Raw genomic sequence first — 72089 nt, 5'->3', positions numbered from 1 at the left:
CAAAAAGCCTTGCCTGAACTACAACCAAATATAGAACCATTTCAATCTGGATTCAGATCTCATCACAGCACAGAAACCGCTCTAATCAAAGTCACCAACAAACTTCTCCTCTCCTCAGATGACCAGTCCCTTGACATCCTAATACTACTCAACCTCAGTGCAGCCTTTGACACCATCAACCACTCCATCCTCCTCTCCTGTCTTGAGTCCTCCCTCCATATTACTGGCACAGCTCACAGCACTACTATGCTGATGACACCCTGCTCTACAGCTCCACTAAATCCATCACCCCGCCATAACTCCATGTGCAAATAGTTAGATTAAAGAAAGCAGTTGATTGAGAGACAAAAGAAAGAGAATCAGCAGATGGTTCGGAGTTAAACATTGCACCTACTACGCTAAATGAACTGTATCTAAAAATGATGTGTGTGTGAATGAGAAAAATCCTTTAATATTTCAATAAATGAATGTTAGCATACAATGGCGGAGGTAGTTCTCAGATCTCTACTTAGGAAGAAATAGCAATATTACAATGTAGATTAACCTGTAACAGGTAACAGTTCTGCATTCAAAATGTTGCTCAGAGAAAAGTGCAAAACTGTTATCAAAATATAGCTGATAATTTGATAATCTGAGACTGTAATGTAATTTAAGCGATCAGATAAATGTGGTACATTAAAAAGTACAATATTCCCCTCTATTTCCGTGAAGTATATATATAAAGTAGCATAAAATGGAAAAACTCAAGTAAAGTATTTAAATATTGTGGGTTTTTTTTAATTCTAGCCAATCATTCCTCCCCAGAAAAAGTGGAAATCTGTCTAGCCTAATTATGCATTTATCTGCTTTGTTCCATATATTCAAAGTTTCACTTAGTATCCTTTGTGATATGCACAATGCACTTATTATTTGATGTAGTTTAAATGGGTATACCATATGCTGCCACAAGATGGCTGCTGTGTATAGCCAATACTTCACATTTTTACAAGTTCACAAACCTTTTTTTTTTTTACTCACAACTATTTGGTTCACAAAGACACTCAATTGTTCAATATCTGAATTTTTACAAGAGTTGAGAGCAGCTCAGATGAGAGATGGCTAAATTAATGAGACTTGTTTAATACCTCTGTTAATTCAAAAACTGAAAGAGATACCCACCTGATAGATTTGTTTGTGCTTTTAGTGTCATTATAAAATCATTTAATTCCTTAAAATCTGAGTTCCAATGCCTTGAAACTAAAAGGACGTTATACCACGTTGGACGCTTTAAAATATCAAGAAAAAGAAAAAAGCCATCCTCATCACCTATGATGACTAAATTCAAGTAAGTCTAGGTCTTATTGTTTGCCAATTATCGGATATTTTGGGATCTCTACCTGGTTTTGCATAAGGACTTTTGTACCTCGCCTCAAAGTCTGTGGAAGTTATACTGTACATTTTCTATAGTTCATTCTAAAGTTTCAAATAAACGTGTTTTGAGTTAGCCGTAAAGCCATCTGGACCACGAAAGTGATCAGGAGTCAAGCATTAACATAATATCACTGCCTTAGTCATTTCTGAAATCTTGAGTAATTGGGGTAATGTAGGCTTTTGTAAAAAAGGATTTGTGCTGTAACGGGTTAGAAATTAGATGAATATCAATTACTATAAAGTGAACAACTTTCCTTGCATTAAGTGAAATTAAACTAAAATCTGATATATTAGGGAACATTACATGAACAACTTACAACCTAAGAATAGTAAGCCTATGTTTGTTTGTAGGAAAAAGTCTGCTTCAGAGTATGAGCATAAGGCAATGTCCCTTTGTAGGTAATCAATTGCAATGTCCTTTTTACAAGTTTCAAGTTTCATTTGGTGGATAAAGCGACTTGAACCCCTAAGACAAAGGTTCAGCATTGACCACAATCATTTTCTATTCTGTGATGAACATGAAAAATAATTATTGGCTAGAATCAAAAATCTTTTTATTCTACCATTTTACAAGAAATTATTTTACTTTTTAAATCATAGTGGAGGAGCAGAACACAGAATTTTTCTGAAATACTTTTTTTTTTTATCTTTGGTACTTTTTATAAGAGATGACTATTTTCATGAGGTTATTATTCTGTTTACATTGTGTGCTCCATTTTCTAAAGAGTCTACTACTCCAGCAGGCTAACACTTGCCATATAATAGTCTTGTTTGAGATAAACTGTGCCTCGCCTGGATAGTGGACTAGATACGGAGCCTACCCAGTATGCCTTGAAGAAGCCCCTACTCTGCCATTGATTGGATACAGGCTGCTAAATGCTAACATTAGCCTAGCTATGGTTCGCACTAGACAGGCCCAGGAGAACTGACTCAGCCACAGCAGCTTTGGTCCTGTAGTCCGGAGGGAGGCTACTTGGTTCCAACAACAGTACTTTTTTTAAATTTATATACAATTTTCTAATACTATTTAATCACAAAATTCACTCTTCAATTTTGAGGCAAGAATTCAACTGTATAGATTTAGAACAAAAAACTCCCACACACTGTCTTCACTTGCATATAAATATATTTTAGTAACAAAGTTTCGGTACGTAGACCAGATCAGGTTTAGGGTTAGGGTTAGTAAATAACCTGATGAAGGTCTACGTACTGAAACGTTGTTACTAAAATATATTTATATGCAAGTGAAGAAGACAGTGTGCGGGAGTTTTTTGTTCTATATTGTCTACCTAAGGTATTCTTCTACGCACTTGTCGTCCTACTGGAGTGCAAAAGATTTGCTCTTAACTGTATAGATTTAAAATATTGGCAGTTTTAGGAAAAACTACCATAATAATATTAATTATTTAAAAAAAATGTTTTACTATGTTAGCCTCAAAGAAATATTGGAATATGTCAAATAATGATAATATTTAATTTTATGATTATTTTTAAACCGGTCAAAAATAAACTTTGTTTCGTTTTGTTTTTTTTTATATCTGGAGAGACTGTCTAGTGCAGGGGTGGCCAACCAGTCAGAGACTAAGAGCCAACATTTTTACTGTGTTACTGCAAAGAGCCATATAAAACACAGGCACATATTCGCACCCCATGCCCCTCCCCCTCTCTCACTTTCTCCTCCTCTCTTTTGCTCCCAGCCTTTCTCTGTGCTTCCGTCACTCTCTTCCTCTCTCTCACACACATACAGAATGAAAATATACAAATGTACAATACTTGACATACACACACTCACAGACACACCCTCCCATAGACACACACACACTCTCACACCTATCGTCCTCTTATACACACACCTTCATACAGACACACAGACACACACCTAACGTCCTCTTACACACACACCTTCATACAGAGACACACACCTTCATACAGACATACACCTAACATGCTCTTACACACACACCCTCACTCAAACAGACACACACATACCTCTGCTAAGCCAGATTTACTGCAAAAGTAACACACCAACATGGTATTGACAGAAATGGACTTAAACCTCTCCTACCAGTAATAAGACTAGAGGCCAGTCACTGTCAACAATTAACATTGTGTGCACTGTCTCACACACAAACACTCAGTTCAATCAAGTCCACAAATATTACAATTTACAATATCAGAATATGTGAAAACGTTTGTTTTTTATCTGACTCTTGTTGCTTCTATGAACTTAGTGGGACTTCTGGAATTCCTTGCCTTGAACAATCCTCTTCACATTCAATTCAATTCAATTCAGTTTATTTTGTATAGCCCAGAATCACAAATTACAAATTTGCCTCAGAGGGCTTTACAATCTGTACACAGGCGACATCCTCTGTCCTTCCCTCACATCGGCACAGGAAAAACTCCCCTAAAAACCCCTTTAACAGGGAGAAAAAAGGAAGAAACCTATGGGAGAACGACAGAGGAGGGATCCTTCTCCCAGGATGGACAGAATGCAAAAGATGTCATGTGTACAGAATGAACAGCATAACAGAGATACAACACAAGGGAAGCATATATAAGGTAAATAAAATAGGTCCAAGAACAGACCCCTGTGGAACTCCGTGACTGACCCTGGTTTTCATCGAGCTTTCATTGTTTACATATACAAACTGAGATCGGTCTGATAAATACGACTTAAACCAGCTAAGTGCGGTTCCTTTAATGCCTATTAGATGCTCCAATCTCTGTAATAGGATTTGGTGATCAATGGTATCAAATGCAGCACTAAGGTCTAGCAATACAAGTACAGAGACAAGTCCTTTGTCTGAAGCTATTAGAAAGTCATTGGTAATTTTCACCAGTGCCGTCTCTGTGCTATGATTCACTCTAAATCCTGACTGAAAATCCTCAAATAAACTATTGTTATGCATAAAGTCACAGAGCTGATTTGCTACTGCTTTCTCAAGGATCTTGGAGAGGAACGGAAGGTTAGAGGTCTATAGTTATAGGTCTATAGTTAGCCAACACCTCTGGATCAAGAGTAGGTTTCTTAAGAAGAGGTTTAATTACAGCTAGTTTGAAGGCCTGTGGTACATGGCCCGTTAGTAAAGACAGATTGATAATTTCTAATAAAGAATTGCTAATTAAAGGTAAAACTTCCTTAAGCAGCCTAGTCGGAATCGGGTCTAAGAGACAGGTGGAAGGTTTAGACTTAGAAATAGTTAAAGTCAATTGTTGAAGGTCGATGGGAGAAAAGCCATCTAAATATATTTCAGGTTCTACAGCTGTGGATCGATCGGTACTGGTTGAGGGCAGTAGATTATAATTTTTTTCTCTAATAGTTAGAATCTTATCATTAAAGAAGTTCTTGAAGTCACTACTACTGAGGTTTATAGGAATACACGGCTCAATAGAGCTGTGACTCTCTGTCAGCCTGGCTACAGTGCTGAAGACAACCCTAGGGTTGTTCTTATTTTTCTCTATTAATGCTGAATAATAGGCTGCTCTTCGCAGTGAGCATGCAGCACTATCAACAAGATGGTCAATCTGAGACGGACTAAAGTTAGCGTAGGAGTCCTCTGTTATATTGAGCAATGGTACTGAATAAAACCCTGAAGAAATCGCTTCTTTAAATTTAGCTACAGCATCAGATAGACATCTAGTGTGGAAACTTTTGCCTAATGGCGTACACTCTGGTATAAAAAATTCAAAGGTTATTAGATAATGGTCCGATAAAAGAGAGTTCTGTTGAGAGACAATTACATTTTCTATTTCAATACCATATACCAGAACAAGGTCGAGGGTATGGTTGAAACAGTGAGTCGGTTTATGTACACACTGACAGAAGCCAATAGAATCTAATAATGAACTAAACGCAGTACTAAGGCTATCATTATACACATCCACATGAATATTAAAATCCCCTACAATAATAACTTTATCTGTCTTAAGGACTAAACTTTTATCTGTCTTAAGGACTAAACTAAAATTCAGATAGGAATTCAGAATACGCACCTGGTGCACGGTACACTATAACAAATAAAATTGACTTTAATGCTTTCCCGCTCGGGTTTGAAAGACTAAGAACAAGGCTTTCAAATGAGTTGTAATTTAATTTAGGTTTAGGGTTTATTAATAGGCTTGAGTCAAAGATAGCTGCTACTCCACCTCCTCGGCCTGTGCCTCAAGGAATATGAGTATTAATATAACTTGGAGGAGTTGATTCATTAAGGCTAACGTACTCTTCATGACACAGCCAGGTTTCAGTAAGACAAAATAAATCAATATGATTATCTGATATTAAATCATTTACAAGTACACCCTTAGATGACAGAGATCTAATATTTAAGAGTCCACATTTAATTGTCCTGTTTTGATGCACTGTTGCATTGGTTGCCTTAACTTTTATTAAGTTATTTTGTATAACTCCTCTTCTGTTGACTTTAAATAATTGAAGTGGCCATGGGGCAGACACAGTCTCTATAGGGTTTTGGGTGGGTAACTGGGTGAGTAACTACTCCAAAGGAAGCGCAGAGAAGTGTGAAAGACTGCGACTCTGCTTCTGCTTCCTGGTCTGAACTCTGGGTCATGGATTAGGTCCACTAATGATCTGGGTCAGATTTCTAGAGATGAGATCCGCTCCATCCAAAGTAGGATGAATGCCGTCTCTCCTAATCAGACCAGGTTTTCCCCAGAAAGTATGCCAATTGTCTACGAAGCCCACATTGTTTGCAGGACACCACCTCGACAGCCAGCTGTGGAATGATGACATGCGGCTATACATCTCATCATTGACCAGGTTAGGGAGAGGGCCAGAGAATACTACGGAGTCCAACATTGTCTTTGCGTATGAACACACCGATTCCACGTTCAATTTAGTGACCTCCAAGCGACGTAATCAGGTGTCATTACCGCCAACGTGAATAACAATTGTACTGTATTTACGTTTAGCCTTAGCCAGCAGTTTTAAATGGGATTCTATGTTGCCCGCTCTGGCCCCGGGGATGCAGTTAACTATGGCCCCTGTCTTCGCTAACTTCACGTTTCTCAGAATGGAGCTGCCGATCACCAGAGTTGGTTTCTCAGCGGGTGTGTCGCTGAGTGGGGAAAACCGATTAGAAACGTGAAACGGTTGGTGGTGACCCGTGTGCTTCGACATAGAACTATGCTTCCTTCGGACAGTCACCCAGCCTCCCGGCTGCTCGGGGGTTGCCGGGGGACGGCTAGCAGGAGCTACGTCTGGTTGGCCCGCACCGACTACGGGGGTGGGCTGGCTAACTGCAGGAGCTAACGACTGAGCTTCAATGGAGCCCCGCCTCCAACCTAACAAACAAACTACATTTGTTACATGTACCCTTATCAGTAAAAGAGGCAGAGGCATGGCTAAACATGAGACACACTGAGCAGGAGGGAGAAGGAGAGAGAGCAGGAGAGAGGGAAGGAGAGAGGAGAGCCATCGCTAGCTGCTAAGCTAAATGAGGCTAGCTAGCGTTAGCAGAACTGAACAACGTGTAAACTCAATTCAATTCAATTCAATTCAGTTTATTTTGTATAGCCCAGAATCACAAATTTGCCTCAGAGGGCTTTACAATCTGTACGCATAAACTGTTGGTTTAAGCGAAAAGTCGCTGAATTAAGATGTGATATGAGCGTTCAAGTGTTTTAAATGTAAAACAGGTAATTAGCCGCTATAATAAAGAATGTCACACAATTCACTAGTTTTACTGGAGCTGCGAAAAGTACGCTATCAACTACACTGAGAACCGGAAGTGAGGCAACACGCTTACCGCAGTACGTCAGCACATCGGGCTTGTATTCCGTTGTGGCCACAGGAAGCAGTTCTTTCACGTCTGTCAGTCAGAACAGATCGATGCTTCGATGTCACGTGTTTCAGGGTAGAAAACACTCTCCTTTAGTGTGTTATATATTTTTGTACATGTAAAAGGTCCGTAGAGTGTAAAACCTGAAGTCCACGCCTAAAAGGAGTTACCCTCCCCCTTAGAATCACTGCTTCTGAGCTGCCTGAAGCGCCTAGATTGAATTATCTCCTTCACTTCCGTAACTTTATAAGGTCATAATGTTTTTATAATAATGAAATAATTAGCATAAGCCTCCGCTAGTTTGGCCCGCCCTCAAACAAAGCTAGAGAGAGAGACGGAGCTGGAGCTTCGGAGGAAGACTTTATTTAGCTGCCGTCATGTCGAGAAGACACTGTGTTCTGCTCTGAGAAAGGAAATGTTTTTTGTATGAACCCCCAAAGGAAGATGACTTGAAGAATAATTCAATTCAATTCAATTCAATTTATTTTATATAGCCCAAAATTACAAATTACAAATTTGCCTCAGAGGGCTTTACAATCTGTATACATGCGACATCCTCTATCCCGGAACCCTCACATCGGCACAGGAAAAACTCCAGGATGGACAGAAATGCAATAGATGTCATGTGTACAGCATGAACAACATAAATGATTCATATAATAAGAGTAGTATGCAGAGTAACAAAGGAAATTAAGACTACTACAGACTACAGCAGCAATGACTATAGTAGAATTATAATAATGATATAGGCAATAGTAATAGTAATGTGACTAATAATAATAATGAAAGTAGCAGTGGGTGTCAGCCGGGTCACAGCAGGAGGCACGACCACAGTCCAGGTACCCCAACGATTCATGGAAACCTGAGAGGCGAGAAAGCACAAAGACTCCAGGGTAGAAGCAAAGCCAATAAGCGTAATGGTACAGGGAATAGTAATAGTAATATTCTAATGATCGCCTAAATCTCTCTGTAATGTTAACATAGGTTATGAATTGGATCTTGTATTATTGTTACTATTTATTTTGGTTTTCCTCGCTCATATAAAAGGGGCAAGGGGAAATAACGAAGTGGAGAGTATGGAGCGCGCAGACAGGGGAAGCGGTCGGTGTTTAGTGGGCACAAAGAGCAGGATTTCCAGACAATCTTAAAGCAAAGGATCGGGATCATCATGTCTTTCACTGGACTACTGCATGAAAGACCCACCAGCTAAACGGACTGTGGTGAGGTAGCGTGGGTACCGATAATTGAACGGCGGTGTCTCGCCACGCTTCCACCTGCTGACATTATTATTTTGGCCTTGGGGGTTTATTTATTATATCAAGATTACCAAGAAAAGCTGGCCACTTTCCGCGCATACTGCAAAAACAAGATCACTGAAAAGAAGATCCGGCCAGAGCACATCACCAACATGGACGAGGTTCCCCTCACCTTTGATATCCCCGTGAACCGCACTGTGGAGAAAACAGGGACCAGAACGGTGTCTATACGCACCACAGGGAATGAGAAGTCATCCTTCACTGTAGTTCTCGGTTGCCAGGCTAATGGCCAGAAACTTTCACCCATGGTCATTTTCAAGAGGAAGACTTTGCCAAATGAAAAGTTTCCAGCCGGCGTCATCATCAAAGCTAACCTGAAGGGCTGGATGGACGAGGAAAAGATGAGTGAGTGGCTGAGAGAAATTTACGTCAAGAGACCGGATGGCTTTTTCCACAAATCTCCGTCCCTATTGATCTGTGACATGCGCGCCCATCTCACCGATGCTGTCAAAAACAAAGTGAAGCAAACTAATTCGGAGCTTGCCATCATTCCGGGTGGATTAACTAAAGAACTCCAGCCGCTAGATATTGGTGTCAACAGGGCGTTCAAAGTTAAACTGCGAGCTGCGTGGGAGCAGTGGATGACAGAAGGCGAACACACATTCACCAAGACAGGGAGACAGCGCCGGGCGACTTACGCTACTATCTGCCAATGGATCGTGGATGCCTGGGCTAAGGTATCAGTCTCAACTGTGGTCTGAGCTTTCACGAAGGCCGGAATCATCACTGAACTGCCAGGTAACAGCAACGACACTGACTCTGACTCGGATAATAACGAGGGGATGCGATTAAGAGACTTGGGATGTACCCATAATTCAGCTCCCTGATCCCTAAAACACTGTCGTAGCTTTGATTAGCGATATTAGCGGCATCTGTGCTGCCCTACCAGTATGAAAGCGAGTCAGTTATGAAACTCAGAAGGAAGAAGCTGATCCAAACAACCGTCACAACCAGGACTGGAGCAGAACGTTTCACAGTGGTGAGCTGTTACCAATTTAATCAATTACTGCGCTACGTTGCCTGTAAGTTAGCTACTAGCACGTCCCTATAAAATACAAATGTGTAATATTTGTGACTTTGGTTATATTATGTAGAGCATAGCAGATTTAGAGATTACAGATTTGTGTTATATACAGTAAAAATACTACAGTACTACAGAGTAACAACAACAGTAAAAAAAAGCTCCACCCATTTACTGAAATAGTCCACAACTACCATCAGGACTGAATTAGGGGCCTTGCTGAGTGGGAAAGGCCCCATGAAGTCCACTCCTATCATCTCACTAGGTTCTTTTAGCTCAGTTGTCTGGAGATGACCTGCTGGTTTGTCGTTAGAGCCTTTGTTTGCTGACAAGTATGACATGCACGAACATGGCTCCAAACATCCTTGCGGACTGTTGGCCACCTCTAGGATCTTCAAGAGTGTCTTCATCCTTCCCAAATGCCCTCCCAACGGGCTATCATCAAAGTAAGCCAGAAACTCCCATAGCTGGAACAACTAACTGGTAGTTGAATCCTCCATTCTTTGACAGCACACCCCTGTATAACACTCCTTGCTGTGGTTTGACCAAGCTCTTGGCATATGGTGTCAGTCTGCTGAGCCTTTTCAATATCCTGAAGTGAACTGGGTATCAGCCCAGTGAGATTTGGCGACAGCCACACACACACACCACCTTCTTGTGGTGGAGGTGCGTGGGACAGCGCATCAGGAACAACGTTACAGCAACCTTCTTTATAATGCACCCGGAAAGAGAATGCCTGCAGTCGCAGAGTCCATCTGGTGAGCCTAGATGATGCTTTGGGACAGTTGAAAGCCCAGGCCAGAGCACTGTGGTCTGTGTATATATCGAACGTTTCCCCTTCTAGATGATGACGCCACATCTCTGGCGCCAATACAACCGCCAGGCACTCCTTCTCCGAGGTGGAATATCTTATTTCAGCTCCCTGGAGAGCCCTTGAAGCAAATGCGATCGCTCTTTCGTCTCCATCAATGGTCTGCATCAGGACAGCTCCAAGACCAAACTCACTAGAGTCACAATAAACCTGGAAACCAAGGTGTGTCCTCGGCTGCGCCAGCACTGGTGGTGATTGCAACAAAACCTTAAGGTGCTCAAAGGCGGTCTGACAGTGCGCAGACCATTTACACAATACCCTTTTTTTTTCTTAAGGTTATTGAGTGGGGCCACGGTGTCAGCAAGCCTAGGTATGAACTTGTGGTACCAGCCCACTAAACCAAGGAACCTCTGGAGAATTTTCTAATCTGTGGGTGCTGGGTAGGCTTTGATGGCATTAACCTTTGCTGGGTCCACTTCAACTCCTTTGCCCAAGACTACATGCCCAAGGAAGGTGAGTTGAGTCTGGAGAAGATGGCATTTCTTTACATTGAGGGTTAGATGGGCCTTGTGAAGTCTCTGAAACACTGTGTCGAGGTCACACAAGTGTTGCTCTTGAGTCTGAGAAAAGACGATAATATTGTCAATGTAGACAAAGCAGATCTTGCCCTTCAACTCCCCCAGGACTCTTTCCATCAACCTCTGGAAGGTGGCGCCAGCATTTCGCAAACCAAATGGCATAACCTTAAATTGATATAGGCCTAGATGAGTGATCATGGCAGTTTTCTGCTTGCTCTCTACATCCATTGCCATCTGTCAATATCCACTTTGGAGATCTAGGGAGCTAAAGTACTGAGCCCCCTGCAAAGACTCCAAAATGTCATGAACCAGTGGCACTGGATAGGCATCATGGTGTGTTTTAGCTATAACTCCCCTGTAGTCCACACAGAAGCGGGTTGTTCCATCTTTCCTCGGGGTTAAAACCACTGGGGAGGCCCATGCAGAATAACACCTCGCTTTTGTGGTTAGACTCTGTAAGCTCTCCTTCGCACAGGCAGCTCATATTTTCTCAGAGGTGGCTTTAAGTTAATTTGGCTAGCACACATAAAGTCCAGGCCAAGCAGTAACGGCATGCATAGTTGGTCTTTACCAAGCACATGTGACAGTTATGGGTGCATCATGGAGGATAAGGAGCAAGGTTGTCTTACCTATTGCCTTGCTCTCTTGCCCCTTGGCCATAATACACTTTGGGATCTCACTTGCACTCAGTGTCTCACCTGCTTTCCTCAGGCTGCTCCACAGTGTTCTACTCAAGGAGTATGTACATCCAGAATCAAGGACAGCATCACCTTGTAAGCCTCGGACCCCTATTGGCACCACCAGGAGAGTTGGAACTCGTGGCATGTTGGTTACATCTGCACCATGACCACGGCCCTAAGCATGTTCAGGCCTTTTACTGGACTTTCTGGGAGTGTGATCTGAAGGCATGGTCTGTTGAATTCGATTCCAATGATCTTTGGAATAACTCCAGTCTTTTTCTATCAGGGAGCCCACCTTGACCACCTGGTCCACCGTGGTCACAATGCCGCGTAGGCCACTTGTCAACCTCAGATTACATGCCCTGAGGATGCGCCGCAGCATCTATTCGTACGACATATCAGGTCTCCATTTTAAGAAGAGTCACATTACATGTCTAAATACATAAATCAAAACAACTCAGTGTAAAAATGGAAAGTGCACCTATCACAAGGTTTTATTAAGATTTATTTTTAAGGCCACAACGCAACTATCTAAAGCTGGGATATAGTTGCCAACTCAAATAGTTTTCAATTCAATTCAATTCAGTTTATTTTGTATAGCCCAGAATCACAAATTACAAATTTGCCTCAGAGGGCTTTACAATCTGTGCACATGCGACATCCTCTGTCCTTCCCTCACATCGGCACAGGAAAAACTCCCCTAAAAAACCCCTTTAACAGGGAGAAAAAAGGAAGAAACCTATGGGAGAACGACAGAGGAGGGATCCTTCTCCCAGGATGGACAGAATGCAATAGATGTCATGTGTACAGAATGAGCAGCATAACAGTTCTTAAATACAACACATTCAATGTATATGACATAAATGATTCATATAATAAGACTACTTATAATAACAGCAGCAATTATTACAGTAGAATTATAGCCATGAAAATAGGGATAGTAATGTGACTAATAATAATAATCGAAGTAGCAGTGGGTGTCAGTCGGCTCACAGCAGGAGGCACGACTACGGTCCAGGTACCACAACGATTCATGGAAACCTGCAGAACGAGAAAGCAAAAGGGCTTCAGGGTGGAAGTAAAGCTAAAATGCTTAATGGTACAGGTAATAGTAATAGTAATGTGACTAGTAATAATAATAATGGTGGTAGCAGTCGGTGTCAGCAGAGCCGTAGCAGGATGCACACCCACGGTCCAGGTACAGCCACGATTTATAGAAGCCTGCGAAGCGAGAAAGCACAAAGACTCCAGGGTAGAAGCAAGTCAATAAGCGTAATAGTACAGGCAATAATAATAGTAATGTGACTAATGTTACTTTTCTTTTGCTTTGATGAAAAAACAAAAAGGCGAACACACATTCACCAAGACAGGGAGACAGCGCCGGGCGACTTACGCTACTATCTGCCAATGGATCGTGGATGCCTGGGCTAAGGTATCAGTCTCAACTGTTCCCACTCAGCAAGGCCCCTAATTCAGTCTGAGCTTTCACGAAGGCCGGAATCATCACTGAACTGCCAGGTAACAGCAACGACACTGACTCTGACTCGGATAATAACGAGAGGGATCCGGGCATGCTGGATGCCGTAATCGCCCAACTGTTAAACTCGGACACTGAAGATGAAGAATTTGAGGGATTTGTGAACGAGGAATGAACTGAAAAAGTGAGTACTATTTATTTTGGTTTTCCTCGCTCATATAAAAGGGGCAAGGGGAAATAACGAAGTGGAGAGTATGGAGCGCGCAGACAGGGGAAGCGGTCGGTGTTTAGTGGGCACAAAGAGCAGGATTTCCAGACAATCTTAAAGCAAAGGATCGGGATCGAATGTGTCTTTCATGTGGACTACTGCATGAAAGACCCACCAGCTAAACGGACTGTGGTGAGGTAGCGTGGGTACCGATAATTGAATCCCGGTGTCTTAATCCACGCTTCCACCTGCTGACATTATTATTTTGGCCTTGGGGGTTTATTTATCATCGGACTATTTAAGTTGAATGAAGGAACTTTTGAACTAATGTGACTCTGGGTTTTGGGACAATTTGTATATGTTAAGTTTGTTTTTGTGTCGGAGGATTACTGTTCGCCTCGCGGCTTTTGTCTGCTGTATGCCGACAAGGTCGGTCATGAATTCATTTGATCTACAATAATATATGCCATTATATGCAACATAAAGTGTGTCTTTCGTTAATATGATTTTCTTTTATATTATAGTGAGGAAAAGGGAGAGCCTTTCAGCGTATTTACCGTATTTTCCGCACTATAAGGCGCACTTAAAAGCCTTTCATTTTCTTTGGTTTTTAAACTATGTTCTGTGTGTTTATACTGTGTTCTGTGCATTTATACTGTGTTCGGTGTCCTGCTCATAAGAACAGGGCCGATTTCTACCAGCAAAATGCGTTTGTCTTATTTATTAATCATTGACGTCTGTATGTTTTGAAATTCGGATTGTAAAGTCATTATTAAATAATCCAGAATATGATTATGGTTATTCCTAAACACTGGAATTAATTTATTAGGCTCATGTTTGAAAAAAAAAATTGGGAATTACATAACTCATGTGGTGGAAAAAATCTGTTAATGTCCCGAGATGAGTCTCAATGAGCGTTGAAATAAAGATCAAATGACAATTGAGTGTCTTTGTTGTATTTTATTCTTGCAAGAAGAGGCACAGATTTACAGAGTCACACAGAGTCTGCAAAGAATGCACTAAAAAAGGAGGCTGCACTCTCTGCTATTATAAAGGGTCCTGCTTTGTTACATCTGCTGGTGCCTAAGATAAAAAGTTGATGATCAGGCAAGCGTGAAGGTCAAAGAGAGAAAAACAAGACCTTATATAGAGTTGTTTTTCCTCAGCACCTGTCCACTGTTGCACATGAAGTTTACACACTGTAAATTTTCCATCACACGGAATTATTAGCCTCACGGGACAGAATGGAAATGACGAGAAATTTGCAAATCTGATGAACAATGAGGGGGCGTGTCGGCTCTCAAAACACTTCCTGGAAGGATGCTCTCGTGCTCATGGCTCCTCAGAGATCCCTTCCCGCTCCTCCATCCTCGCTCCTTGACGGCCGTCAAATATGGCGGTGCAGAATGATTTTCGGTTTAAGCTAGGATCGAGGAGCAAGGAAATGACAAATAAGAGAATTGGGATGCACCCTCTGTTGGCGGTAAGGGGCAGGACATTTCTGCATATGCGCTGCACTGTTGACCAATCGCAACAGAGCGGGCTAGCTGACCAATCAGGGCAGACTTGGCTGTCTGGGGGGAGGAGCAAGCACTCTAACAGATCCTTTCACAGATAGGGTGAGAAGAGGTGCTGCATGACAGCCAGGATGAGAAAAACAAGGCGGGTTTTGAGCGTTAACGCATGTAAACATGTTGTTACTGTAATTACAGGCCCTATTATGCTCTTTTCTAGGTGCACATTTTTATCTCAAGTTACGACAGATGTACCTGCAGATGTTGTTGCTTGCTCACGGTCCTCATTTTCATAATAATAAATGAAAAGTCACAACCTACATTAAAATAATGCTTTAACATCATAACAAAGTCAAAGGTTTATAAGAATGTCAGCCCGAAATATGAAATTCTGGAGTTTTCATGAAACTGTAGTGCTCTGTATACCCCATAGTCCCAATAAGAGTATTTCACAAGTCTACAATGTTAGCAAGTACTATATCTAAAAGTGCCAACAGATACCATCCTTTGAGAAGTCTGTGTGCCCTCTGAGACGGTTTGTGGACGGTCTGTTGTCGGTACCGGGTCCTTCGGTAATGTACTCTAAAAGCAGAGACAAATTTATTCATTAAAACTAATTAGCATCAGATGAAAACAGTCAACATCTATCAAGCTAAACAGTCATGTGCCGTGAAAAGCAGACAACAATTATGCATGTAAACACATGAACAACGACGCACAATATTTTTTGGGGACACAAATACAGCCCAGCTGTCTAGCTATGAGTAACATTTACGTTGTTCATCTTATGCTGGGATGTTTCCAGCTGACCTAATGTTGGCAGTTTAATGGAAGGAGCCCAGTGGCTCAGAGCAGAAAAAGTTAGCCAAACCAAAGTGGATAGTGGCAGTAACATTACAGCCTGTAATCACAAACCTACCTCCCCACTTGAACACTATTCACAATGGACATATTCAGTCCTCATATTCTACACAGTGTTAGCAGTGGGGCTAAAGCTGATTAGCAGAGCCATTAGAACACAATAACGTTAGCTGCCAACGTTAGCCGAGGCTCCAGCTGAGCACTGTGTTAACGTTAGAACCCCGGCCTGTAACGTTAGCTACCTTTGTTGTGTTAAATATTAATCATCCACAAATAATAAATCTCCTTACAGGTTATTATCCTGAACCGCCATCATCTGTCAGCAGTAAGCGTTTTGAAAATCCTGCCGTGAACTGTGTCCAGTTTTGAAAGTTGTCCTCGGTAATTTACACAGATTTCCTTTTTTTACTGTCAAATGGGCTGACCGGGCAGGCAGCCATTATTGAAGTGATGTCATGGGTACACAAATGTACTCATTGTCACATGGCCGCAATAGGATGTTCAATATATGTCACCTACCCGGTTTTCAAATGAAAACGGGGTTTTAAAACTAAAACGATCTCCATCCACACATGTGTTTCAGCATCGTTTTCGAAATTATTTGCGTCCAGACTTGCTCCCCTGAAAACGAATATCACATGACTATTCAGTACACTGGGCATGCACGTGCCGGTGTAAACAGGAGGTACATTGGTTGCTTGGTTACAGATAATACGATTACACTACTCTTGATACTCGTCGTGCTTGATACTTAAGAACTTCCTCTAAAATCTTCCTCCATCAACTCAAACAGACACATTTCGTGGAAGTTTTTAGAAGTTTTATTTTTCAAGCTTAGTTACAGCACTGCAGGTCTAACTCTATCTCTCCCACACAGACAGCAAATTTACTCTAAAATGAACAGTTATTAAACGAAGTTTACTGGATTATGGGTCCATACATTTGGTCAACACAAGTCCGTCAGAAGTCCGTTCTGTAGGGCTGATGACGCCGCTGGACACGCCGCTCCCTAATCGCTCCAAAAACAGCTGATTCCAGCTGAAGCCAGAGAACCACTAATCACCTCCGGGTTGCCAAGCATCACCTATGTTCCCCTGGGTCCTAAATCCCTACATGCAAGGCTTCTTGTTGTCAATCAAGCATACCTTGATCGTCTATGTACAAACATTTGTAACAAATACCACATTATCCATGTTGAATTAACCTGGTAGTCAATCGGTAATCAAGGCTGTTGTTGTTCTCTTCCGGAAAAGGGTCACGTGGTAAGGGGGTGACGAATCAGGAAAGGACATGTCGTAACTGCAAAGAACCAATCAAATAGTGAACGCGAGTGCCTACATCATCGTTTTCGGACTGCTTCGTTTTCCGTCATCCACACTATCAGGAAAACGCGGCGTTTTCAAATGAAAGTTACAGATGTAACCATGGTTCTATGAATCCTGGATGACCGCCAGAGGCAGTGCTTAACATTGAATATCTTCCTTCTCGCGCACACGCAGGTCGAGTCTTTCTATCAACAAAGTCACGTGTGACCTCGGATGACCCCACCGGGTATAAGTTCCGGTGTCATCCCTGAGATCAGTCCTACGGAATCTTCTCGTGAGTTCATGAAATTCCGAGTGACCAAGAGCTCTGGCGGTCATCCAGGATTCATAGAACCGTAGTTACATCTGTAACTTTTGTTCATTTTCATCCTTACTGACCGCCAGAGGCAGTGCTTAACACTGGATGACTAATATCAACAGAGTCGCGAGGAATCCAAGTACATACCTCATATAGCTGAGGGAGAGGAACTTAGCAGAAGAAACACACCCAGTGGGTGGGGTGCTGCGACATTCACTCTGTAGTATCTGGTGAATGGATACTACAGAATGTAGTATCTGGTGAATGGCGATGACCATGAGGCTGCAGCACATATATCCTCCACGGGCACACCTTTCAGGGTCGCCCATGATGTGGAGACACTCCTCGTAGAATGGCACTTCACTCCGGATGGCAGAGCACGGCTGTTCGCCCTGTATGCATGGGCAATGGTCTCCACTATCCAGTGAGACAGGCGCTGTTTGGAGAGAGCACGGCCCTTCTTAGTGCCGCCATAGCAGACAAAGAGCTGCTCCGACTGCCGTATGCAGGCAGTGTCTTCCATATAAGCTCTGAGGGCCCGCACCGGGCACAGCAGCCTTGACCTCTCCTCTCCTAGCGGGGGGTCAAACTGTGCAAGCTGGATAGGCTGATTGACATATGAGCGTGTCAGCACCTTTGGGAGAATGCTGTATTAGGCCACAGAGTGACACCTGAACCATCTGAGTTCCACCTCAGACATGGTTCACTCACCGACAAGGCATGTAGCTCGCCCACATGCTTTGCTGAAGTGATGGCAAGGAGAAAGGCCGTCTTGGCTGACAGCCACCTCAGCTCTGCCTCTGCTAGGGGTTCAAAGGGAGGCAAGCAAAGAGTGTCCAGTACAAGGGGTAGGTCCCATGTAGGAGCCTTTGGGGCGCTTGGGGGACGCAACCGCAGGGCCCCTTTTAGGAAGAGGGACACCAGCCTGTGTCTCCCTACTGTGTTATTGTCGATCCTAGTGTGCCGCCATGAAATAGCCACCGTATACACCTTCAGGGTAGAGTGAGACCGACCCCTATCTAAGAGGGACTGCAGGAACTCAAGAATGGCAGGCACGGGGCACTGTACTGGGTCCTTGTTCTGAACCGCACACCAGTCAGAAAACAACCTCCACCTGTTCTTGTACTGGAGACGGGTAGATGGGGTTCTGGCATTAAGAATAGTCTTTCTGACTGGTTCTATGCAGCCAATCAGCAGGGGGTCGGGCCCTCCAGCTGCCAGATCCACAGTTGAAGGCAGCTGGGATCGGGATGCCAGATCTGAACCTCTAGCTGAAACCGGAGGTCTCTCCTGTCGGGGAGGCGCCAGGGTGTCCTGCGACACAGTCTGTGCAGCAGGGAGAACCAAGTCCTGGCTGGCCATAAGGGGATCACCAGCATAAGAGTCTGTGGCCCTGTTGAAGTACTCTGAGAAGCGTTGGTAAGATCAGAGGAAACGGTGGAAATGCATAAAAAGGCTCCCGGCGGAATGGAACTGACACCCTTTGACAGATATGCCCTCTCCCTCCATGGGGATAGAGCAAGAAGGCACTGCTGCGATACCCCTATTGTCCTGTGCCTGTGCCACTTGGTGTCCAAGTGAAGGCTGTTCAGCCATATCTGCAGGGGGCGCAGTGACAGCAAGCCCAAGGGAACGACAGCTGAGGCAGCTGTCAATTTGCCCAAGAGGCGAAGAAAGATGATGTAGGTCAACCGCCTACCCCCTCGGAAGAGGGGAAGGCTGTGGAGGATGTCGTCCACACGCTGGAGCGATGGGCGGGCCCTCATGGTGACTGCATCCAGGGCCACGCCAATGAAGGTTATGCGCTGAGAGGGGCTCAGAGAGCTCTTCTCCATGTTCACCCTGAGGCCCAGCTGGGCCACGTGAGAGAGAAGGCGAGCCGTGTCCTGTGCCGCCTGAAGTTGGGATGGCACACAAATTAGCCAATCGTCCAGGTACGGCAGTATCTTCATGCCCTGTGATTGCAGGGGGAAAGGGCAGCCGCAACGCACCTTGTGAAGACTCGTGGGGAGAGGGAGAGTCCAAATGGAAGCACCCTGAACTGAAAGTGACAGCCTTGAAAGGCAAAACGGAGAAACTGTCTGTGGTGAGGCACAATGGGAATATGGAAATTAGCATCCTTCAAGTCAACAGACGTGAACCACTCTCCTCTGGAAACAGCATGAAGCATTTCTGCTGTGCTCAACATGTGGAATGGCAAGACCTTCAGGAACTTGTCCCCTCAGATCCAGGACTGGGCACAGCCCGCTGCCTCTCTTCTTTATGAGAAAGTAGGTTGAGTAGAACTCCCCGGGCTGTGAAAGGGGTTCTACCATCTCGATTGCACCTTTGGCCAGTAGCGTGGGTAGCTCCTGGCATAGGGCTTGGGTTTTTGCTGGGTCTCGGATGATGGTCATTTTGACCCAGCTGGAGGCTGGGGGGCGGCGTTGTACCCCTGGGTTAGGGTGGAAACCCAGGGGTCTGAAGCATGAGCTCTCCAGTAGCTGATATGCTGCTGGGAGAAATAACCGACAGCCGGCCCGGAGTCATCAGTTCCTGGCCCCCCAGCCTCTGAAGGCTTTGGGGGGGCGACTGTTAGTCCCCCTGATGGGAGGTTGCCCTGAGGGCAAGCGGGTAGGGTTGCGTTGGTAGCGGACCGGCCTCTCAGCAGGGCGCTGGGGCCAATGGCTGCTACTGGGGTGAGCTGGGGGCTGAAAGTTGCCTCGGGGGGCTGAGCCTGTGTGGTGGGGGCATGTCCCTGAGAAGACCAGAGAACTGCTGCCTGGCCTGACTAGCTTGAACAGTCCGCTGAAGCACCTGTATAGCAGACGAATCTAGCAACGCCGAGTGGACGCGCTCTTGTTAGCACGCCACTCAATTAGCTTGAGCGAGAGCACTCTGCTAATTGTGGAGACTAAGCACACGGTAAATCTAATGTTATACAGAACAATGTAAACGATCTCACCAATTGATGCTTCCCAAGTGAAGTTGGTCGTCTCACACTGTTGATGACCGAGGATAGGAGCGTCTCAACGGTCCGAATGGCGAACACACCATTACCTCCTAAGAGGGACAGCTTGTGAAATCTTAATTGGGTTTTAGCTTAAGCCGATGCTACCATGGTAGTTTGCCTGCGTAAGCGAGAAGATGAAAAAGGACTGATCTCAGGGATGACACCGGAACTTATATCCGGTGGGGTCATCCGAGGTCACACGTGACTTTGTTGATATAAAGACTCGACCTGCGTGTGCGCGAGAAGGAAGATATTCAGTGTTAAGCACTGCCTCTGGCGGTCAGTGAGGATGAAATAGAATTTATCCGTCCTCGGGAGCGTTTTCGAACTCCTTTGTTTTCAGTGCCCTAAAACGCCGAATAGTGTGGACGCTCGGTGCAAACGCAGCAAAAGATATTCGGATTCATTCGAAAACGGGTTAGTGTGGATGTGGCCTTAGGGACTAACTTAGTGTCAACTGTGTTAAGGTGGGTTATTACAGGCTTAGAGTCATAAATATTACATTAGTCATTACGATTACTTTGGCCCTCAGTTAACGGGAGCACTGAAACCACCAGTTATTAAAAAAAATGGTAGAAAATTTATCTAATCTGAATTTTGACAAAAAAAATCTCTCTAATTATGAAATTTGCTCCTGAATTCCATATAAATTTAAGAACATTAAAATAAATAAATGCTCTTTAAACAAGGCAACGTTAGCTTAAATGATGTCAACAGGGCAGGTAACTAGACACTTACTAATCCTCAAATATTAGTGAATTATAAATGGACTTGTACTTTTCTAGTCTTCCGACTGCTCAAAGCGCTTTTACACTTCATGTCATTCAACCATTCATACACTGATGGCAGGGGCTATCATGCAAGATGCCGCCTGCCTATCAGGACTAACTAACCAATCATCTTATTTTAATTAAAAACAAACAACAATTTTTTTTTTAGTTGTAACTACATAAACATAAAACAAAAAGTTCGTAAATTTGTGTTTGGTAAATTATTTCTCTGTTGTAACAATGCTTCTTGGCAATACATTTTATACCATTGGAAAGGCTGTTTATTTCCCTTTTAAATGGTGCCCCATTTGTAAGGAACATGCATTTGTGGGTTGAGCAGCACAGCTGAGTATGTGGGTTGCGCTCATGAAACATTTGCCAAATCTTCTCTGCCAATGCCAAACAGCTTATTCTGCTGTTGCTATTGACTCTTGTCTTGAGCTTCCTGTACCCCCAGGTGCTGACAGCACCTGTGAGCATGGGCCCTGCTACAGTGGTCAATTGGTGTCTGCTCCAAGAATCGGCATGCCACGTTTGTCTGATCTCGATAAGGCCTGTTCGATAGGGCAACTTCAAGCTGGTGTTCCACAAAAGCAAGTTGTGGCATCATTTGGAGTGAGCCCTAGTACCATCTCCAAACTAAAGGCCAAGTTCCATGAAACGGGGGATGTCAGGGACAGACCGTGAAGTGGGCGTCCCAAGAAGACGACACCCCAAGAAGACCGGTTCCTCACCCTTTCAGCACTTAGGAACCGTAGGCTGTCTTCTACAGATTTGCAGTCAAGGTTTGCAGGACGATATGGCACACGGCTCTCGGGCCAGACAATCCGGAACAGACTACACGCAGCCAATCTCCGGGCTCATAGGGCTGCCAGGAGGCCTGCCATGACTGCCCTTCATCGTCAGGCCCGTTTGCGCTGGTGTCGGCAACACCTGCACTGGAACCTGAACATGTGGAGGAACGTTATGTTCAGCGATGAGTCCAGATTCTGCCTAAGGAAGTTGGATCGTAGGGTCAAAGTGTGGAGAAGACGGGGATAACGCTATGCTGATTGCTGCACCGATAGAGTAACACCTTTTGGTGGAGGCAGTGTGATGGTGTGGGGCGGCATCTCCATCACTGGAAAAACGAGGCTTGTCATCATTGGAGGCAATCTCAATGCAGAGAGATATCGAGATGAGATTCTGCAACCAGTGGCAATCCCATATCTCCACAGTCTGGGAACTCCATCTTCCAAGATGACAACGCTCGCCCCCACAGAGCGGGGTTTTATCAGAGACTACTACCAGAATTTGGGAGTAGAGAGAATGGAATGGCCTGCCAACAGTCCTGACCTCAACCCAATTGAACACTTGCGGGATCAGATTGGGCGTGCTGTTCGTGCTAGAGTGACCAACACAACCACGTTGGCTGACTTGCGACAAACCCTGGTTGAGGAGTGGAATGCCATCCCACAGCAGTGTGTGACCAGGCTGGTGACCAGCATGAGGAGGAGGTGCCAGGCTGTTGTGGCTGTGTATGGTTCTTCCACATGCTACTGAGGCTCCTGACTGTTTGTTAAATGAATAAATTGTGAAATTACCAATATGTCTTGTTTCTTCCTTGTTACTGATAGACTTCAATCATCCAATCCACCAAACAACACCAAACAAGAGTTAATAGCAACAGCAGAATAAGCTGTTTGGCATTAGCAGAGAAGATTTGGCAAATTTTACATGAGCGCAATCACATACTCAGCTGTGCTGCTCATCCCACAAATGCATGTTCACACATTTCCCAACTTTTTGTTTTATGTTTATATAAGTCAGTGTTCTATATGAATTCTGTAAATCAATTAATTTATTCACTACTTATTGCCAAATTGCAATTCTATCTTCCTGTTTGTACCGATATCTATGCATTCAGATTGCCCGCCAAGTGCTTCCTGAAACTATCTGAAGTCTAAATAAATCACATGATAATCAAACATTTTGAACATCCGTTGCGACCCTGTCTTTACCTCATGTCTCGATGCTTTAACCCATCACGCCATTAACACATTAGACACGTATCCACAAATCTGCACCCAAAAACAGAAGGATGATGATTTTCTATCAGTTACTAGGGCTATAACAACTAGGAATGAGGAATAAATAAATTGATTTGGTTAAAGCGCTTGTATATGATTTTTTTGGACTGATGCCATTTTTGAAATATATCTCACCTTGTACCTGGTCATATTGCTTGGTAAAAAACATTGTTTGCGCTGCAAGTTGTTTCAAAGATGAAACATGAGACACACTTTTTGCTTAAAAAAAAAGTTATAAAAAAGGCCCTTATGAGCCCTGGCATCTGGACGTCTCCTTAAGATAAGATAAGATAAGATAATCCTTTATTAGTCCCGCAGCGGGGAAATTTGCAGGCTTACAACAGCGTAGAGTAAAGTGCACACAAGAGACATAGTAGAAAAATGAATGAAAAATAAAATAAAACAAGTATTATAAATAAGCAATAAAAAAAACAGTAGAAAAAACAACAATAACTGAAATATTATATTTACAGACAGAGAAAAAAACAACAACTATTTTAACTATTTTAACTATTATTGCACAGTGTAATGTGTAATGTATTGCACAGGTTTTTATTGTCATGTTATTATTGTCATGTGGTCATGTGGTCTGCTGGGAGCAGAGTTGGTTGTGCAACCTGACAGCAGCAGGGAGGAAGGACCTGCGGTACCTCTCCTTCACACACCGGGGGTGAAGCAGCCGGTGGCTGAAGGAGCTGCACAGAGCTGCCAGGGTGTCCTGCATGGGGTGAGAGGTGTTGTTCATCAGGGATGACAGCTTGGCCATCACCCTCCTGTCCCCCACCACCTCCACCGTATCCAGTGGACACCCCAGCACACTGCTGGCCTTCCTGACAAGCTTGTTGAGTCTCTTCTTGTCTGCTGCTGAGATGCTGCTGGTCCAGCAGACCACTGCATAAAAGATGGCTGATGCCACCACGGAGTTGAAAAAGGTCTTCAGGAGTGCTCCCTGCACTCCAAAGGACCTCAGTCTCCTCAGCAGATACAGTCTGCTCTGACCCTTTTGTAAAGTGCCTTTGAATGATTAGTCCAGTCCAGTTTATTGTTCAAGTGAACACCCAGGTACTTATAAGATTGCACAATCTCAATGTCCTGTCCCTGGATGTTCACTGGTTCCGGAGGACAGTGTTTTCCCCGGCGGAAGTCCACCACCAGCTCTTTGGTTTTACCAGAGTTGATCTGGAGGCGGTTCCGCCGGCACCATCCTATGAAGTCCTGGTTCAGTTCTCTGTATTCCCTCTCATCGCCGGCGGAGATGAGGCCGACGATTGCAGAGTCGTCAGAGAACTTTTGCAGGTGGCAGGTAGCAGAGTTATATTTGAAGTCTGATGTGTAGATGGAGAAGAGGAATGGAGCCAGAACGGTTCCTTGTGGGGCCCCCGTGCTGCAGGACACCCGATCTGACTCACACTCCCTTATCCTCACATACTGTGGATGGTTGGTGAGGTAGTCCAGTATCCACGCAGTGAGGTGGTGGTCCACCCCGGTCTGCTCCAGCTTGTCCCTCAGAAGCAAAGGCTGGATGGTGTTGAAGGCACTGGAGAAGTCGAAGAACATGACTCTCACAGTGCTTCCAGCCTTTTCCAGGTGAGAAAGGCATCTTTGTAGCAGGTAGATGACAGCGTCATCCACCCCGATGCCAGATTGGTAGGCGAACTGAAGAGGGTCCAAAGATGAGATCACCAGGGGGCGGAGGTGCACAAGGACCAGCCGCTCCAGGGTCTTCATCAGGTGGGATGTTAGAGCCACCGGCCTGAAGCTGCTGAAGTCCTTGGCCCCCGGGGTCTTTGGGACTGGTACCACGCAGGACGTCTTCCATAGCTGTGGTACCCTCCCCAGCTTCAAGCTCAAGTTAAAGATGTGCTCCACTATCCTGCACAGCTGGTCTGCGCAATATCTGAGGAGCCTTGAGCTGATGCCGTCCGGACCCGTGGCTTTTCTCACCTTTATTCTCCTCAGTTCTTTTCTCACCTGGTTAATTGAGAGGGACAAGTTGGGGGAGGGGGCTGTGTGCTGTAGGTTGTTGGAGTGGGGGTGGGGTGTTGGAGTGCAGTGTTTGAGGAGTGTGGAGGGGAGCCGAGTGTTGTGGAAAAGGGGGTGGAGGAGGAGGAAGAAGAGGGGGGTAATCCACAGGGGGTGCAGACGATGGGGGCTGCAGCGGCAGGGAGGTCTGGGTGGGGGGAGGGGTGGGTGGCTGATCAAATCTGTTAAAGAATGAGTTCAGATCATTCACCCACTGTTGGTCCCCCACAGGTTGTTGGTTGGGCCCCTTGTGGCCAGACATGGCCTTGAGGCTCTTCCAGACTCCGCTGATGTTGTTCTGCTGCAGCTGATCCTCCATCTTTGTCCTGTAGACATTTTTCCCTTCCCTGATCTTCCTCCTCAGCTCCCTCTGCACAGTCCTCAGCTCCTCCTTGTTTCCTGATCTAAAGACCCTCTTCTTCTCCTTGAGGAGGGTCTTTATCTCAGGATTGATCCAGGGTTTGCTGTTGGAAAAACACCGTACAGTCCTGGTGGGTACGGTGTTCTCCACACAAAAGTTTATGTAGTCTGTTATGGTGTCTGTGAGACCCTCGATGTCCTCCCCATGGGCATCACTGAACACTTCCCACACAGTCGAGTCGAAACAGTCCTTAAGAGCCTCCTCGGCTTCATCAGACCATCTTTTGACTGTGCGGGTCACAGCTGGCTGCCTGTGCACAAGAGGTTTGTACACAGGCCGGAGGTGCACCAGGTTGTGGTCAGATCTTCCCAGGGGAGGGAGGGGTGATGAGGTGTATGCCTCCTTGGTGTTGGCATACAGCAGGTCCAGGGTTCTGTTGTCTCTGGTGGGGCAGGTGATGTACTGGGTGAAGGTGGGCAGAGTGGAGGACGGAGGGGCATGGTTAAAGTCACCAGAGAGGAGGAGGAGGGCATTGGGATGTTGTGTCAGCAGCCTGCTTATCGCCGAGTGTATGACGTCACAGGCCGCTTCTCCGTTAGCAGAGGGGGGAATATACGCAGCTATCATGATAACGTGCGAGAATTCCCTCGGTAAATAGACCGGCCTCATGCTAACGGCCAACAGGTCTGCTCTTTGACAGTGATGTGCCCAGAGTTACACCATCTATCATTCACAAACACTGCCAGGCCTCCTCCCTTCCTCTTACCGCTCTCCGCCGTCCTGTCTGCCCGGATGATGCGGAACCCGTCCAGTGCAGCGTTGGTGTCCGGAGTCAGCTCCGTGAGCCATGTATCCGTGAACACCATGACGCTACACTCCCGGTATTCCTTCTGATGGCGAGTCAGTGCTGATAGCTCGTCCATCTTGTTGGGGAGAGACCGTACGTTTCCCATGATGATGGAGGGGAGGACGGGTTTAAAACATCTCCTCCTGGCACGACGTTCTGCCCCAGCACGGCATCCCCGTCTCCTCCTCCTCAGCTCACGGGAACCTCGGGTCTCTCCTCCGGCAGCAGCAGCGCCGTGTCCCGGAGCGCTAACAGCTGACCCCTGCTGTAAACAATGGGGGCCATGACTGCGGGCTGAGACTCCGGGCACGGAGGTGAGAAGTGCAAAGAACTGCAGGTAGACCATGTGAAACTCTACGTGTCTCGCAGCCATAGTGCAAAAATGTTTACAAAAATCAAATAAGTAAAAGAAGTAACAGAAAGTAAAAAAAAAAAAACAACACAATTTAAAGGAAAAAGCTCACAGGTGAGCAGGAGCTGCTGTAAGAGGCAGCCACTCGCGCGGCGCCATTTTACGTTAATACAAAAAGCTAAATAAAGACCCACCAATCTGATGTTTGTAAAGGCCGTTATGGTTATGGCCTTTACTGAAGCAATCTCATCTCGATTTCAGGCGTTTCAATTAAGGTAAACACATCAAAATGACAGTTTTAAGGAGATTCATTCCAATACTGTAGTCGCAAAGTAAAACAAACTTGAGGCCTCCAAGTTTGGGAACAAAATCCCATATTGTTGGGTTTTGTTAAGAGTTGAAAATCAAGAAAGTTAAGCCACTGCTTTAGCACTAAGCCACAGTTTCCCCATCTCAATCAGTCGAATTAGGACAGATTTTCTGACACTGTGTATTCTGTTTCTCCACACCGAATTATAGATACATTTATCAATGACCATAGAAGCCTGTTTGTTCACAGACAGAGATAAAGCTGTATAAATTAGACCAGATATGTCCCCGGCTTTGGTAAGCAAAATTCCTCCTATTTTATATAACTCTTATCTAGTGCTTCCGTTAAGTGGAGAGAAACCGCAAAGCCTCGCTCTAAAAACGGCAGCCGCCTTGATTTTGTGAGGTTATGGTTACTCACATATGCATGACGTCAGAGCATTTGGGGATCAAGACAGGGAGCCAAGATGGCGTCTTGGTAACATCCAGCATTGTGTTTTTGTGCAATATGATGATGAAAATTTAGTAATTCAGCTTTACAGCTTATTTGTAGGAGGGCCTCCCAAGGCCTTAAAGAATTACAAGATATATCCCACAGAAGACATATCTCATTGATTTATTTCGTTTTTTCATTGTTTTTAGCTAGCTACCGAAGGTAAGTTGGTGAATATAGACAAACTGAATTGACTTTTGTCAAAACAAGTATTTTCCGGTTACGTTTTTTAGTTTCCTATTAAAATGGCGGCAGAATGTATTCCTCTGCTATTAAATCTGGGGACGGCAGATCTGAGATAGACATTTTCAAGAAACCAGATTCAGAGGATACTTGGCTTGTTACCAGAATCTCCAAAACTTCAACCAGCAAAGAAATCCAAGACACGCACCTGTGACGAGTGACAATCAGTCTGTGCCCAATTTACTTCTGCTGTCGGTAATGGAGGGAATTGGGATGATGCAAGAAAAGTCTCTTGGACGGCAGTTAAACAGTTAAAGATAACAGAATTTCGGAAAAGTGCTACCGACACACTTTAGAATTAGAATTCACAGGAAAACAAGTGGAAGACGTGAAAGGCACAGTTGAAACACTAATGAGCAAAGTTGTAATCCTGGAGGAAAAAAACAATGTGCTCTTTGAAGGATGAAACAACCTGGACGCTTAATAAAAGGGGGTGGATTGCTGGGATCCATGAGCAACATGGGGAGAAAGTAAAGAAGATCAATGTCTACGTGTTCAGCCAGGTCTCATCCTACATCGCACACCACCTGGCCTATTTAGTGTATATCGCTCATAGGACTGCCTTTTTTCCAACTAAGGAACACATCAAAAATAAGGCACATCCTTTCTCAAAACATTGCAGAAAATTTAGTTCATGCATCTGTTACTTCTAGACTAGATTACTGCAGTAACCTCTCCAATTCCTTATTATCAGGCTGCTCTTATTAGTCTCTCAAGACTCTCCAGTTGATCCAGAATGCTGCAGCACTCGTACTAAGAAAAACTAAGAAAATAGATTATATTTCTCCCATATTAGCTTCTCTCAACTGGTTCCCTGTAAAATCATGAATTTCATTTTAAATCCTTCTCCTCACATACAAAGCCGTGGTTGGCCAGGTACCATCCTATCTTAAAGAGCTCATAGTACCATATTTCCCAACTAGAGGTCTGTGCTTCCAGAAAGCATGGTTCTTTGTAGTGTCTATAAGTAGAACATGAACCAGAGCCTTCAGCTATCAAGCTCCTCTTATGTGGAAGCAGCTTCCATTTTCAGTCTGGGGGGCAGACACACTCACCACATTTAGGAGTAGGCTTAAGACTTTCCTTTCTGATAATGCTTATAGTTAGGGCTGGCTCAGGTTTGTCTTGGACCAGCCCCTTGGTATGCTGCTAAAGGCCTAGACTGCCATGGGACTTCCTTTGATACATTGAGCTCCCCTTCCTCTACCTCTCCTTCTGTTAACATTCATGTCCCAATTAATGCACATTACTAACTTTGCCTCATCCACGGAGTCTCTGTGTTTTCTCTCCTCGCAGGTTATACCTTGGCCGTGGTCGTGCCTACTGTCGTGGCCCTACTTAACATCCACTACTACAAATATTATTATTATTATAAGTGACATTTAACTTGTACTGCTTATTGTCATGGTTATTTTATTATATCCATTTGCTGTTATTATTAGTCATCTTTTTTCTATTATTTTTCTTTTATTATTGTTGCTAATCCTGCTATTACTGTAGAGCTGTCACTCTGGAGTTGCACCCTCAAGCCGCCGCATTAATGTGCAGTTTCTGTCTCGAACCCTCAGAGCGAAAATCTGTATTATGGATGCCAGAACATCAGCCATGCTGAAGAGAAGAAAGATCTGACACAGGAGATCAAGGGTACCAGGAACAAAGTGTGGCCGCTAGTTGAACAGGCAAGGAAGGGGGGGCAGAAAGCGGGTTGCAGAGGACCCTTCGCAAACATGATGGTAAAGGGGTCACAGTGAATAACATGTTAGCAGGAATGTTATATATACAAGTCTGTTATTTTCACAGAGCAGCGCCATATGTGGGCTGAAATGTTACAGGTTTGCAGAGATTACAATTAATCTAAGGTTTTTGTTATCGAGGTAGCTTCAATCATTATCAGTATTATTGCTATTATTTTATTTAATCATCAGGAAACATTAACACTTCTGAACTCTTACCAGATTCATTTATTTGTTATTGTGGGTCACTTCGGGTACCTACTCTGTTTTTGAATGGGGAAATAACTGTCATTACTGATTGGGTGACATAACTGTTGGTCACCAGTAGATGGTTGACTAGCCTCTCTTCATCATACTTTTTGAATAAGGTCAGAAAGATAAACTACTTATTTTGATTTATTTTATGTATCAGTTCAACTTAGATTTATTCCTTCATAAGAAATATCAATTCCTTCAACAGTTTAATTCCTTGGTAACATTTGAGTTTTTCTCTTGATTTTTTTCCAAAGGAAAAAGTTTTAGATTCTGGGTAGTTTAACCAACGTGTTTTATATAAAAGATGTTTCTTAAATTTTGCTACATGTTATATAAACTGTTGCAGAATTAACAGTGTACTCTTTACCACAGTGTTTAGAGGACATTTTCAGTACTTCTCGGTTTTCAGGGTATTTCTTTGATATTGTTAATGTTCTATGTCCTTGTCTTTGTCTATTTTTGTTTGTAATAAAAATTGTAATTTCGGTCCTTTTCAAAAATGTCACTCAACATCCAATGACCCTATTTTTTGGAGGACAAAATGGGTTAAGATATGGCTAGCCGTAGATCAGAACAGTCAGCAGGGGTAGGACTCTTTAAAGAAAACCTCAATGGGAATATTCTAGAGACCAATATAGATTTTTTCAAGCCACTTTTTCCATTAGCCATTAATAACCTTAAAATAATTACAACAGTAATAGACAGATTGCCACCAAGGAGATCAGTGTCTCTCAACTCGGCTTTGAAATATTTTATTGACAAAGTAGACTTTTTTGGTTAAGATAGATACTATTTCCAAATAAACAGCATTGTACTTTGTTAAATAAGGACTGCCCAAGACACTCTAGAACCATCTACTGCTTACTATCTAGATGCTATCTGATATATAATTACATTTCAGCAATTTACATCTCAATAATCCTGTCAAGTAGTGACATGCCATGCCCAAAAGACTCATTTTAGAAACTAAATAGCTCCCCCCTTAATTATGAGCCGGTCAAAAAGCAAATCAATGAGGAACAAAGCAGAGACAGCTTATGAGAGGAACTGGGAGCTCCTAAAGTACGAATTAGGGAGGTTCCTCGGGAAAAGTGGGGGTGATCTAGCAAAGGAAAGAAGAGCGGATGAAGAGTGTAACTAGCCTCTCTTTTTTCAACAGGAGGTCCTGTCTGATGGGGGAGATGTGAATATTGTTGGGTTCCGGTTTGGTCCCTAGTTGTATTTTGGCTGACTGCTGATCAGACACACCGGCTCTCAATCAACTCATCAGCCTCAGACTACATAAGCTTGGCTTCAACTCCACCTCAGTGCCAGATAATTCTGTTTCCTTTCGGTAGAGAGGACATATCTACCTAAGTATCTTGGTGCCTTTGTGTATTTTTTGGGATCGTGTTCTCAATCGTGCTTTTCTGTGTTTGCAGGTTTTGGTGGTCTCTCTACCTGCCTTTTGTTTCCTCTGTGCCTGTGAGCCTCCATGTGCTCGCTCCTCAATACCGGTGTGCCCTCCTGCCTCTACCGTTGGCTTCTATAGCCGATTCTTTAGATTGGAAAAAAGTTAAAACTTCTCATGCTAGTATTGAACAACTTAAGGTGGATGACAAAATAATCAATGATTCCCTGAAAAATAGCTGCCTATTGCTACAATTTTATGGAAATGTATTCACATCTAAATCTTGTGAAGCTACAGAAAACTCTTTTATAGACTGATCAACGATTGTAAAGCTATGTCATCAGAATATAGTGACAGCATTTCTCATAAAGACGTTATGAATGCACTGGAGATCTAAACAATAATAAGAGTTCAGGATGTGATATAATAACAATATATATCACACTAAATAGTTAGACATTATGATCTTCCGGACCTTTGCTTCAAGAAATTTTCTCTAACTGGACCTCTTTAACTTTCAGTTGAATACCACTGCCATAGAGGATAAAATCTCATACTGGTTGAACAAATACCCCAATGCTTCTTTAGTTGTGGGAGGAGATTTTAACATAGCGATGAATAACATGTTGGACAGATGGCCACCAAGGAGATCAGGGTCTTCTAACTCTGCTTTATGTTGTTTTATGGATAAATTTGACCTGATTGATGTTTGGAGGAAACTGTTTCCGTACGACCGACAATATACCTGGTCCAATAAGGACTGCTCAAGACAATCCAGAATTGACTACTGGCTACTTTCCAAGAGTTTAATGAGGAACAACATTTTGGTCAATATCTGTAACACTCCACTGACTGATCATAAAGCAATTTACCTTTCAATAACTTTGTACTCGGATCAGACGTCAGGTCCAAAAGCCTCATTCTGGAAATTAAATAGTCCCCTCCTCAAGCACGATCAGGTCAAACAACAGATGAAAGAGTTAATTGAAAACTTTTGGAATAAAGCAGAATCTCAAAAAGCTTATGGAAATAATTGGGAGCTCTTAAAATATGAGTTGGGGAAGTTTCTCAGGAAGTTTGGTGGTGATCTAGCAAAGGAAAAAAGAGCAGCTGAAGAGGAAATTATTGTGCAGCTAACATCTCTCTCTCAACAGGGGTCCTTATCTGATGAGGATAGATGGATGACATTTATAGATCAAAAGCTAAGGGAGCCTATATTAGATCAAGAAAACAATGGATAGAAGAGGGTGAGCAAACTCAGCTTACTTCTTCAGACTTGAAAAAAGTAAAAATGTACTTGCTACTGTAGATCAAATTAAGGTGGATGGAAAAATTATTGATGATCCCAGAGAGTTAGCTGTCCACTGTCACAACTTCTATAGCAATCTATACACTTCTAATTACTGTGAGGCGACGACTACTTCGTTTATAGACTCTATCGGCCATTGTAGAGTTATATCCCCAGAAGATAGAGACTTTTGTGATGACAGTATTTCCCAAATATGGTTGATGGCGATTAAAAGTCTCAAAAACAAGAACCCAGGATGTGATGGTATAACTGCTGAGTTGTATAAAATGTTTGATAAATTACTAACCCCGTTTTTGGTAAAAGTTTTCTCAGAGAGCTTAGAGAAAGAAACTCTTCCAATAACTATGACACAGAGTGTCATCACTTTGATTCCGAAACCAGACAAGGACAGAAACTGTCTAGAAAACTGGCGTCCTATCACACTCTTAAATAACGATTACAAAGTTTTTGCTCTTATCTTCGCTAATAGACTTAAAGAAGTTTTAGATTCTATTATAGATGAATCGCAGTCTGGGTTCATGAGGAAACGACATATTGCAAATAACATTAGATTAGTACTGGATTTATTGGATTATAATGAGCTTATTACCGACAACAGCTTCATTCTGTTTCTTGATTTTTATAAAGCTTTCGATTCGCTTGGACATGGCTTTATTTTGAAAGCTCTAAAAAAAACTGGTTTTGGAGATGCTTTTTTGCAAAACTGTCAGGACCCTTTATAAGAATGGTAGTAGTGCAGTGAAGTTGAAATTTGGTACTTCCCCTAGATTCAGTGTGTCACGCGGAATCAAACAAGGATGCCCAATCTCACCCTATTTGTTTTTGATCGCCTCTCAATTCCTAGCTCTGCATGTCTCTAACAGTGCTTTGGAAGGGATAACAATGGCTGAAAGACATATCATCATTAGTCAACTGGCTGATGACACCACCATTTTCTTGAGAAATGCCTCCCAGATTCCTCTTGCTTTGGAGTTGATAAAAGGATTTTCACAAGCTTCAGGTCTCAAATTAAACTTAAGAAAATGTGAACTAATGGCAGTAAAAGAATGTGAGGTTTCAACTATATGTGATATCCCTGTGAGGAATCAGATTAAATACCTGGGAGCAACTATAACTAAAGACCAAAGTATAAGAAGTCCGTTAAATTTTAACCCAGTCATTGAAAAAACACAAAAGAAATTAAACTCTTGGCTACAGAGAGACCTATCCTTGAAAGGAAGAATATTACTGGGCGGCTGTGGCGTAGTGGAGAGCAAGGTAGTTCTCCAATCAGAGGGTCGGTGGTTCGATACCTGGCTTCGGCAGTCGATGTGTCCTTGGGCAAGACACTTAACCCCAAGTTGCTCCCGAAGGCTTGCCATCGGTGTGGACTGGATGTTGCATGAATGTTAGTTAGAGTCTGATGGTGGCACCTTGCATGGTAGCCCTATCATCAGTGTGTGAATGGGTGAATGACATGTAATATACTACTGATTGTGGCACCTTCCATGGTAGCCCTATCATCAGTGTGTGAATGGGTGAATGACATGTAATATACTACTGATTGTAAGTCGCTTTGGATAAAAGCGTCTGCTAAATGACTGTAATGTAATGTAATGTAATTACTGTTAAAAGCGGAGGGCATATCCAGACTCGCTTATTTGGCTGCCTCTTTAGATGTTGATAGATTATCTAAAATAATTGACAAAATGTTGCTTAATTTTGTCTGGAAAAACAAAACTCATTTTGTTAAAAAGTCTGTAATAATAAACACAAATCTATGTGGGGGTCTAAATTTTTTGGGCTTCACAACTTTAAACAACACTTCCAAAATCAACTGGCTAAGACAATTCATTAATAATCCAACATCGCTATGGAATTTCATTCCAAATTATAATTTCTCTAAAATTGGTGGCCTGAACTTTCTTTTACTATGCTATTATAATATCAGCAAAATCCCAATCAAAGTGTCAAACTTTCACAAGCAGATGCTTTTGGCCTGGTGTCTCTTATTCAAACATAACTTCTCACCTCATAGATATTACATATGGCATAATAAGGAAATTCTCTACAAAAACAAATCTTATATTTTTCGAAAACTGGTTCAGAAATAATATTTTACTTGTTGGCCAACTCTTTGACCCGAATGGTAGACTATACAGTTATTCAGATTTTTTGCGGAAGTTTCAAATTCCTGTTTCGGTTAAGGAATACGCAATTATGCTTTTATACAGAGCACTGACCTAACAATAGAACAATTAGGGCGTTATTCCAAAAAGAGATTGTTACTATTCCTTATATAATTCCATATTGGAACGGCTTAATAGAGAATGTGCCTTGGAGGAAAGTTTGGTCTTTGCCATTCAAATATATGCTTACTAATAAAGTGAGAGAAGTTACGTTTGAATTAATCCACAGATTCTACCCAGCAAGGTCTGTACTTAAGAGGTATAAACAGGATATTGAAACTGAATGCTCTTTCTGTAAAAGCTCATACGAAAATATTTCCCATTTGTTTTGGAATTGCTCCCATACAGAGACATTCTGGTCAGATGTCCTTGAGTTCCTCCAAACTTACATCATTACAGATTTCTTTTTTTGTTTCAAGGATGTTTTCTTTGGTGTGGTTGAGCCTAAAAAAGACAAGGACGGAAAGTATTTCATAATAAATCTTTTATTTTTGCTTGCTAAATACCACAAATCTAACCGGCATGCATTGTGCGGCGACCGCCGGTGATCGATTCTGCGCAGGACTGGCTCATCTCTAACGAACCTACCAGCCTATCGGCGGAGCAATACGTCATCAAACGCTGACGGAAGTGGGTCGGTCACATGCTGATGCTGTGGAAAGAGAAGGCTTCAGAAATGGCGACCTGCGCCAAGATGATCTGCGCTGCTAGACACCTGCACAGAAAGTCAGCTCTAGTTGTAAAGCTAAACTGGTCAGGTGTGTTCAGGACCGGCTACAGCCCCCACCTCCTGACCGACACATCAGCCCTGAGCCGGCTACAGCCTCCACGGTCCTTCTCTAACATTCCGCTCAGCACAACAATGACACCGGGCTGCAGGCTGACCGTCACACGTCAGCGGTGGATGCGGGTCGGGGTCTTTCTCCGTAGCCAAACAAATTTCCTCACACCGACCTCTCGACCCTATATAATTCAGGACAGGATGTTTGGGAACCGGGTAGGCGGCGCGGGCTTCTCCGGGGAAGACGGCGGGGACAGTGCAGGCTCTGGGGGAGAAGAGTCTGGGGGAGATGGGGGAGTGCCAATTGGACCCCAGATGACCGCACTCACCACCATGATGGTCCCGGAGGTGTTTCCTAATGTGCCGCTGATCGCTGTGAGCAGGAACCCAGTGTTCCCCCGCTTCATCAAGATCATAGAGGTGAGGATGATGTTGTCATTGACTTCAAGGACACGCAGATGATGCAACCACACAGCAACACAGTTTGTTCTCTGTCTCTCGTACTGTGCCGGGTTTAGCTGAATCTGCTGCTCTCCAGGTCTTGTTGTGGAAGACAATAACTGCATCAAGTGTTGTATTGTCCATTTAGAAACTTAGAGTTCAGTTGCAATTTGAAGCTGGGTGCTTTTTCAGCACTCAACAACAACTATTACAACAATTTCCCCAAAACTGCACCACACCACTGTACAGCTGGGACAATCCAGGAAATATTTTCAATGAAATGCCTTTTAAAGGGGCATTCCACTGAGTTAACACATGGAAATGAAATAGTCCTGAGGATGTAAGTGGATGGATAAATTGGCATGTTGACTGGAGGACTGGCCATCAAACCACTTATCTTTACCCATAAGTCCCAGTGATGTCCCAGCTCACTTATAGTGCAATCGGTATTTAAGGAAGCAAATGAAATAAGGCTGTGGATTAAATATACCTTAATCTTTAGGACTAAAGAGACTGTTGCCTGCCAATTATTTCATCTGTGCCATTGTGGGTTATGTGTACTAACTCCATTTGGTGCTTTATTCAATCAAGAGATTAGAAATTCCCAACACTCCTGTTGGGTGATTTTCCCAGACGATCACTGGAATGACCTCAAATTTCCCTTCCTTACAAGGATTAGCAAACATTACTAGGGCTGTAAAGTCCTAGTCGACTGGTCGACTTATTGGTCGATACGTTCTGGGTCGACCAAAATTCTGATTGGTCGATTTTTTGCCGTGTTAATTTCATAAAGTCGTCATCAGGAGGAAAGTACCAAGTGCTAATGGGGGTGTTTTCAGAGCCCTGTTTCACAGAAAACAGCCTGTCTTCAGAGAACACCCCCCTTGTTTTCACTATTTTGGATTAGCCCAACCCACTAGAGACAGGTATTGAAGAAGGTCCATGTTATTCAACGTCCGGTGGTTTAATTGCTGAATATTTATTTTTATTTTGAGCGTTTCATTTAAGTTTCATTTGAGTCCTCCTCCTCTACCATCCATGTCAAAGACATCGGCAGTGTGGCAGAATTTTTCCAAAATAGATGGCGGGAAAAAAGTCGAATGTAAAATTTGCAAACAACAGTTTGCATATCACAGCTCGACTACAAACATGGCGTATCATCTAAAAACGGTAATATTTCAATATTATAGCCTATTAATATCATATTAAACATATTTCAATATTTTAGTCTAATAATCGTTTATTCGTTTTATAACTGCGGGCGCACCCGCCCGCAACAACGGCAGGATCCCTCCGATACACCAGATCCACGCTGGATGTTAAGCCTCCTCTATCATCCAAACGCAAACATGATATCACAGAAGGAATTGTCAATTTTATTGCTCAGGATATGAGGCCCATTGGTGTCGTGTTTAATAAAGATAATTTTCCCTGAATTGCCTTTTGTGTTTAATTGCCTTCTTGTGCTGATATCAGTATATATTTTCGGTAATCATGGGCTATTATATTGCGCAGATGCACGTGATGCCCCCCCCCCCCATTAGTCGATTTTTAGTCGAAATTTCAGGGTTTCAGTCGACCAAGAATTTCTTTGGTTGATTACAGCCCTAAACATTACATACAAGGGTAAATTCAGAAAATGACAAATGCTCTGTGGTATGTGTTTTCAAGTGCTGAGTGTGTGTGATGTCTGTCTTTCTTCCTGTCAGGTGAAGAACAAGTCGCTGATGGAGCTATTGAGGAGGAAGGTTCGTCTGGCTCAGCCGTATGCTGGAGTCTTCCTGAAGAGAGATGATCAGTAAGTCTAATAAGTCTCCTCTGCTCTAATCACTGTTGTTCTGGTTGATACAGGCCTGAGAAGAAGAGCTTTACTCCCTGACCATGCTTATCAGTAATCTTACTGTAACTGGCATTCACCTGGTAAAATATTCATGTAAAGGGACATCTGGTCTCCTTTACTTAGTGATGGGAATCACGAGAGGCCCCACAATAATTTATTTACACAATACTAAAAGTCACCCTACCATTTTATTGCAATTTGAAACATTTTACAATACGGTGAGTATTGCGATATCAAACATTGCCATATATTTTGATTATAACTGATTTTCAACTCCAAATGATGCAGTTTGTGAACCTCTGTTTCATCTAATAAGATACAGTTTTCATCGGTTCTTCTCCCTTTAGTCATTTTTATTGCAGCAAAATGGTTTTGTCAGTCAAGCTGACAGACTGACCAGCACGGTCATCAAAACTTGTCATTAATGGTGCATCATGCACCTTACAAACTGAATTGCTTGTATTAGTTTACATAGTCAAATCCTTCGACTTTAGCCATGATTGCACCAGGAAAATTTCAGCATCCTCTAGTGGACTAAAAACTACATTTTACAAGATTACATTTTAACACATCATAATTGACTTTTGCCCAATTGTCATTGTCACTGAATGGATCTTGAACGTGCCACAATGTAACTAAAATGACGATCGCCAGTGATCCATTCTGTGCAGGATTTGCTCATCTCAAATGAACCTCTTCTGGTCTTGGAGCCCGCATTTTAAGGCGTCATCATTAAATATGACTTGTGTCCATTGTTAACAGCATAACAGTGTTCATGACAACTTCTATATTTACTTTTTTTATTTATTTATTTATTTTTTTCAATCCTCAACGTGGCTTAATTTGACATCGGGTGTCATGCATTTTTTTTATTTAACACACACATAGCCTTTGTTTATTTTATTGTGTGAAGCACTCCGCGTGTTTGTAAGGAAAGTTAGTACTTTCCTTACAAACACAGGCTATAGTTACAAGTAAAGAGTGACATATATTCTACCTGATTGAGTGAGATATATATATATATATATATATATTTATTTATTTATTTATTTTTTTTTTTTTTTTCTACATTGGTTCTACATTGAGTGATATATATATATACAGTGGGGCAAAAAAATATTTAGTCAGCCACCAATTGTGCAAGTTCTCCCACTTAAAAAGATGAGAGACGCCTGTAATTTTCATCATAGGTACACTTCAACTATGAGAGACAGAATGGGGAGAATCCAGGAAATCACATTGTAGGATTTTTAATGAATTAATTGGTAAATTCCTCGGTAAAATAAGTATTTGGTCACCTACAAACAAGCAAGATTTCTGGCTCTCACAGACCTGTAACTTCTTCTTTAAGAGGCTCTTCTGTCCTCCACTCGTTACCTGTATTAATGGCACCTGTTTGAACTTGTTATCAGTATAAAAGACACCTGTCCACAACCTCAAACAGTCACACTCCAAACTCCACTATGGCCAAGACCAAAGAGCTGTCAAAGGACACCAGAAACAAAATTGTAGACCTGCACCAGGCTGGGAAGACTGAATCTGCAATACGTAAGCAGCTTGGTGTGAAGAAATCAACTGTGGGAGCAATTATTAGAAAATGGAAGACATACAAGACCACTGATAATCTCCCTCGATCTGGGGCTCCACGCAAGATCTCACCCCGTGGGGCCAAAATGATCACAAGAACGGTGAACAAAAATCCCAGAACCACACGGGGGGACCTAGTGAATGACCTGCAGAGAGCTGGGACCAAAGTAACAAAGGCTACCATCAGTAACACACTACGCCGCCAGGGACTCAAATCCTGCAATGCCAGACATGTCCCCCTGCTTAAGCCAGTACATGTCCAGGCCCGTCTGAAGTTTGCTAGAGAGCATTTGGATGATCCAGAAGAGGATTGGGAGAATGTCATATGGTCAGATGAAACCAAAATGGAACTTTTTGGTAAAAACTCAACTCGTCGTGTTTGGAGGAGAAAGAATGCCGAGTTGCATCCAAAGAACACCATACCTACTGTGAAGCATGGGGGTGGAAACATCATGCTTTGGGGCTGTTTTTCTGCAAGGGGACCAGGACGAGTAAAGGAAAGAATGAATGGGGCCATGTATCATGAGATTTTGAGTGAAAACCTCCTTCCATCAGCAAGGGCATTGAAGATGCTAGTCACCAGAAGTCATAAGTGCATCTCCTTTCTTAAACAAGCATCTAAAAGCATAAACCAGAGCAAAAGTTAGTGCAGAAGCAAATTACTACGAATACAATAAGTGCAACAAACTAATACGAATACAATAAGTGCTAAGAGGAAGGCTCAGGGTAGTACTTCTTGAAGAGGTGAGTTTTCAGCCTGCGCCGAAAGATGGGCTTCGACTCTGCTGTCCTGACGTCAGTGGGGAGTTCATTCCACCACTGTGGGGCCAGGACAGAAAAAGCTGTGACCGGGTCGAACGGCCGCAGGGACCTCTGAGCGACGGGGCAACCAATCGCCCCAAGGTAGCAGAGCGAAGTGGTCGGGCGGGGGCTTGACCATGGCCTGGAGATAAGAAGGAGCTGTTCCTTTCACTGCTAGCACCAGTCTTAAACTGAATGCGAGCTCTTACAGGGAGCCAGTGTAGAGAACGGAGAAGGGAAGTTGTGTGGGAGAACTTGGGGCGATTGAACACCAGACGAGCTGCAGCTTTCTGGACAAGCTCCAGAGGTCTGATGGCCGACGCTGAGGCTCTGGCAAGTAGTGAGTTGCAGTAGTCCAGGCGGGAGATGACAAGAGCCTGGATGAGCAGCTGCGCCATCTCGTCAGTGAGGAAGGGGCGAATCCTCCTGATGTTGTTGAGGAGGAATCTGCAGGAGCGTGTGACCGATGCAATGTTTGCTGAGAACGACAGTTGGTCGTCCAGGGTCACACCCAGATTCCTCGTAGTACGAGTTGGCGTCACCACGGTATCATCAATGGTAAAGTAAAAATGGCGCCGCGCGAGTGGCTGCCTCTTACAGCAGCTCCTGCTCACCTGTGAGCTTTTTCCTTTAAATAGTGGTTTTTTTTTTTTTTTTTTTTGTTACTTTCTGTTACTTCTTTTACTTATTTAATTTTTGTAAACATTTTTGCACTATGGCAGCGAGACACGTAGAGTTTCACGTGGTCTACCTGCAGTTTTTTGCACTTTTCACCTCCGTGCCCGGAGTCTCAGCCCGCAGCCATGGCCCCCATTGTTTACAGCAGGGGTCAGCTGTTAGCGCTCCGGGACACGGCGCCGCTGCTGCCGGAGGAGAGACCCGAGGTTCCCCGTGAGCTGAGGAGGAGGAGACGGGGATGCCGTGCTGGGGCAGAACGTCGCGCCAGGAGGAGACGTTTCAAACCCGTCCTCCCCTCCATCATCATGGGAAACGTGAGGTCTCTCCCCAACAAGATGGACGAGCTATCAGCACTGACTCGCCATCAGAAGGAATACCGGGAGTGTAGCGTCATGGTGTTCACGGAGACATGGCTCACCGAGCTGACTCCGGACACCAACGCTGCACTGGACGGGTTCCGCATCATCCGGGCAGACAGGACAACGGAGAGCGGTAAGAGGAAGGGAGGAGGCCTGGCAGTGTTTGTGAATGATAGATGGTGTAACTCTGGACACATCACTGTTAAGGAGCAGACCTGTACAGAGGACATTGAGCTGTTGGCTTTAGATCAGGAAACAAGGAGGAGCTGAGGACTGTGCAGAGGGAGCTGAGGAGGAAGATAAGGGAAGGGAAAAATGTCTACAGGACGAAGATGGAGGATCAGCTGCAGCAGAACAACATCAGCGGAGTCTGGAAGAGCCTCAAGGCCATGTCTGGCCACAAGGGGCCCAACCAACAACCTGTGGGGGACCAACAGTGGGTGAATGATCTGAACTCATTCTTTAACAGATTTGATCAGCCAACTTGAGCTTGAAGCTGGGGAGGGTACCACAGCTATGGAAGACGTCCTGCGTGGTACCAGTCCCAAAGACCCTGGGGGCCAAGGACTTCAGCAGCTTCAGGCCGGTGGCTTTAACATCCCACCTGATGAAGACCCTGGAGCGGCTGGTCCTTGTGCACCTCCGCCCCCTGGTGATCTCATCTTTGGACCCTCTTCAGTTCGCCTACCAATCTGGCATCGGGGTGGATGACGCTGTCATCTACCTGCTACAAAGATGCCTTTCTCACCTGGAAAAGGCTGGAAGCACTGTGAGAGTCATGTTCTTCGACTTCTCCAGTGCCTTCAACACCATCCAGCCTTTGCTTCTGAGGGACAAGCTGGAGCAGACCGGGGTGGACCACCACCTCACTGCGTGGATACTGGACTACCTCACCAACCGTCCACAGTATGTGAGGATACGGGAGTGTGAGTCAGATCGGGTGTCCTGCAGCACGGGGGCCCCACAAGGAACCGTTCTGGCTCCATTCCTCTTCTCCATCTACACATCAGACTTCAAATATAACTCTGCTACCTGCCACCTGCAAAAGTTCTCTGACGACTCTGCAATCGTCGGCCTCATCTCCGCCGGCGATGAGAGGGAATACAGAGAACTGAACCAGGACTTCATAGGATGGTGCCGGCGGAACCGCCTCCAGATCAACTCTGGTAAAACCAAAGAGCTGGTGGTGGACTTCCGCCGGGGTAAACACTGTCCTCCGGAACCAGTGAACATCCAGGGACATTGAGATTGTGCAATCTTATAAGTACCTGGGTGTTCACTTGAACAATAAACTGGACTGGACTAATCACTCAAATGCACTGTATAAAAAGGGTCAGAGCAGACTCTATCTGCTGAGGAGACTAAGGTCCTTTGGAGTGCAGGGAGCACTCCTGAGGACCTTTTTCAACTCTGTGGTGGCATCAGCCATTTTTTATGCAGTGGTCTGCTGGAGCAGCAGCATCTCAGCAGCCGACAAGAAGAGACTGAACAAGCTTGTCAGGAGGGCCAGCAGTGTGCTGGGGTGTCCACTGGATACGGTGGAGGTGGTGGGAGACAGGAGGATGATGGCCAAGCTGTCATCCCTGATGAACAACACCTCTCACCCCATGCAGGACACCCTGGCAGCTCTGTGCAGCTCCTTCAGCCACCGGCTGCTTCACCCCCGGTGTGTGAAGGAGAGGTACCGCAGGTCCTTCCTTCCTGCTGCTGTCAGGCTGCACAACCAACTCTGCTCCCAGCAGACCACATGACACATGACAATAAAAACACTGTGCAATAATAGTTAAAATAGTTTTTTTTCTGTCTGTAAATATTATATTTGAGTTATTGTGTTTTTCTACTGTTTTTATTGCTTATTTATAATACTTGTTTTTTTATTTTTATTTTTTACTTTTCATTTTTTATTTTTATCTTGTCTTTCTTTACTATGTCTCTTGTGTGCACTTTATCTCTATGCTGCTGTAAGCCTGCAAATTTCCCCGCTGCGGGACTAATAAAGGATTATATTATCTTATCTTATCTTATCTTATCTAATGGACAGGTCTCGGTGCGGGCAACCCTTCCCCGGGAGGAACAGTAGCTCGGTTTTCGTACAAAAGCCTTTGTTAGTAATGACAGCTTCAAGATGCCTCCTGTATGGAGAAACTAGTCGCATGCATTGCTCAGGTGTGATTTTGGCCCATTCTTCCACACAAACAGTCTTCAAATCTTGAAGGTTCCGTGGGCCTCTTCTATGAACTCTGATCTTTAGTTCTTTCCATAGATTTTCTATTGGATTCAAGCCAGGTGATTGGCTGGGCCATTCTAGCAGCTTTATTTTCTTTCTCTGAAACCAATTGAGAGTTTCCTTGGCTGTGTGTTTGGGATCATTGTCTTGCTGAAATGTCCACCCTCGTTTCATCTTCATCATCCTGGTAGATTACAGCAGATTTTTATCAAGAATGTCTCGGTACATTTTTCCATCCATCCTTCCTTCAATTATATGAAGTTTGCCAGTGCCGTATGCTGAAAAACAGCCCCACACCATGATGTTCCCACCTCCAAACTTCACTGTTGGTATGGTGTTTTTGGGGTGATTGGCAGTGCCATTTGACCTCCAAACATGGTGTGTATTATGGCATCCAAAGAGTTCAATTTTGGTCTCATCTGACCAGACTATATTCTCCCAGTATTTCACAGGTTTGTCTAAATGTTGTGCAGCAAACTTTAAACGAGCTTCAACATGCTTTTTCTTCAGCAATGGAGTCTTGCGTGGTGAGCGTGCATACAGGCCATGGCGGTTGAGTGCATTACTTATTGTTTTCTTTGAAACAATTGTACCTGCTAATTCCAGGTCTTTCTGAAGCTCTCCACAAGTTGTCCTTGGCTCTTGGACAACTCTTCTGATAATTCTTTTCACTCCTCTGTCAGAAATCTTGCGAGGAGCACCTGGTCGTGGCCAGTTTATGGTGAAATTATGTTCTTTCCACTTCCGGATTATGGCCCCAACAGTGCTCACTGGAACATTCAGAAGTTTAGAAATCCTTCTGTAACCAATGCCATCAGTATGTTTTGCAACAATAAGGTTGTGAAGGTCTTGAGAAAGCTCTTTGCTTTTACCCATCATGAGATGTTTCTTGTGTGACACCTTGGTAATGAGACACCTTTTTATAGGCCATCAGTTGGGACTGAACCAGCTGATATTCATTTGCACTGACAAGGGGCAGGATTGCTTTCTAATTACTGATAGATTTCAGCTGGTGTCTTGGCTTTCCATGCCTTTTTGCACCTCCCTTTCTTCATGTGTTCAATACTTTTTCCCTGTGTCTTTCCATTTTATTACACAACTTAATTTCTGAATTTATTTGTTTGGTTTTCTTTGTATGTATGGATTACTTGCGTTGTTACCGACATCTGGTGAAAATTTCATGTCAATAGCACCTTTTAGAAATATATTTACTGAGAAAAATGGTGTTCAATACTTATTTTACCCGCTGTGTGTATATATATGTATATGTATGTATATGTATATATATGTATGTATGTATATATATATGTATATATATGTATATATATGTATATGTATGTATATATATATATGTATATATATGTATATATATATATATATTTATATGTGTATATATATATATGTATATATATGTATATATATATATATATGTATATATATATATATATGTATATATGTATATATATGTATATGTATATATATGTATATATATGTATATATATATATATATATGTATATATAAGATGTGTTTCGAGTGTCTTTTTATACATCATGGCTGCCGAAAACCACTCCTCAAAGGATACACCACTGCATTCTCGCTTATATCTTCTCGGGCAAGCCTCCTTGGGATGTCCTTCAAGATGGAGAGCTGAGATTGATTTCCAGGTAACAAGCCGGAGCAAGGATTGGAAGAGGCAAAAAATTCTGAAATCAGAATCCACAGTCCCTGTAGTGAAGCAGAAATTACTTAATCACGGCCTGGTCACAGCACTTGACTGTGAACCTCTGAAATATTGTAACTGGGATGCAGTCAGAGCTTTTCTGTTGAGGCCAAGAGTGAGTAAGCGTGAGTATTAACAAAGTTTACAGTGACCCGCACGAGAATAGATTTCACCACACAAACAAACATCTCAATGCCGCAAACAGGACACCATAGAAATCTAGCTCCTTTAAATCTTATTTTATGAAACTGCGATTTATATAAACCCAGTTAATCCCGACTTCCCTAACTGCAATATCAATAGTTTATAAAATATAAGATTGATACTTGGCGTTTGTGTATTGATACCTTATTGCCATGAAAAGAGGTCCTATTTCTCCCTCAATATTGGTCTCCACAACAGAGTACGGAGTTGTTTGGTGCTAATTGCGGACCAGTTTTAAATAATCGTAGCCATCATTTGTATCTGATGTGATATACGTTAAGGCAGTGTGTCAATACTAATCAATGACTGCAGATATCAGTGAAATGTGCAAAGAACTGGACATGCTGCGTGGTAACCATTTCTATGTGTTGGCAGCAATGATTGTTTCTGTCTTTTGCAGTGATGAGTCAGATGTGGTGGAGTCTCTAGATGCCATCTATTCTACAGGGACCTTTGTTCAGATTCATGAGATGCAGGACCTGGGAGACAAGCTGAGGATGATCGTCATGGGACACCGCAGGTTAGAGATGCTACTGCTGCTATTGGGTAAAGGGTATAGTGGTTGGTTGGAATAAAAATCTGTAAACATTGCCCCCCATGGCACACTGTTGCCTGTACATTGTGTAGACCTCCACTATATACGATACTGCTACACTGTGGTCTGTCAGGATACGGATCACAAGACAGCTGGAGATGAAGCCTGAGGAGGCAGCGTCAGCCCCTGTGTGGTCAGAGTCTGAGTCAGAGTCCCAACCCAAACCTCCATCGAGACGCAAAGCCAAACGCAGCCGCAAGGACCAACCAGGTCCTCTGACGGAGCAGCCTGAGGACAAGGTCTGTAACATGACCCTCACATGCCACATTTGTAACCTTCTACACATGCTGTCAGTATGTAGCTCTCAAGCAGTGCTAAGACAAACATTTAAGCAGTTCATGCGACCATTCAACCCTTTTGCCATCTTTTGGACCTTCCTCCACCAAGTTTGAAAAAAAACTATTTAAGCTGTCAGGCCACAAATGTATTTCTTCAGAGTTGGAAGTGTGTCAGCACACATTGTTCTAGGCTTTGGGCACTTTTTGAGGTATTTATTCAATGTTACTGAGTGAATGACCTGTTGCACAAATCAAAGGCAGAACTCAGGTTGGGAATAGCAGACAGACAAAGTGGGCAACTCTGATACCCAGTGGCCCCTAAAGTACCAGGGCCACTAATGTTGGTAAGTTGATTTATTACAAATTGATCGAGAAATTGCCCCATTGAAGTACAACATTGGCTATGGCCCGAGTCCTGCATAACTTGCTGATTTGTGGGCCTGTCTTATAGAGGAGCCCTATGCTCACATGCTGGATATTTCAAATAAAGTTGTGTGTAATCAATTATCTCAAAATAACAGACACACAGAAAACCTGGTTCCACCTTGAGTTTTTCCAGCACAGGACTACTGGTTGGGTTCTTGGTCTCTCAGTAAATTCTTAAGCTACCCTCTGTAGGCTGCTCAGCTCTGCGACTTAATGGAAAGTTGGAGGCAACGAGGGTTAGAAAGAGAAACTTGTGCTGGGGTTCTCAGCCGTCGCTAAAGCCCAGATTAAACATCTTGCTGTCATGGGATCCACTGGGTTCGATGTCTTGGACAGGTCCAACACCAGACTAAGAGCAATTCACGGATCAACAGTTGTAGCACCTTGTCCGGAAAAGGGAAGACAGGGCCCCCCCTCTGGAGCCAGACCTGGGAGGGAAACACACTGTTGAGCATCTGGTGCCAAGGCCTTGGCACATGGGGATCGGCCGGGCACAGCCAGAAAACACTAAATGGAGCTGCCTCCCTGTGGGCCCACAACTTGCAGGGATAGGCAAGGGCGGGGACCTAGGCGCCCCACTGGCATCGCAGACTGGCTCTAGAGATGTGGAATGTCACCGCTCTTGAAGGGAAGGAACCGCAGCTGGTGGGGGAGATGGGGTCTTCCGACCACTCAAAGCACTTTTACATTACATATCATTCACCCATTCACACCCATTCATACACTGATGACAGGGGCTATGCAAGGTGCCTGCACATCAGGACTCTAAGTCTAACTAACATTCATACAACATTCACATAGCCTTCGGGAGCAACTCAGGGTTCAGGGTCTTGCCCCTAGGACACATCGACATGGACTGTCGGAGCCGGGGATCAAACTGCCGATCCTGTGATTAGAGGACGACCCTGCTCTCCACTGATCCACAGTCGCCCAGGTACAGAAGGGAACTGTAGCTGCGGTGGTTGCTGAGGCAAAAAACAAGGGGTGTGGGAGAAGTTGGGGGAGATCATGGGTAAGGACTTTCGGTTTGCCTCAAGGGAGTTCTGGCAAACCGTCCCGATGACGCGGAAAGGGTAAACAGGGCTCTTCTCAGGCTGTGTCCTGCAGGAGAGGAATACTGCAGACCCGGAGTAAGGATATTGTGGAGCGGTGGAAAGAACACTTTGAGGAACTCTTCAACCCGACCAACATATTCTCCGTAGAAGAGGCAGAGTTCGAAGACTTGGGGGAAGGCTCACCCATATGTATGGCAAAGGTTGTTGAGTCAGCGGCAAGGTGCCAGGGGTGGGTGAGATTCGCCCTGAGATGGCAAAGGCTCTGGACATTGTTGGGCTTTCTTTGCTGACACGTCTCTTCGGTGTCGCATGGAAGTCCGGGACAGTCCTTGTGGAGTCGCAAACCAGGGTGCTGGGGACCGGAGAGTGTGCTCCGATTATCGAGGTATCGCACTGCGAAGAAAGTTTATGCCAGGGAGCTGAAAAGGAGGCTCCGACTGATTGTCGAACCTCAGATTCTGGAGAAGCAAAGCGGGTTCCGTTCTTGCTGTGGAACAATGGACCACCTCTTTACCCTTGCAGGTCTGTTGGAGGGGTCATGGGAGTTTGTCCATCTAGTCTACATGTGTTTTATGGATTTGTAGAAGGCCTACGACCATGTCCCGCAGGGAGACCTCTGGGGAGTACTGCGGGAACACATGGTACCTAGGTCTTGTCTACAAGCCATACAGTCTTTCTATGACAAAAGTGAGAGCTGTCAAACTGATTTCCAGTGCGTGTTGGCCTCCGCCAGTGTTGTCCAGTGCTGCGGGTGTTGTATCGGAACATTGTGGTGAAGAGAGAACTTTTTCAGTTGTTGGCACCAGCACATGATGTGGTCGCAGCCCTTTTTGGTACAGAATGGTATTAATCAGTGATGGAACATATTAAGTATGTTTACTCAAGTACTGCATGCAAGTACAATTTTGATGCTACATTCTACTGCATTTCAGGAGGACAATGATACAGTAAACAGTTAACATGTAAACCGTAAACATGGCCAACACTCAGACCGCCTTAATAAAATTATAAGTCAAAGAGGAGGAGAAAACATTAAGAGATTATAATGGTGATATTGCCTCTGAAATTTAGGTATAATAACAGAAGAGGTTAAAAATATCTTTCTTAATAAAATTGAATAAATTGAATTTTGCATGTAGATTAGAAAAAATGGACTCATCAGTTCTTATACAAACACAGGATGGGAAAATGTATTAAGTCTTTCTTTAGACAGTCCTGTGACTGAACAGGCAGTGTGAATGTTCAGCTGTGAAAGCCAGGAACCCGCTGCTATACCATTAAGCACTGGCAATCACAGGGACTGGTACAGCCATTTTACAAACATACGAAGAAAAAAACAAGCCCAGAATAGAAGAAAAAGAAAAGACGGTTATAATTCAAAACAATACTGTAAACAAGGCTCGTATCAAAGATGCAATGAATCTTTTGGGACAAACATTAATTACGTATAACTGACTGTTACAGCATAAGCTTTCTATTCCATTCCACTCAAATTAGTGATATAAAACCTCTGCTGTACTTTTGCATCCTTGCCCAGTGAAGGACCACAATTAGAAGGATTGAGAAGGTGATCGATTTGATCAAATCACTGCCATTTCACCCACATGATTCTGTAACAGGAGAGCATGTAAACACTTACAATCTCACTCTAAGAATCTCATAATCTCACTTAGTTCATATTAAGTGAAGCACAACATACAGTTCTTGTATCCATTATTGGCACCCTTGAAATCTTTTCAATAACCTGTACAATATCTTCAGAAATTGACGGAAATAAACCATATTTATATCATCAGAATAAAAAGTGGATTTTTAAGGATTATTCATTGGCTAAAGCATTAGTGTCATCCTTCATGGCTAATTAAAGTAAAATGGGCACTGACAATTAATTACAGGGTTGTCAAATTTAATTCATTTTTTTACACTAATTTGAAGGCTGCCAATACCAGTGTTTTTTTTCCCTTGCTCTATACCAAACATGAGTGTCTAAAGACCAAAGCTGTTTCACTAGACTCATTTTTCTTTCAGAAGATATTCTATATTATGTACTTCAATTCAATTGATGCCCATAATGATGACCGGAACTGTAAATAAGCCCCCTCCCTCCTTCACGTTACTTCTTAAGTCCAAAGTATAACCAAAAGAAATAGGTAAGAATATTGGTGGTAGTATAACTTCTGCTTCTGTGGCGCACAATGTCCTCTGTGGCTCATTTGACACAGAACCTCACTGTGATAACATAAATAGTTTTGGGGACCATGCTGCAAATATAAGGGAAGCACTGCATCTTAAAACTTGAAGCTATAGAGGATGTGTAAGGGTTTTGACATACATTACTGTAGTGCCACTAACCAGCCTCAAAACAAGTTGAAGCCTACATCAGTGGTTGTCTTCTGTTTGTTTTTTAGTGATAGTGGTATAAACTGAGAGAGGAAGGTGAGGTAATCCAGCATTAGCAAGCACTAAGGTTACACACCACTGACGTCTAGTCATCCAATCGATCACCCCTGCCTCCAATATATACATGAAAAATACAAAAATGAGACAACCAACAGGCAAAATAAGAGGAAAAACTGATTCAGTGGGAATCATTCACTGAAGGGAAGTTGCCTCTTGCAGCTCAAGGGAGAGAAGATGAGTCTGCTCATCTCCTGCACAATACAACTTCAGTTTAAGCACGCATGTAAATTATACAAATCAACCCCAACAATTTCAGCCCCATGTAAGGGAAATAACATTTTATTACGCCAAGAAAACTGTAATGAGAAATAGATGCAGGCCTCTTCAACTTCACCTCACCTGTAGTGTGCATGATGCTAGCATCATTATGTGTCTGAGCTAACCCTACTTTACACTTACAAAAGGTCGCTGTACATTTAAATAAAATGTTGTACAAAATAAACTTACAAACTTAAGAATATGACAAATTGTAAGTAGCTGAACGTTGCTGATTGAAAGAAGAAGCGTTAATCACAGTGTTCGGTTAATAATGTTCAATGTTGTTCTCCATCAGTAACCTGGACTGTTTGTCCTGCCCCAATTTCATAATAATTCCCAAGACCCTTCCATGGTCCATCCACCATAGTCTTACAAAGTCATTTGGGAAACTCTGATAGTGTTTATTTGCATAAAAACATACGGTTCAAATGATTAGAAAATAAAAGCTTGTTTTTTTTAAAGATAACGATCTTGGACTTAGTAGTTTTAATTACGTATTATAAGCTACTTAGAGTTTGGAAGTTAAGCAGTTCATAATTTCCTCTTGAATATCTATTCTATATGCTGTGAAAACATCTTCAAACAAGTGTATTTATTCAAATTTCTCACCAAAAACATACAAACACAAAAAGAGTGAACGCATCATTATGTAACTCAATATCGTGTAGCTGATTGGGCTAGTTTCCACCCAATTGGGCTTCTTTTGATTAAGTTGGGCTGGGACAAATAGCGTTTGGCTGTCAGATTTTGTCAATATTTGGCTCGTTTTGAAAATAATGTGAAAACAATATTACCAAACAAGCTGTCAATTTATGGTCAAAAACACAGATACAAAATTCAGTAAACTAGTTGTGGCCACTCACTCATGTTATTGACTTATTTAATTTGAGAAATATTTAATCAACATGAGTTGTATTTAACTGTGTTAGGGATAACAGGTTATACTTACATTGATGTTATCATCAATTACATTGACAAAGGAATTTATGTATTTTGTTGTCTAGCTCCACTCTTTGTGGTTTGCAATAGCCTATTTATCCAATATTTTATCTTTGGTTATTTTATTCGGATATGAAGCTTTGTATGCTTATGATGTGTTTTTAAATGTGCCAATAAAGGTTTCAATGTTTTACATGGTTATCTTGCAAGGTGGTGATTTGGGTTTGTTTTTATTGAAGTGGGCAGGTATTTTGTTATTTGACTGGAAACTTTCAATCTGACCTGGCAACACTGTACGTTAGCTGTTAGCGCCGATGATGCCAACGTTCTCCTGCCGATTTGTTGTTCAAAATTTAGCATTATCATGGATGTAATATTATCCTACATATTATGATATTATATTTTCACTGATACCGACCGACAACGATCGGCAGTAAAACTTTATTTCATGATGTGTTGGTCAACTGTGTAATTAATCTGTGGTTGACATGCATGCTTAACGCTGGTTTGTAAATGCAGTTTGGTCTTTTAACTTTTCATGTGTATTTAATTATGACTACTGAAGATAAAATAAGAATAGATAAAATGATTTACTTTGTTATCCAAAAGGAAATAGTTTAACTATATAATTGGCTATATTTTTGGTTCATTAGTGGTGGGAGATGAAGTATTTGTGGTTTATATTTATTTTCACGTTGATTGTTGTGATTTTACTTCAGTTGTTGTTGATCAGATTTCAGAAGCAGACCTGAGTCCAGAGCTTCAGCCTCTGCCATCCTCCAACATCCTGATGGTAGAAGTGGATAACATTCAACATGAACAGTTCACTGTCACAGAGGAGGTCAAGGTACAAACACACCTCGCGTAATATGAGCAGTAGGGAGTGGTAAGATGGTAAATTTCATGAATTGATTTTCATTAATTTCAGATTTTGTGGCAGATGTCATAAAACAGATGGTCTTACAAAAAAATGGAAACGTCCAAAAACTTGAATTTCTGTAATGTGTTTGTTTTGCAGGCCCTGACAGCAGAGATAGTGAAGACAATCAGGGACATCATTGCACTGAACCCCCTCTACAGGTTAGCCTTCCACGTTGGTCACTCGTCTGTCACAATCTGTTCTATCATCCCGTATTTGTTAAGTTTCTATTTACATTAATCATCATGCAATTAATGCTAAGGCTATAGGTCTGCATTAACGTTCATAAAGCAATTTGGAAATGTTTGAAAACTGCTAGCTTTGTGTTAAAAAAAATAACCTGCACCACAGGTTGAGTTTGATGTTTGCTACAATATTTATATAGTATATGCATCTGTGTGAGACACCCTTAATTTGACGGGTTAAAGCTTTAACCCTTCTTCAATATATATTTTATTTAACTGATCACTACATGACTCGGGATCAGGTCAGACCTCCGCACATTCATGCGCAGTATCCTGGTTATGAGTCTCCTTGTTTTAATTATCTGGTTGGAACAAGTTGCCTAGTTTGGTGTAAGTAGTGGGTTAATTTAACAATGAAATGCAGAATTGGACACCAATCTACTTTTAAACAAAACAGCATTTAAAAGTAGATTGAGCATTGGAAACTAATTAGGAAAAATGTCCTTCTCCTTTTGACTGTGGCCCTTTAGGCATCTGAAAATAATTAGCTCAACAGTCCTAATTTGGCAGGGTAACACATTACGACTGTTGAGCTGATTATGAATGTGATATGTGACCAAGTTGGATCAGCTCTGTTCCATACTGGGTCAGCTGGTGTTGACAGCCAGAAGACATAGTGTGCAATATCTAAGGAATGTTATCTAAAGTCATCAGATCCAGTCGCTGCCATTCATTTTCAAAAATATATTTTTAAACATGTTTTTAGCTGACGTTTTTAGCTGACTGAAGTTAACTTTGTTTTACTCACCTCAAGTTCCAGCTCTAGGCTCTACAGACCTACACAACTCTCCATTCACACTCCGTGCTTTTCCTATCCGATTTACTTTACAAGTCTATTTTCCAAAACTGCAGTGTTATTTCTCGTTTTTGCTCACAATCTGCTGAAAGTTGATGTGATTCATAAAGGCAGCACCTAAATATGCGACTGGAACAAGTTCCTTCTACTTTTTTTGAATTTAAGGTAAAAAAGAAGTGCTGTGAAATGTGCATGTGATTTGTGAATGTGATTGTCAGAGAGTCGGTCCTCCAGATGATGCAGGCAGGTCAGAGAGTGGTTGATAATCCCATCTACCTCAGCGACATGGGAGCTGCTCTGACAGGAGCAGAGTCACAGGAGTTACAAGACGTCCTGGAAGAGATCAATGTGAGTAGTCTCCATGCTTAAAGGCATGCTTAGGACTATTTTGTCTACTCTATGGACAGTCCTGGAAGATTCCTAGAATATATTAAAGCTAAGCAAGTGGCTCTGTGCTGCTCCGTTACAGCAGTGGGGAAGTTGATCAGGCATCCATTTGCCAAATCAAACAAGTAATCCTGATCCTTCGTCTTTTAATTTAATCTGAAATATACTGTTATTCTATTCAGATAAATTATATACTCGACTTTGCATGGCTTTCTCAAATACATAGACGGTTTCTCTTCATTCTGATGCGGAAAGTTGGAATTGTATTGTTACTTCTGCCTGAGGCAGATAAGGAAGGAAACACCAACACTAACTACAGTTGGTGTTAACCACAGTCAAAGTGGGTGTTTTGTTTTACCCTATCAACCATTAGGGGCAGTAGTAAGCCCATTTCGACGCTTCACGTAGCTTTTCTATCTATGTGTTTATATCTTTATATTTAGTTCTTCTATTGATGAGTTGAAAGTGTGCATGCCTTTTAAACCTTTTGCTGTGTGTCTCTGCAGATCCCGAAGCGTCTCTACAAGGCTTTGTCTCTACTGAAGAAGGAGTATGAGCTTAGTAAACTGCAGCAGCGACTGGGCCGAGAGGTTGGAGGTCATCACCAAATATTTATGAGCCACTGCTCTGCTATTCACCTGTCATTCATCTGTGTCCCTGCTCTGCTCTCAGGTGGAGGAGAAGATCAAACAGACCCACAGGAAGTATCTGCTACAGGAGCAGCTCAAGATCATTAAGAAGGTAGAACAGACTTTGTTGTATGCCTGTCTGTCATTGTGTCTTTCAGTCTTAATATTTGGAACTTAATTTTCCTGTATGTTGCACCAGTGCAACTTCCAAACTAATAGTTCAATTCAATTCAATTCAGTTTATTTTGTATAGCCCAGAATCACAAATTACAAATTTGCCTCAGAGGGTTTTACAATGTGTACACATGCGACATCCTCTGTCCTTCCCTCACATCGGCACAGGAAAAACTCCCCTAAAAAAACCCTTTAACAGGGAGAAAAAAGGAAGAAACCTATGGGAGCGCGACAGAGGAGGGATCCTTCTCCCAGGATGGACAGAATGCAATAGATGTCATGTGTACAGAATGAACAGCATAACAGAGATACACATTCAATGTATATGACATAAATGATTCATATAATAAGAGTAGTAAGCAGAGTAACGAAGGAAAAAATTAAGACTACTTATAATAACAGCAGCAATTATTCTAGTAGAATTATAATTATGAAATAGGGAATAGTAATAGTAATGTGACTAATAATAATAATCGAAGTAGCAGTGGGTGTCAGTCGGCTCACAGCAGGAGGCACGACTACGGTCCAGGTACCACAACGATTCATGGTGAGCAAGTCTACGACAACAGACATCTGAACAGCCACATATTCCATCATAAAACACTGCCATAGGTAGTATTTATTGTAGCATTATTTTATGTTATTGCATAAGCAGGCACCCTTGTTAACCATGTTGTATCTATCCCCCCAACCCAACCCCAAAAAATAAGTATTGCAGAAGCCACTGTATGGTAATAACATTACTTTAGGCAATGGTGATAGTATCTTCTTAACGTGCACATTTGCTTGTGCTGTGGGATTTCAGGAACTAGGTCTGGAAAAAGAGGACAAAGAAGCTATCGAGGAGAAGTTTAGAGAGAGACTGAAAGAGAGGACTGTCCCACAACACATATTGGACGTCATCAACGAAGAACTCAACAAACTGGGACTTTTGGACAACCACTCCTCAGAGTTCAAGTTGGTCTTGTTTATTTTTTGTCCCAATAGGGGACACAGAGATTCTTAACAATGGTATTAGAGGGCAATGGCAGCTAGACTAACTAAATCATTAAATTACATGTTTTTGGATTAACTTTAGTCTTGTCTGAGTTTAACATCAGATGGATCATATCATTTGTTAAACCTGCAGATATGTTGCAACTAAATTAATTTGTGACCCAGGAATATAGATTGCCACCAATGGTTTCAAACTATTCCAGTGGTTGTACGATGCGAAGAAAAGTAATAATATTCCAGCAAACGGTAGTGAAGAGGAAAGTGGCAAGATATAAAATATTCAATAGAAAATGGCCTTTTGAAAATATTTAATGAATAAGGAAGCAATCAACATGTTTGCTAGATACACACAATGTGTTTCGGACCCTTTTTGACCGTGGTAAAATTACGGAACGATTATTTTCCAAAGTCGCAGATTGCAGTCTATGAGACAGCCAGTCCTGAAACATTTTAGAGGACATGTTATCAAAACCAATACCAATTAAAGCGGCAAGCAGCGATGATCGGGCCCTCGCACTGCATGCGCGTCGGGTACCGGCGGGACACGCGCTCAAGAGGCGGCAAACGCCTGCGACAATCGGACACTGTGTCCAATAGTTAGATGCCTAAAAATACAGAAATCAAAATGGCTGACTTCCGGTTGGGTTTGGAGCATGGTCCCAAGAGGCTTTTTTTTAAGTCCACATGAGATACATGTGCACAACAAATTTCATGCATCTAGGTCAAACGTAGCGCTTGGGCAGCTTATTTGAAGATCTGTAGGGGGCGCTGTCGAGTCGTCTTGCAACTCTGACGCATTAAAATCATATCAGGCAACTACATTTTGGACTTTTAATGTGTGTGCCAAGTGTGGTTGTGTTTCAAGCATTTTTAGACCTTTAAAAACACCTTCGTTTTCATGGTGAACAATGTGTCACCACGGTAACGGCGTTCCACAAAACAACAAACTTTTGATAACTTTTAATCACTAAGGTCTTTAGATTGTATTGACCAAATTTGAAGTGGATCTGATGAATTCCCTAGGAGGAGTTCGTCAAAGTGTAGCGCCCGTAAATGTCCGAAAAAATTATGAAAATGCACACAAAACTCACAATGGCAGACTTCCGGTTTAGTTTGGAGCATGGTCCCAAGAGGCTTTTTTTTAAGTCCACATGAGATACATATGCCTACCAAATTTCATGCATCTAGGTCAAACGTAGCGCTGGGGCAGCTAAATTGAAAATTTGTAGGGGGCGCTAGCGAGGCAATTGTAAATGGCAAAGCACGAATCTGATACGAAATATTTATTTACATCACCTTTTACACGTGTGAGAAGATCCATGAGTTCATGAGCATCCCAAGCCACAGAAAAATCAACTTCCATTTTCATGGCAAACAAAGCGTTGCCACGGCAACGGGGCTCAACGAAATCCAACAATATTCAGGATGATGCATCAACAAGGTCTTAAGGCTTTCCTTACCAAATTTGGAGTTGATCTGGTTCACTGGCTAGGAGCAGTACATCAAAGTATAAAGCTTGTCCTTTCCTTTTGCCAGTAGGTGGCGCTATGCTTTTGTGAATTTTTTTGCATTGGAATCTGTTCAGCCCTGAACCAGCATCATTCACAAGAGATTTTGGCCAGATTGGACTATGTACCTTGGAGTTACAACAACATCCTTTTTCATGGCAACAGGCACAAAATTGGCACAAAATGGTCCTTGGATCAAACCTCATCATTTTGATAACTTTTGATCATAAAGGTCTCAAGATCATCCCGACCAAATTTGAAGTCGATTGCATAAGTTCTGTAGGAAAAAGCCTGAAAATTACGAAAATGCCTTAAAATGCAGCAAATTGAAAAAGTGACTGTATCGCCCCCTAGTGGTAGAATGGAATGAAAATGTAAGGGTATGTAACAGGATACATTGTGGACATACACTGCAAATTCCAAGGTTATAGGTCAAACGGTATTTATGTTATGTGTATTGATGTAGGAAGCCACGCCCCCAATCAAGTTCATAGGTCCATATATTCTAAACGAAATGAGATATGAAAAAGCTTTTGATAACTTTTGATGACATTGATTCAGTAATGATCCACAGGAAATTTGGAGGAGTTCGCAAAAATGTGTTTTTCAGAAAATTCAAAATGGCAGAAAATTTCAGCAGGCGGAGCTTAGGGTCCCAAGAGGCTTATTTGTAGAGCTCATGAAGGTGCATATGTGTGTGAAATTTCAAGTCAAATCGACTTACCGTGTCCAAATGGATTACTTTTGAAAAGTCGTTTTTGTAGGGGGCGCTAGCGAGCCATTTTGTCATATCCAAATGGGAGACCTTGAAAATATCAAATTTTTCACCAGTCCTGATATGAATTTCAAATTTGGTGAGTTTTTGAGCATGATAAGGCCCTCAAAAAGGCAATTAATTTACAGAATACTAATAAACACTACAGTTTCAATAGGGCCTTCGCGGCCCGACGTAGTCGGTGCTCGGGCCCTAATAATAAAAAACACTACAGTTTCAATAGGGCCTTCGCGGCCCGACGTTGTCGGTGCTCGGGCCCTAATTACAGTTTCAAAGAGGGCAGCACAATATTTCCATGTCAACAGCAGATGCAACAGTGACATTTCTATGTTTAGCTCTGAAACCAGATTTGGTATAGATTTGAAATTCTTTAGGATTGTTTGAGCTGATAATTAACTAATGACTGTACGGCTTAAGCAAGACAGGACAGTTTAAAAGTGGTAGATCTTTTTTTAAGATTTAGAATAGAAGTAGGCAATAAATCCAGTACAAATTGAGACATAAAAGATATTTGTAATTTGTTAAGCAATGAACGGGGCAAGGGGCTTTAAGAATACAGGTAAGTTTATCCACCCCAGTTGCTTTCCTGCAATAGATAGGTTGAATTGCCTTTCTAACAGCACAGAACTGAGAGGTGTGGTTCAAGAATCATTATGTTATGGTGTACATAATTGTCTCTTAATAGTAAGCTGTTGGCTGAGGGAAAGCATGGGAATTATTTGATGTCTTATTTATTAAGCAGTCATTAAAGCATCAAAAGAAGGAATAGAGATGGAGGATTTGATTTTACTTATATTAACTGCTTTCCTTAATTTAATAGGTTTCGAAAAGAGCTAGATATTAATTCTATGTGATAAGGCTTTTGCTTTTCTCAAGTAGAATGTTCATTTATTTCTCAGTTTGGCTTGCGCCCAGGCTTTGCTCCTTGCCTTTTTCCTTTTTAGGATGCCAGGGTAAAAGGACCGTGGATGTCGTATTCTGTACAGATTGTAAAGCCATATGAGAGGATATTGTAATTGTGAGCTATACAATTAAATTGAATTGGAAGTTTAATTGATTTTAATGGATCCTGCAAATTCTGGTCTGGACAGCTCAACAATCAACTTTGACAGACTGAGATGATCACTCACCTCTTTTAGATTATTTTAATCATTTGCCAACCAATTTTGGTAAATCACCTAGAACCAGCATATCTAAGTTATTGTACTGAGCAAGCAAATTTTCTAATTTATTAGTTGCACTAGAGACAGCTGAGGGTGGTCTGAATACACACACCACAGTAATTTAATTATAAATTGATATGTTTCTAGATAATGCTTAATAAGATAACTTTCAGTGCAATGAATTCAAAAGAATGAAGTACAGTGACAGCATTTAAAAGGGTAACAGATCAATGTTTTAATACATAAACAGCAGCACCACCCTCTGCTCCAACTCCAAAAGGAAAACAGGAGTAGGGAGTAGGATGAAGTTCTGTCCTTCACTCTCACACTGAGGATACTTAAATCCTTTATGTTCTGTTTTACACTACAACAAACATAAACAAACAACAAATCTGTGTTTCAGTGTTACCCGTAACTACCTGGACTGGCTGACCAGCATGCCCTGGGGTACCAACAGTGAAGAGAACGTATCACTGGAAAGGGCCAATGAGGTTCTGGAGGAAGACCATTATGGAATGGATGATGTAAAGAAGCGCATATTGGTTAGCAAATGCACACTCACACACCATTTAAAGTACAATAAATAAAAAGATATATACTTTTTCGAAAACTTTTATAAAAAATGTTCAAATATAGCTATCTACACATCAAAAGATGTAGAGCTTTTTCTTTTGGAATTGACTTGACTTCCTCTCCCTCTTTGTGCAGGAATTTATAGCAGTGAGCCAGCTGCGGGGCTCCACCCAGGGGAAGATCCTTTGTTTCTACGGTCCTCCAGGTGTAGGAAAGACCTCCATTGCCCGCTCCATAGCCAGAGCCCTCAACAGACAGTACTACAGATTCAGCGTGGGAGGCATGACCGATGTGGCTGAGATCAAAGGACACAGGTCTCAAAGTCTATACTGCCATCCTTAGTGAGGGACCTTATGATAGCTTACATTCAGAGCTCTTTCTCTGGTATTTGTCAGGTGCTGAGCGGGAAAGGTTAAGAAAATCAATGGGAAAAGGACAGCTGATTCTAGGATTAACTGCATCTACAATGTGATTGGTTACAACTATAGATGCACTGATATGGAATTTCAGGGCCTGATAACAAGAATAATCTCACAAATGCAAAATGAGAGACTTCACCATCCCTAGCATAAGGCATACGTTTGATTATTGTAAAAACTAAAGATAATTGTATATATATTTAGATATGTAAACTAATTAATACCAGACTTTCTCTACTTATTGACAAGCATGTATATGCTGCAAAAGCATTGTACTAAATGTACATATTGTTGGAAAGGTCAGTGGTTGCCTAAAGCCCTTGGACTGTTTAAATGCGGCAGTTCTCTGATAATACAGTGGCTGTCAGTCTTGTGGCTCATTCATCCTCTTTTCTTCTGCTGATTTAAGTGACTCATTGCTGGACAGGATCAGAGGCTTGTCTGTCTAAAATTCCACAAGAATTCAACAAATGTTATGACAAAACATTTAAGTGGCTAATTGAGGTCACTTGTTAGATACAATTTGTGTTTATAACAATTAGCTATTAGCATAACGAGCTTGGTATAGCGGTGTTAAACAGCGGTTGTAGATGGAAGGGCGAAGTGAGCCTACTGAAGGCATGGTGGTCAAAGACATCACAAGTTATTGTTCTATTTGTTCAACTGTTGTTTTATAAACTGCCAGCACTGATTCAGTGTTGAAGCAAAATAGGGATAATTTCATTACACATACTTTATACATATATTGTGCATTCCTTCCTATAATTTGATTAATATGGTGTCATGATTTTCTGAAATGTGATTATGCGTTTGTTTCCAGGAGAACGTATGTTGGAGCAATGCCAGGGAAGATTATCCAGTGCCTGAAGAAAACCAAGACAGAGAACCCTCTGGTGCTAATAGACGAGGTCAGTATGATGGTGCTGCTCCTTCAGCTTTGTCTGATTAGTTCAATATAAATCTAAATCAGTAACATTAATATTACAATAGTAAGTCTGCTGATGTGGTATTTAGCTTCACTTACCTGTAGATCACGTGACTCATATAACTAGGGCTGGAGTTTCATGAAGTTTTTAAACTGTTTTGATATAGTGTGGGTGACACAAAGTGATGTTCTGACAAGCATTTTTTGTTTTGAGATAACTTCAATCATAGCATTAAATCCATTCTCTCAAATATTTCATATACTTTTTAACCATTCACTCACCCTATATACTAAAACAAATACAGTCCTGGACAAAAAACTAAAATGCTACCATCACATCATTATTATGTCTCTTAAAAACCTAGGAAATTACACAATGTTTGTTCTGTCGTTGCACTTCCCCAAATGAGCACATTTGAAAATTTGCTAATGACCAATATACAGAAAGTACAGATAAGGCTGCTGGGAATGTCATGAGTTTTGCAGGTATAAGTAAAGGGCGACTGTGGCTCAGTGGTAGAGCTGGTCGTACTTCACTCAGCAGTTCCATCCGCTAGTCCATGTCGATGTGACCTTGGGCAAGACAGTCTGTGCCTTCGGTATGTGAATGGGTATGAATGATTAGATAGTCCTGATGGGCAGATGGCACCTTGCATGGTAGCCCCTGTCATCAGTGTATGAATGGGTGTAACTGCACGCACAGCCTACAGTAGCAATTTGGAGTCAAGTGTCTTGCCCAAGGACACATCGACATGGAGCTCTTGCACTGTGCACAGTTGCCCCAGACATGTAGTTTTAAAGCGCTTTGAGTGGCAGATGACCAGAAAAGTACAGGTCTTATTACCATATTGAGAAAATGAAATTCATAACACATGAAAGTGCTCAATGAAAAGTCTGGGAATCGGTTATTAAAATTCTTCTTCTAGGAACATGGATTTGTGCATCAAATTCCACAGTAATCCATTCAAAACTTTCAATATAAATCAAAAGAGTCAGCCTTATAGTGGGATCACCAAAGTCAGTAGTAGACGTCTGGGGAACATGACAAAGATTTTTGTTTTGCAATTGTTGAAAGTTATTATCAGCTTCGATATTTAGAAAAATGAAATTATTCAAACTTGCATGACAGAGAATACTGTTGCAACTTGGATGTTGAATTTTTTTCTAGTCCAGAAAGCGTAAAGCTTGATTTATATTGTCTGTAGTGAAGCGGGTGCGAGTTGCAGAAAATTAAGTAATAATGGTCTGTGCATTGTGCGCAAAGGGTTTGCAGCACTTGGTCATGTTTTTTTTGTAACTTGGCCCTCACTCACAACTTTTCAGACCGAACTATTGCAGATAGATCACTTATAAAAGCACCATTAAGATGTCTGAAGATTTTACAAAAACAGCCAATTTATTTTTAAATGTGCGCTGGGCATTTCTGCCTTTGTGCGTATTTTGAGCTTGATTCCAGCTTTTTACAGGCTGTAGTATTGTGCACTTGACACTCCTATTCAAATCTGCATACATTTTGATGACTGGCGATTTCTTCTATTCTTATTCAACTGTTGCTCACAGGGATCTTTGTAACATTTTGCCCTTTCAATTGTCTGTCTGAGTGAGCCATTGTACAGTGTTTTGTTTTCCATCTACAGAATAAACCCCCCCCAACAAACTAACTTAATAAAATAATGTATTTGCAAAGAGGACTTTCTACCATCTAAAATAATAAAGACCCTTCAAAAACACAAAACTCCTCTCAGACACAGGTTTCTGCTCAAACTTCTAGCCCCAGCAGATGGTTCCTCCTTGGCCAAGAGAGCTGTCTATTTAATCGCAGCAGTGGAAGGTGAGGCTAGGTAACTAATGCTGGATCTGCTTTGGAAAACCACTCAAGCTCCACTCAGACCAAGGGCGGGATTTTGTATCACAGGTGTTCCTTTGGCTGTGTAAAAAGTTTGGCACCCTGCTTCACCTACGGAATATTAAAATGCTTCATGCGGACATTGACTGCCGAGTTGGCACTCACCACTGCCCCAGACCAGAGTGATTGGGACCTTCATTGTCATGGCATGCCGCAGTGCATTCCAAGAATCCAACGGCTGTACTGCTGCATTGTTGATGTTGAGCAGAGAGCTGATAACTTCGCTGGAGCTGGCCTCTGGTCGACTACTCTATATACCAGACAACCATGGCTAGGCCTGAATATGCCAGACAGTTACAGGAACGATTAAAAGTGGCCCGCAGCTTTGCAAGGCACCAAACGCAGCAGGCAGACTTCCTGCCTTTTATATTATATATTAGATAGTTATAAGTAGGCTACAGTTATCAGAACTATACATTCAGTCTCCCTTATGTAACGCAAAGTTGTGCTGCATAAATAAAATGTATAAAGGCTATGGAAAATTAAAGCAAATTTATTTGGCAACCCTAAAAGAATCTCCTGTGACCCACTTGTGGTTCCCGACCCAGTTTTGTAAATGCACTAGGGTAACCTGGTTCTCCGGTAAAACTTAAACCAGTGTTCTCATTATTCTGCTAGCTAGCCAGCCTCATGGTAGCACTGATGCAGGTATATTTCAAGGATAATTTCTTGTCATAATTTAACATAGGGATGCACAACAAAATTCAGTTGTAACCCATTTGTAATACAACAAACACATGACAAACAAAACAAAAACAGTATTGCATTCCTGTCGTGCATTTATTGACCAGCAACTTTGACTGTGTTTGAGCACCAAGCATCATGATGTAAATACAGAGTCCACCTCCACCCAGCTTGAGTCCTGCTCTCTGTCCTGCTGTCAGCATGTCAAGTGCAGGTGGATCCGGGATGAATCAACATTCACGACCTCCCGCTGCTTTCACCCATCTTATTAACCTGTAACAAAACATCAGACAGCCAGGAGCATGCTGAGGTCCTAGCTAGGTTAGCTTAGCTTCCATGTTGCCTCTACTCCCTGTCCTCCGTGGGGCAGTTTGGTGGTGCTTGGTTGGGCAGGTCTGGCTGGTTGGTCGGCCATGGGCGGTGATCATCTCAAAGTCCGCTGCACTTAATCCCCAAGCTTTCTTTTCAGGTGTTTATGGATGTATACTTTCATATGCCATTATTGATAAACATGAAAAACCAAATAAAGACAAAATGTAGCATATTACATTACAAATTACTAATTTACTTACTAATTCTGTATGCATATACATATGTAAATAAAACATATATACTGTATATAATAATGTGTCTTTTGCTAACTTGTCATTACCAGGTGGATAAAATGGGTCGTGGTTATCAGGGCGATCCATCCTCCGCACTGCTGGAACTTCTGGACCCTGAACAGAACGCCAACTTCCTCGACCACTACCTGGATGTTCCTGTAGATCTGTCAAAGGTAGAATTCTATGCTCCTTATCTTCATTACCTCAGTCAGCGCTACATTGAGATTACCATTAAAGCTTTCCTGTGGAGTTGTCTTCTAACAAGTTATTTTACATTTCTTCAAGTGAAAAATGTAAAAGCCCTACACATCTCTGTCTGTTCCAATAAAGGTTTTGTTTATCTGCACGGCCAATGTGATTGACACCATCCCCGAGCCTCTCAGAGACAGGATGGAGATGATCAATGTGTCTGGATATGTTGCCCAGGAGAAACTGGCTATTGCTGAGGTGTGATATTATATGTATTTTGACCTTGTGGGTGATTATGGTTATTGTTGTATATTTGTAATGATATTGGCGCAGCTTTGCTAACAATTAGTAGGTAAAAAATAAATATGGCTTGCTATTACATCATTTCTATGTTTGTCTGTCTATCTGCCTCACCAGCATTACCTAGTCCCTCAGCTCCGCTCTCAGTGTGGTCTGACTGAGGAGAAGGCCTCAATCTCATCTGACGCCCTCAGTCTGCTTATCAGGCAGTACTGCAGGGAATCAGGAGTCAGGAACCTGCAGAAACAAGTTGAAAAGGTAAAATACTGTAAAATTCTGTTTTGGCTGTACTAAACTATAGTTCACATGCATCAGACTGTTCAGAAGAAAATCAATAAAAAGTATCCTGCATATATGTTCTACTACTACTACTCGTGTGCAGTGGGTGGGGGGATGGATCAGAGAGCAACAGAAAGCCACCTGCTAAACTATACTTTTAGTCAATTTTATTGATTTGCAAACCAGTAACTGTCTGTCACACCAGAAAGTAGCACATCCTCCAGCATTTATTTTTTGCATGTAATCGTCTTTTCATTTGTCTGTCAGGTTTTTCGTAAGGTGGCATTCCGTATTGTCAGCGGTGAACAAACCACAGTGACTGTTACACCCGACAACCTGCAGGTCTATGTGGGTAAACCTATTTTCACAGTGGATCGAATGTATGATGTCACCCCACCGGGAGTGGTTATGGGGCTGGCATGGACTGCTCTTGGTGAGAGAGAGAGAGAGAGACACACACACACACACACACACACACACACACACACACACACACACACACACACACACACACACACACACAATGTGACATGCTAAAGCTCTGCCTGCATTTGTTCACTTTGTAGGAGGGTCGACATTGTTTATTGAGACTTCACTACGGCGACCTTCTGGAGGAGCGGACCCTAAAGGAGAGGGGTCACTGGAAGTTACAGGTTAGTCAGGAAGGCCATGAACTGAGTCACTCTTCAGGGTTGAGTTTAATTAAACATTGTCAAGCACCAGCCTGATATCTTCAGCAGAAACTGAACATAAAGTATATTAATTAACCACTGAGACCACCAGAGTATTTCTTTATAAATTCAATCCTAAAAGTTGTACTTCATACAACAGATAAAATACAACAGAAGAATACAAATCTTGATTTTCCCTAATTGCTTCTCAATGTGCTCTGGAATGGTTATATATACTATATAACTTGCCTCTTACCCTTCAAAAGAGACCAGATATATGCATATAAGCCTTAAGGTTGAGGAGCTATATCTAATTCATTTCGGGTATGCTATTTTAGGCATTTTTTTCAGAGGAATAGGGCAAGGGGTTATGAGGTTAAAGGTGTTGGTGCTCTTCTGCAGGTCAGCTGGGGGATGTAATGAAGGAAAGTGCAAAGATCGCGTCAACCTTTGCCAGAGCCTTCCTGATGACCCAGGAACCAGAAAATCACTTCCTGGTCAACTCCCACCTGCACCTGCATGTCCCTGAGGTAACCTGGCAATAAAGTAATGTTTATGAATGACTTCCTGATTACTATTGCTTAATCAGTTACTTTCAACTTATTATTTTCTAGCTACTAGGGATGGGTATTGTTAGGGTTATATCGATACTATTACTCTTATTGATTCTGCTTATCGGGTCAGTTTCTTAGCGATACGTTTGTGGGGAAAAAAAGACAATTAATTAAGTGAAGAATCATAATTGCTTCATTATTCAAACAAACAAATAATATTTCTTGAGCAGTCGTACAAGAACAAATTTTTTTAAATACATTAGCAGCTAAACAATTAGCTAAGTGATAGCTTTCATTTATTAACTGGTTCCTATTATCAAACTCCCAATTGGCATCGTTAACGTTACCTGCAGTAGACAAGGATGGACGGCTGCTCCCAAAATAGTAGAGAACACTTCATTTCTGCATATTCATTGTGTGTGTCTCTGTGTCTCTGTGTCTGTTTCTCAATAACATCACTTTTTTTCCTAGGGGGCGACTCCCAAGGACGGACCAAGCGCTGGCTGCACCATTGTCACAGCCCTGTTATCACTTGCAACCAACCGGCCAGTGCGTCAGAACCTAGCCATGACTGGTGAGGTGTCACTGACTGGCAAAATACTGCCAGTGGGCGGAATTAAAGAGAAAACTATCGCTGTAAGTACAAGACACACACTACAATAAATAAGGTTCCAAAACACAGAAAAATGTTTCTCTTTTTTTCTTCTCAATATCTGTTGTCAAAATAGGTTTAATCTTAGCCAATCGGACTAAAATACAATAAACAACTGTTTAAGAAGTTCTCTGCCGATATAAATTGAACCTCTATAACATTGTTGAACATGAAGACAAAAAAGGATAGATGCAGCAGAACCAATATGCTTAGTTCTGCTGCATCAACCCTTTTATTAATGCTTCACGGCAACTCAACAATGGTATAGAGGTGGGGTGCTAAACGAGCAAAGTACCAGTATATCAAAACGATGATTATCGTCTTTTTTTATTCCAAACAGACTTGTTCCTTGTCAAAGCCTGTGCTGATTATGGTAGTCCCTGTTGACTTAAGTGGTATTGTTTCTGAGCAGCAGATTCACTTTAGGGAATCTCTCATGTTACTGCAGCAGAGCCAGACTAGTCTGTGCAGTCTGTTTTTTGTTCTCCCATACCTCCTTTCCCTACAGAGGGCCCAACAATAAGACAGTGGGGGGTCGCATCGCTGCACACCATGCACTAAGGACAATCTTTCGTCAAGCGGTAGACATCCTGCACACCACAGTATCTAGGTTATCAAGGAGCATGTGGACATGTAGGTGCAACTGACACACACTCACCCTTTACACCATCATGTCTAACAGATAGAATGAAGGGGCAAGGCGTTTGCCCAGGCAACCGTCCTATATACAGTGGGTACGGAAAGTATTCAGACCCCTTTAAATTTTTCACTCTTTGTTTCATTGCAGCCATTTGCTAAAATCGAAAAAGTTCATTTTTTTTTTCGCATTAATGTACACTCAGCAACCCATCTTGACAGAAAAAAACAGAAATGTAGAACTTTTTGCAAATTTATTAAAAAAGAAAAACTGAAATATCACATGGTCATAAGTATTCAGACCCTTTGCTGTGACACTCATATTTAACTCACATGCTGTCCATTTCTTCTGATCCTCCTTGAGATGGTTCTACTCCTTCATTGGAGTCCAGCTGTGTTTAATTAAACTGATTGGACTTGATTAGGAAAGGCACACACCTGTCTATATAAGACCTTACAGCTCACAGTGCATGTCAGAACAAATGAGAATCATGAGGTCGAAGGAACTGCCCAAGGAGCTCAGAGACAGAATTGTGGCAAGGCACAGATCTGGCCAAGGTTACAAAATAATTTCTGCAGCACTCAAGGTTCCTAAGAGCACAGTGGCCTCCATAATCCTTAAATGGAAGAAGTATGGGATGACCAGAACTCTTCCTAGACCTGGCCGTCCAGCCAAACTGAGCAATCGTGGGAGAAGAGCCTTGGTGAGAGAGGTAAAGAAGAACCCAAAGATCACTGTGGCTGAGCTCCAGAGATGCAGTAGGGAGATGGGAGAAAGTTCCACAAAGTCAACTATCACTGCAGCCCTCCACCAGTCGGGGCTTTATGGCAGAGTGGCCCGACGGAAGCCTCTCCTCAGTGCAAGACATATGAAAGCCTGCATAGAGTTTGCCAAAAAACACATGGAGGACTCCCAAACTATGAGAAATAAGATTCTCTGGTCTGATGAGACCAAGATTGAACTTTTTGGCGTTAATTCTAAGCGGTATGTGTGGAGAAAACCAGGCACTGCTCATCACCTGCCCAATACAATCCCAACAGTGAAACATGGTGGTGGCAGCATCATGCTATGGGGGTGTTTTTCAGCTGCAGGGACAGGACGACTGGTTGCAATTGAAGGAAAGATGAATGCGGCCAAGTACAGAGATATCCTGGAAGAAAACCTCCTCCAGAGTGCTCAGGACCTCAGACTGGGCCGAAGGTTCACCTTCCAACAAGACAATGACCCGAAGCACACAGCTAAAATAACAAAGGATTGGCTTCGGAACAAGTCTGTGACCATTCTTGACTGGCCCAGCCAGAGCCCTGACCTAAACCCAATTGAGCATCTCTGGAGAGACCTGAAAATGGCTGTCCAGCAACGTTCACCATCCAACCTGACAGAACTGGAGAGGATCTGCAAGGAAGAATGGCAGAGGATCCCCAAATCCAGGTGTGAGAAACTTGTTGCATCATTCCCAAGAAGACTCATGGCTGTACTAGCTCAAAAGGGTGCTTCTACTCAATACTGAGCAAAGGGTCTGAATACTTATGACCATGTGATATTTCAGTTTTTTTTATTTTTATAAATTTGCAAAAAGTTCTACATTTCTGTTTTTTTCTGTCAAGATGGGTTGCTGAGTGTACATTAATGAGATTTTAGCAAATGGCTGCAATGAAACAAAGGGTGAAAAATTTAAAGGGGTCTGAATACTTTCCGTACCCACTGTATATCAACACTCATCCCACCAAACAAAGCTGCCTACACTGCCACTCTACTATGTGCAGACCGTGGGAGGGTCTCTTCCTGCCTTCCTACAGGCTTGGGAGATGCACTCACAAACTGGCCATCCTGCCAGGTGTTTCTTGGATAGGGCTCTACTGGCCACACCACCCCAGAGGCACACGAACAGCTGTTCAGTGTGTCTAATAGGGGCCTGACGTTCAACATACCAACTAATGAGCTGGGCAAAGCAGAGGTAACTTCGCCTCCAAAACATGCAATGAGTCGCCCTAGGAACTGCCTTTATATATCTTGGCCACTCACCCCACCAAACAAAGCTGCCACGCTGCATGTGGAGTATGCGCAGACCATAGTGGGAGGGTCTCTTCCTGCCTGCCTACAGGCTTGGGAGATGCCCTCACTAAGACATCCTGCTAGGTGTTTCTTGGATAGGTCTTTACTGGCCACAGTATCCCAGAAGCACACAAACAGCTTCACTTGTCAGAGGTTTGCCTCTTGACATAAGATTGGCACCCCTGTTTTCCCAACCCAGAATGTGAAAAGCCTTCAGAGACGATAGGTGCTTTGAGACCCACAACCACAGGTTCTCGCAGTCTTTAACAGGGCAGCAGCCTGAACTTCACCCTGCCCGTTTACATATGCCACTGTCAGCTGTGGGTCCCAACCATCAGGTGCTTCCTCTATCAGTGGTTTGAAGTATTGGAGCACCTACCGTTATCCCCAGGAAGGTCCCCCAAACCGTTCACAGACACGTTCCTGAACACTGTGATTTAGCAGTTTACTCGTCCCAGCGACTCAGAAAACAAACAAGCAAAATAAACAGGATTGAAATACTGAAATAACCAAATAACACAAGAGGAATGTAACAGAGAAATATTCTGTAATATACTATACAAATATACTATAAATAATATCAGTAATGAGTCAATCAAATGATAAAAAAATAAAGAGATAACAAAGGGCTAGAATACATTCTGATATAAGTGTACTTATTTTTCTGGCATGGGAGGTAGTCCTTAATGTCTGTTTCCAGCATTACAATATGAAAAATTGTAATGGGTTAAAAAAAAGGTTAAAATATCAATTTAACCTAGTCAAACCAGGTAGACGCAATACAAAAAAGGGACATAGTTTGTACCCAACCCCAACTCACGGAGAAAGACAATAAGTAAATAAGTAAAATAGGGGGAAAGATGAAAATAAGACTTAAAAATAACGTTTAGACAAAAGAAACCGCTAAGGCAATAATCTAAAGGATGTTTTGCCAAAAATTGGGGAAAACATACTTGACAAATTAAACTTTCAACACATTCAAACATGTAATAGGCAGATGCTTTCAAGGACACAACCCATCCTGTATTCCTGTTTGTATTTTTAACAACAAGTTATCTTAAAGTGCATTAGAAATTACAACAGTCTTTTAGACTACACCAGTAAGATCTCTGTGATTAAAAAATTACAATCCATGGGTTGTTTTGCCAACTTACTCAGTGGAATGGATCAAGTCTCTGATGTGCTCGAACTTTTGAATAAAGAATTGTTAAAAACTCTTTCAGACTACATTTGTTGACCTTTGTAGCAGGTGACTCCAAATTAAACCTCCATCTGCGTTGCATGTAAATCTCTGCTCGCAAAACCGTACGTTCCTCACGGGTGACGCTTTGGGTACTTCCCAAGTCTCTTAATTGTCTTGATCCTTGCTTGAATTGGTAGTTGTTCTGCGCCGCCATATTGCCATCCGTCCCAAAGCTCTTATTTCTGTTCTGAGGAGCAAGGAGGGATTTCTGAGGAGCCATGAGCAAGGACACATCATAGCAGCCTTCCAAGAATTGTTTTAACGGCCGACACGCCCTCTCAATGTTCATCTGTTGTTCATTTGATAGGACGCTGCAGCTAATCAGACTGATCTGAAGTTTCTCAATATCACTGACGTTTCATATCAGAGTAAAGACAGATCACAGAATAAACTCAAGTTTTATATTAGATTTTTAGTTTTCTGATTCACCATCTGGTTCAAATATATGTTTGGACCTGAACAACTTCTGTAATTTCCCTCAATAATTTTTGTTATGGACACAATTAAAGAGAGTTATTTAGATGTTTCCGTTGGCCAACATGTTGGATGAATTGACAAATTGGCATTACAAGCCTTAGATCCCACTGCTGCAAATATATAGTTGTTTTTTGTAAAAGTAATTCTGAAATGAATTTCAACTAATGTTTGTGTTACTCAAGAATTTGAACTGCATTTTTTTGTCCCCATTAGGCCCGTCGTGCTGGTGTGACCTGCATCATCATGCCAGATGAGAATAGGAAGGACTTCTCTGACCTGGCCGCCTACATCACTCAGGGCCTAGAGGTCCACTTTGTGGATCACTACAGCCAGATCTACCCAATCGTCTTCCCACAAGACCAGTCTTAACCTGCTTTCAACTACAGCACTAAAATCAAGGCAAGATGGACTAAGACTTATGATTTCTTCCCAGATAAGACTGATGTCATCTGGCTGTAGTTGTAGTAGAGTTGCAGTTTGGCACTATTTTATCTCCCAAAATCATCCAGAGGAACAGCTGACTTTGTAATTATTCATAGGACCATAATGTGATAGAAGACGACATCACTGAACTGAGACCATGCAGCCAACTGTGTCAAAGATGGACACACACAGTCAAGTCATGGTGATGATGAACACTGGCAGGTCATCACAGGATATGATGTCATCAATTAACTGAGGTCGAGGTGACAACTTTGCTGCCAGGCAGCCTCTGTACACACAGCCCTCATTATATAGGGCTTTGGATAGACTCTTTCACAGATTATTTTATATTATTATTGGCCAGATGTGAAGATGATGTTGAAATAAATTAAATCATAAAAGCAACTCTGCCGACTGCTATTATCTTTACTCAATAACGTGTGAATGTTTTTTCTTTTGATCCCATTGTGTGGAACGTGTTGTTTTCTATAAAAAAAAAACAAGAGAAAAAAAGTTATTAAGCAATCATGCAAAGGTCTGTTTATAAACAAATATTAAACAGGCCCTATTATGCTATTTTCCGGGTGCATATTTTATCTAAAGTTACAGTTACATGTTTACATGCGTTAATGCTCATAGTCC

At 42.4% G+C, this 72089-nt stretch overlaps 1 protein-coding gene across 1 annotated transcript; it reads left to right on the top strand.

Annotated features, from left to right (window-relative positions):
* Window positions 1–35213: 35213 nt before the first annotated feature.
* On the top strand, window positions 35214–71852 carry lonp1 (lon peptidase 1, mitochondrial). The gene is made up of 21 exons (XM_054596831.1): window positions 35214–35814; window positions 37545–37633; window positions 45653–45772; window positions 45921–46086; window positions 51997–52110; window positions 52282–52343; window positions 53442–53571; window positions 54117–54200; window positions 54283–54351; window positions 55219–55370; window positions 59259–59397; window positions 59564–59742; window positions 60668–60755; window positions 64018–64140; window positions 64298–64414; window positions 64574–64714; window positions 65003–65168; window positions 65302–65388; window positions 65809–65936; window positions 66432–66596; window positions 71238–71852. The coding sequence occupies exons 1-21, from the start codon at window positions 35257–35259 to the stop codon at window positions 71391–71393; spliced, it is 3033 nt and encodes a 1010-aa protein (XP_054452806.1). The 5' UTR covers window positions 35214–35256; the 3' UTR covers window positions 71394–71852.
* Window positions 71853–72089: the final 237 nt, after the last annotated feature.

Source organism: Anoplopoma fimbria, chromosome 3 (genome assembly GCF_027596085.1).
Source record: "Anoplopoma fimbria isolate UVic2021 breed Golden Eagle Sablefish chromosome 3, Afim_UVic_2022, whole genome shotgun sequence".
In the NCBI taxonomy this organism is placed as follows: Eukaryota; Metazoa; Chordata; class Actinopteri; order Perciformes; family Anoplopomatidae; genus Anoplopoma; species Anoplopoma fimbria.
Note: the sequence above shows the minus strand (reverse complement) of the source record. Positions and strands in the feature narration are given on the sequence as shown.

What these genes read in the sequence shown, in the direction of transcription:
- lonp1 (XM_054596831.1), top strand. Translation starts at nt 35,257, where the DNA reads ATGCTGATGCTGTGGAAAGAGAAGGCTTCAGAAATGGCGACCTGCGCC. An exon ending in AACCACTCCTCAGAGTTCAA is followed by an intron (nt 55,371 to 59,258) that starts GTTGGTCTTGTT and finishes TCTGTGTTTCAG; the next exon opens with TGTTACCCGTAACTACCTGG. An exon ending in TGCACCTGCATGTCCCTGAG is followed by an intron (nt 65,937 to 66,431) that starts GTAACCTGGCAA and finishes TTTTTTTCCTAG; the next exon opens with GGGGCGACTCCCAAGGACGG.